This window comes from Trichosurus vulpecula, chromosome 7 (genome assembly GCF_011100635.1).
Source record: "Trichosurus vulpecula isolate mTriVul1 chromosome 7, mTriVul1.pri, whole genome shotgun sequence".
Classification (NCBI taxonomy): domain Eukaryota; kingdom Metazoa; phylum Chordata; class Mammalia; order Diprotodontia; family Phalangeridae; genus Trichosurus; species Trichosurus vulpecula.
The window spans coordinates 42,730,078-42,801,230 of NC_050579.1; the positions used below are offsets into that span (position 1 = coordinate 42,730,078).

Here is a 71,153-nt window from a genome sequence, read left to right on the forward strand (position 1 = left end):
TGCTCAAGATTACATAATTAGGATGCAGAAGGTCCAAGATTTAAACCTAGATCCTCTGACTCTAAGATTACTGATCCATCTCTGGCTATTATCAAAGGAGGCATAAAAATGGGGAGATGTATACTCATTAAATATTTATACCACCATCCTACCAGATGTCAATCAAAGTGGGATTCCCTATAGAAGGTGAGGTCCCTTTGATGCTCCTGTTGTGGTTGACATTGTGCTAGTCAAACTTGAAGAACTGCAGAACCTCCTACATGAGATCCATAATCATTCAAAATATTTCAGCCTCAACATCTACACAGGAAAAACAAAATGAATTGTGGATGCTTATTGTTCAGATTATGCTATGCAATTGGATGGATAATGGTGGAACTGGTCTCTCAGTACATGTTACTGGGAATGGTTGATGAGCTGGGCCCAGAATTAAATAAGAGGAAGAGAGTAGGTCGGATTGCTTTTGGAAAGTTGTACAGTGCTTTTAATGACTCCTTTCTGAAAAAAGTTCATCTTTTTATTTAAATAAACAACAATAATCATTTGGCTATTATGGCTATTAGTTATGGAATATCACAGTAAATGAAGAATAAAATTGAGGGTCTTGTGTGGTGGGCATCCGTGTTACTAATAAAGTATTGAAAGTAAAGAACAGTTTCATGATATGTGACCAGAAAAGAAGGTGGGGTTGTCATGAAGTGAAATTGAAAGGAAGATGGGATGGACTATCCATTGCTTTCCATTAAGCATCAAGAGGTCTAGGGGCAGTACCCAGCTTGTTGGGTGGAAGACTAACAGGATAACATGTGCAATAATTTTACGTGATAAGAAGGCATGGATTGGTTTTGAGCTGCACCATTGGAAGGGGTGCCTATACTGATGAGACCACAGGTCTTTTGTCATGTTAAAGTCAGACCACCACTTCTGGATTCTGGCACCCATGAAAGACAGCATCCATAAACTACTGCAACATGGTGAGGGCTATCACGCAGACCAAAGGGCATCGTGATATGTCCATATTGTCCATACTAGATCTGAAATGCAGTCCTCCATTTGCCTCCCTCCCAGATCTGAACCATATTGTAAGCATCGTTCAGGTCCAGTTTTGTAGCCTGATGCAACTGGTCCAGCAAGTTCAAAAGCTCTGGGAGTGAGAACTGGTCTTGGGCATCCACAGTATAGAACATTGTGTCATCGTGGCACAGGTGAAGCTTGCTGTTCTTTTTTCCGTTAACAGCACTGCAATCTAAATGGGGTGTGGGGGGCATAGACAGCTAGACTAATCCTTGAGGCAAAATGGTGTTGAGGAAATCCCAGAGGACAAAGTTTTCCCATTTCATCAGATAATACATATACCCACACTCAGGATCAAGGTCTCTAGAACTAGGTGAATTGTGCAGTTGGGCAGCTAATGGGATAAGGGAGAGCAGCCCAGCCCTCAGCCTTTGTGGCACTGAATATATTCCCCAAATTCTCATAATTGCCTTCCCTACTCAGGATGCAACCCCCACCTCCTCCCTACCAGGGGTACCTAGACTCTAAGAGCTGGGCTTTTATCTTATTTTGCCAGGGTCTGGTCTTCCATATCATTTCTTGCTCCTTCCACTTCACGCTGCCATGTATGTACTCTCTTCCTTACAGTTTCCCTTCACATGTTGTCTTCCCTCATTAGAATGGAAGCTTCTTGAGTTTAGGCCTTTCCTTGCGTTCTTGTATTTGTATCTACAATGTAGCACAGTATGAATATATTAGAATATATTGTCTGGAATATAGTAAACAATTGCTAACTGCTTGATCGAACGTTATACCTATCATCTGTCTATCTTGTATACGTGCGTATTTGTCTATCATTACTGGGGAGTCCAAGACTTTCCTTGGTCAGGGAGTGGTAGCTGGATGCAAAATGGGCTAGGGCAATGCTAGGTATAACAAAAGGATCAGAAGTCAACCTAGGGCTCTCTGTATGATTTCAGGGTTGTGGAAGGCCAACTAGCATATCCCTAAGAATATAAAGAATGAGGGGGACTGAGTCACATCCAATGTGAGCAGTTCTTGACCGGGCACTCTAAGGGTTATGTTTTTTACATTCCTGAATAATGCGGAGGCAACCACCAAGACTTTTCCCTGAAACTTGCAGTGAGATTAAGGACTTCAAGGTCCATGGGCCAAATGGATGCTCTGTTGCCTACATGTTGAAGGATGGGTACTAGGAGGTGGGTGGTATTGCTGATGGTCCTCCTGTTATAGAACCTGGCCATTCCTATGCTTCTGATCCCTCCTTCTTTCTTTCCATGTCTTTTAGATGAGTCCTTGGCCAGTCAGCTAGAAGGTAGACATACTCGCTTCTGTGTCTGCTTTGCTGGGCTCAGCTAGGGTCAGGCCCCTATATAGATCTCCTTGAGTAATGTAGTCAGGTCCAAGGAGAGGCAGGAAGGTGGGGGCAGTGATGGATATAGTTCTGACCATGGGTGGAGGAGGAACCATCAATTCAGAGCCTGGATAACCTGAAAGGATAGCTCCAGGCCTCTCCATGAAACAATTACTTATGGCTGGCTTGTTCTCCCTCAGGTCATGCTCAATTGCTGGGATGGAGCTGATATGGTCTAGTATTGAACCTTGTCCCTTTTTCTGCTGTCTGATTTTCTAGCTGGCAGCTTCTTTTCCAAGGGGGGTGCTGTTGAAGGCTTATCAGAATGCCTTTGAAAATTAAGAAGTTCCCAGTAGGGGCTGCAATCTATATGGAGTGGTCTGATGAAGCTCCAGTGTAGAAGGCAATCTACCTTTTACTTAGTTAAGAATTCCTGGGGGTTGTAGATTCATGGATAGCCAGATTTAGAGAAAGGAGGCCCGGGGGTGGGCAGAGAGAGTATTTCTGCTCACCTGACAAACTTGTCTGATAACTGATGAAGGATCAGCAGCCCTCTATACTTATGGAGAGGTTGATCCCCATTAGTTAAAATAGCCATTGAAGCCAGGGGACAGGTAGCATTTTCCTTGGTCACTTGCCTTGTAGAGTTGTCTTCTCTAGTTGCAGGGCCTCATTGATAGGATGGTGTGTGTGTATGTCTTACTATGCCCTTGCATATTGTTGGATGCCTTTGGCCACTGGGTAGGAGTAGGATGTGGCTTGCCCCTGTTCTGTGGTGGTTGTTAGGTGATTCAAGAACAAGGAAGGAATTCTGGAAGCCAAGGACTAGCCAATGCTATGAAGAATCCAGGGTTGCCATGGAGAAAAATTGAGATGGCAGATTACTATGGCAGGACACCATGAGCTGAAAGGGCTTCAGAAGGAACTGGAGGGTGGGGCCAGCTACTCTAGGACCCCAGCACACAGAATTTTAGTTGGAGGGACCTTGATGGCCATCTGGACTAACCCATGCCTGATCAAGAACTCCATCTCTAACAATCACCGACAATTGGTCATCCACCCTTTGCATGGAGACCTCCATTGTGGGGAAAGCCACTACCTTCTGATAGTTATTTAGGGATATTTAACTTCATACTGTTTGATTCTGTTGAGATCTTTTTGGACACTGACTCTGCCATCCAACATGTTAACTCCCCCTTCCAGCTGGATGCCACCTGTAAACTCATTAAAAATGTAATCTATACCTTTATCTAAGTCATTGACAACAATATGAAAAAGTGCAGGGCCAAAGACAGATCCCTGAGGCACTCCCCGAGACCTTCTTCCAAGGTGACTTTGAGGTGTTCATGGCGGTGTTTTGGATCCAGTTAGTCGTTTGTTAGTCAGATTGTGCTGTCATCTAGACTAAGGATTCTTTTTTTTTTTTGGAAGGAGGAAGGCAAGGCAATTGGGGTTAAGAGACTTGCCCAAGGTTGTACAGCTGGTAAGTGTCAAGTGTCTGAGGCCAGATTTGAACTCAGATCCTCCTGACTCCAGGACCAGTGCTCTGTTCACCACACCACCTAGCTGCCCCTAGACTAAGGATTCTTAACTTGGGGTGCGTGAACCTGATTTTAAAAAGTATTTTCAGTGAATAGCACACTGGCTCTGAAGTCAGGAGTACTTGAGTTCAAATCCAACTTCAGATACTTACTATCTGTGTGACCCTGGGCAATTCACTTAGTCCTAATTGTTTATCCCACTTCAAAAAATTCAAAAAATATTTTGATAACTGTATTTCAATATAATCGTTTCCTTTGTAATCCTATATGCCTTATTGTATGCCTTTAAAAACATGATTCTGAGAAAGGATCTATAGACTTCACTAGACTATTGCTAAAGAGATCCAATGTGCAAAAGAGATCGACCTATCTTGTCTGCAAAAAAGGCATGAAGAATTTTCTTATTTCTGGGCTTGAATCTCCTGGATCATGTCATCTGGTAAAGGCTGACAGCTCTCTCTACAGTGGTAAGACCTGGGAGAGGTGTTACGTCCATATGGGGAACCCCTTGGGGACCTATGGGCTAGGGGTCTGCCTGATTTCTGAATTTGGCCAGCCCTTATGGTCTTCTTCTCCCACCGCAAAGAAAATTGCCATTTTACATGAAGAAAAATGTAAATATTCAGCTTTCAGGAAAAAACCCCACCACCAACCAGGTTTCAGTCTTAGACTGTTAGAACAGATTTGAGCAGGCTTTGCCAAACTCTAGCTCTGTGGGATGTTCCTCTGCAATACTTGAGGGAATAAGCATTTATATTATGCCTACTATATATTAGACACTGGTATATTATATATATATATATATATATATATATATATATATATATATATATATATATATATATATACAATACACAATACAATATTATCTCGCTTGATCCTTACAACAATCCTATGAAATATCTCATTTCACAACTCAGGAAACTGAGGCAAACAGGGTTAAGTGACTTGCCCAGGTCACACAGATAGTAAGCGTTTGAGGCTGACTCCAGGCCCAGTGCTCTTACCTACTGAGCCACCAGCTGACTCTAAATGAATCTACAAGTCCCTATCTCAGCTCATAGTTGGATGCATTCAGTATTTTTAAACCTTTTCTCGAGATTTTTTTTTTTTAAAGAGAACTCAGTGCATGCTGTGGTTTCTTCATCTAGAACCAAAGGGCAGCATGAGATAGTAGAGAAAATTCAGGCCTTGGAGTCAGAGCCTTTGAACTCCCACCTCGGACATTTACTGTCCCTTCGAGGACATGAATACCTGAAATTCCTCATTCCTCCCTTCATTTGCTCCACTCACTCCTCATTCCAGTCACAGAGCAGGAATGTGCTTTGAGAGCTGTGGATTAGTAATTTATTGTTTACTTAATTTGATGTCAGTGGAATTTCAGTATTGAAAAATGGCTCCCTCCTAGTTGAAAGAAAATATGGGTTGGCCAGGTACTGACTCACTGGGTCCTGTCACCACCTCCTTTTGGGCCCCTCTGCCCCCTCCAGGGCGCTGCAGTCAAATGAAGAATGTCTATTATTTCTGTTGGGTTATCTGGGGGAGTGTGCACCCACATTTGTACATGTGAAGGGTGTGTGCGTGTGCGTGTGTGTGTGCGTGTATGAGAATTGTCCCTATGGTACCTGCCCACCTGCAGTGAGTGCCTAAGTCAAGGTTATGACTATCCTGATAGGCCTATGAAGAAGGTGGGAATTTAGCCAATGGGTTTGGGTCAGCTGTGGCCAAGGTTGGGGGATGTTGGTTGGGTGCTATTAAGTGAGGAGGGTTGATAGGGTGTATTTGAGACACTCCCTGAGACTGGCTATCATGATGAGGCTAGAATATGACCTGTATGATCAGTTTTATTTCTCTGTGGATTGTCTCACAAACCAACTTTGGATACCATTGCCTTCTGAGGCAGCTGGGCCTTGGAATCAGGAAGATCTGAGTTCAAATTCTGCTTCAGACACCAGCTGTGAACCTTGAGCAAGTCACTAAGCCTCAGTTTGTTCATCTGCCCTATGCAGATGAAAGGAAAAATACCTGCAGCGCCTACCTCCCTGGAATGCTGTGCTGAAAGGGCTTTGGAAAATGTTAAGGACTTTAGAAGGTCCCTTCTATCAATAAATCCAGGCTCCTAGATTAGTGTGGACAAGTTTATCCAACCAACTGTTCCTTAGCCTCTTTCTATGCATTCTCTCCTGTTGCCCACACTTGGGTGTAAGTGAGATGGCTCTAAAGGGGGCTGAGGTCACATCCATGATTTGATGTGGATGCTCCAGCCTCCACCTGTTTGTGAAGTTGGCCCCAGTGAATGGACCCTTTGGTCGTGACCTTTGCCCTTCCTCCACTTCCTGAGCATCCCCAAATCCCAGAATGGGGAGGAAACTGTATGGTGGTAAGATTCCACAGAAGAATGTAAAAACAGCAAAAGAAGCTTCAACTACCCCATGGAAAAATTTGCCTGTGACTCTGAGCCATCCCCAGAATGGCCTTCTTTGCTCTGTTTCTATGTAATACCTGACCTGGCCTGATGATGGTGTGGGGATACAATACACCATTTGTCCTCATGCTGCCAGGTACTGGGTCTTGTGAGTAAACTCCCCCAAACGACCCAATTAACCAAATCCTAATAAAGCTATACATATTTACTACCAGCTGTCCTGGGCCCCTCTTTCTCCAATATCTCAGTATTCTCTTGGAGAGTTTGCGTCCCTCCAATTGGCATATCGGAGCAGAACATATCAGCCCCCTTATATCTGGCAGGGTAGTCTGCCCTCCTCCAAATCTTGTGCCCTACAATTGGCCTCACAAACAGGATGCCAAAGAAACTAGCTTCAGGAGTGAGACCTCGGGGGAGACGGGAAACTCGGGGCTTGTCACCCACATCTCTAGAGGGAGGAGGGGCTTTCATGCTAGATGACTGCCCAAGGCCCAGGAAACAGGCTTCCACAGGGGGGCCACCTATGTGTGAAGGGGTGGACAGTCAGCCAGAGGAATTCTGGGTGGGGTGTGTCTGGACAAACCCTGATGGTCTTGTGCCTCTTGATGGAAGAATTGAGAGAGCCTCACTTTGCTGGGAAGGATAAGCAGAGGGCTGCCGTTGTAGGTTGGCGGTGGCTGTGGTCTGTGCATAGGGCTACTGAAGCCTGGTTAGAAGCTGAGGCAGTTGGGGGAGAAACTCCAATGTGAGAGAAGTTAGAAAGCCCTGTCTATTGTTTTGCTCACCTGAGAGGGAGCAAAGGGATCATAAACAGCTAGCAATGGTACGCAAAGGCAGGGGACCCCTGCTAAGACAGCCAGACAGGGGAAGATTCGGAGTGTACAGGAAAGGAAAATAGGGAGAGTCTCTTCCTCCCCCTCACCCCTTCCTCCCTGACGGCAGTGGCATCAGAGAGCAGGACAGAGGAGAGAAAGTAACGAGATACTCAGTGAAGTGAAGATTACTTAGGACAGGGCTGTCCAAAATGTGGCCCACAGTGCAGTTTATGAGGCCTATCTACAAGCATACAAATTTACATAAACGCTTTGGTAAACGAAGTCAGAGCTCTCATTAAATGGCAAATCAAAATATGTTGTCTATTGTTTCAATAAAAACCTAAGGTTGGACAGCCCTGACTTAGGATATAATTAATGAAAGGAAGTAGAAGAAAGTAAGAGGAGTATTGGATCCGAACATGAAAGAAATGAGACAGAGTTTTAAAGAGTCCCCTGGAGGAATATGCATGTAGAAGGAAAAGTGAGAAAGTGTGAACAGGTAGAAATGAGGGGAGCAAGGGCCAAAGAAAGCCGAGATCTGTTTGCACTGAGGGTGAGGAGTTGAGAAACTTGGAAACTTTGGAAACCACTCCCCCCTTTTAAAATAATATTCTATTTCCCCCCAATTACATGTAAAAAACCAATTTGAACATTTTTTAAAAAAAGTTTTGAGTTCCAAATTCTATCCCTCCCCCTCCTCCTTCTCCCCTCTTGTGATGGTAAGCATTCTGATATAGGTTACACATAAGCAACCATATAAAACATATTTCCATATTAGTCATTTTGTGGAAGAAAACTCAAACAAAAAAAGAAAGTGAAAAATAGTGTGCTTCGGTCTGTATTCAGACACCTTCAGTTCTTTCTTTGGAGACAGGCAGCATTTTTACCTCATGGGTTTTTTGGGATTGTCTTGGAAGACTTGAAACTTTGGAAACTTTTGAAAGAAAATCTTTACTGTCCCTTTAAAGCTCCGGCAGTAAATGGCCTGCATGTGAGGAATGAGCTTCCTTGGAGCTTCTGACGTTGGTGGGTGCTGGCTCAGAGGGGCTCCCTGTGAGTGCCTGCTGGGAGCCTTTCTTCTGCGCTGTCAGGTGCTCAGGGCCCACAGGGGGGCAGCATCTCAGCAGAGATCAGCATCCCTTAGGGAGAGTCAGGAAAATCAGGTCCTCAAGTCACAGCTCAAGTGACCCCTGCCTGGCAGGGGTTTTCTGTAGTCTGTGTCCAAATGAGCATCTTGTTTTGGTATTGCCTCGAATTTATTTTTATTTTTAAACATCCACTACTGGTACTCTTATAAAAGTCAGTGAGAAGCTTCAGTCACCCGGCTAGCTGGTGTCCAAGGAGCGATTCCATGCTGGGTCTGCCGAGCTCAAGCCTTTGTGCTCTCCTGTTCCACACTGCCTTATTTAGCTGGGCAGAGGGGCAGTGGAGGAGGCAGAGTAGCCATAACAGTGACTGTCACATCGGATTTAGAAGAGGTATTGGTCTGACAAGATGACTTGAGGCCTTATGCACAATCCTGGGGTCCCCTGAGGCCAGAGAGTTGGGGGCCTGACTGTGCAGGGAGGTCTCTTCCTGTGGCAGAGCTGTGCCCTATGGGGTTACCTCAGTTCAGGCAGGCCATAGGAGTGAGGTGCTAGAGCAAGCAGGGACTGCTAGTCTGGGACCCATCTGGTCAGTGCTCCCCACCATAGAAACAGTGAGGATCCTGTCCTTTTAATGCCCTGTAAGCTTGTCACAGAATAGATACCTTTAAGGAAATTGGGCCCCAACCCCTTTTCACATATGAATTTTCTTTACTGATAGGTTAGAATTATAGTCCATTATCTTTAGAAGAACATAAATCTGTAATGAAGAACTAATTTAAAGTTGGGAGATATAAGCTAGGTTAGCCCATGTGCCTTTTTTTTTTGTGGTAGAGAGAGAGTAAGATTCATTTCCCTTCACCTAACATGTATTGAGCTCCTACTGTGTGCAAAGCAATGTAAGTGTAAAGCAAAGTGGGTAGTGGACTGGCTTAGGGGTTGGGAAGATCTGAGTTTAAGTGCTGCCTTTAACATCTCTTGGCTGTGTGTCCTTGGAAAGTTTTCTTAACCTCTCAGTGCTTCAGGCACTTCCTTTAGAGTGTACATTCAGGAGGAGCTGCTATTCTGGATTGGTGAAGGGAGTCTCCCATACTGTGAATATCACTGCAGTGATAGGTCTGTACTGAAAAAAACTATATTCAAGGCCCTGTGCCTTGTTTTAATTCCACTACAGTTGGCATACTCACTTTCCTAGGAATCACAGTTTTCACAGGGTGCTAAGTGTTCTGTAGCATATCGCTAGCATATTATGATTTTCCTTCTGGCTGTTGTTTATCCAGGGTTTCCCCATCCCTTTAAAGCATTTGATCTCTTGCATGAAAAAAACATCTTACTCTTTTGAGGTGAACATTCCCAGGACTCCCTGGCTTTCTCCATAGTTTTTTTTTTTTTTTTGGAAGTTGTCCCATGAAGTCTGAGCCCTGTGTTTTGTCCCTCTCTGAGACCTGCCTTTGGAAGCCCATGTTTTCTTTTCCTGCCCCTCCGATTGTTAATGACTGAAAAGTTGCCTTCTCAAATGTCTCAATCTCTGTTGCCAGCACAAACTGAACATTCTCTGGCTCTGTCTGATGTTGCTAATGTTGGACTCAATGTTGCCACCCGCGACTGCTTCGGTGTTCTTTTCTGCTTGTATTAGCAGCTTCTTTGGATAGGAACCCATTTTATGCACAAGTAATGTTTTTCTTCTAGTCCTCGTCTCCTTCGTCCAACGTACTGAGGAGCAGGATAAGCTACGTGCATCCCCAAGGTCACCCACTGGATTGTGATGACTCTGGAGGAGAGAGTGAAGCTGATGACTTTGGCAACCCTGCTTCACTTAAATCTAATTCACGTCCGAGTGAAGACATCACCTACGGTGTTATTATTGGCCCTCTTTGGAACTGAAAAGAACAATGGCAAGAAGAGGCAGGTTTATGGATGGACTTGGTAAAGTTTCAAGGTGAAGAAAAAAAGGGAGATAGAACTGGCACCTAACATCTTCCTAACTCACAGAAAGAAACAGGTTTGTGTGGATATGAAACAACCAAAAAGTAATTGAATTTGATTGGAACTTTTAGTTATTAGATACTTAGGGAGTCTTACAAACTAAAGTTAGGTACTGATCAATTGAGAAATGACCTTTTAAGTTGGTGTCTATCTTGAAATTGGAAATTTTGCTGTAAATCATATGAGACTGTATGTATGATTTTGTTATCCTTTTTAGAGTTCAGTTTCTCAGGATTCATGGCCATGACAACGTCTAGTTTCCAGGGGTTAGATATTAACTCCCAGAATAGCCCCAAGGGTCCTAGATAGAAATTCCTAGAATCATAGTGATAGACAGTCCTATTGGTACTGTGACATGAGATATGGGGGTGACATAATTGATATTTACTACCCTTGCACAGAATGATGACATTGCTAAAGCTAACCTGTGAGCTTAATGTTGGCAAGATGCCTTCTTTGTCTGTTGCCCTATAAAGCAAGTGGGCACTGTTCAGTGAGGGGGGAAACCATGGGGAGCCAAGAGAGGAATCTATGTTGCCTTGACCGGCCCCCATGAAGGCTTGGGGGGAACCCATAGGGGAATATGACAGTGTAATGCTGTGTGTGCCTCGACTGGCCCCCATTGAGGCTTGGGAGGATTTAGGGGAGTGCACAAGCTGCGCCTGTTTCAATTGACCCCATAGAGATGTAGGGGTAGTTGCCGCCCCACCCCCCTTTTGCTGGTGAGAAGGGTGATTAGGGATTGCTATAGGAGTGGTGCTTCCATTATCAGCAACCCTTCTGAGAAGACTAGACTAGGATCAAGTAAGATTATTAACCCCTTTGAAGCTGTCTTCCTGTCTGACCAGATCAAGAGTGAACCTGTTAGAGGATGGAGTCCAAAAACCCCAGTGCCTCCTGTATGTTATCTGTGAAGCAGACTCCTACCCATTTTTGTAATGGATTATGTTCAATCTGAATTTTAAGAACTGTCTTGTTTCTCTCCTACGTAAGAGAAACTTATTTAAAGGAGCAGGAGGAGCATGGGATGAAAGTGCTTTGAAAACTGTAAAGTACTCTAAAAATGTGGGCTGATTATCACAACTCCAAATCTTGTGACCCTCAGTTTCTTCATCTGTGAAATGGACATATCCCTTGTGCAGGATCTTTGTGAAGGTCAAATGAGGCACAGGATGTAATGTCCCCATGGTTAACTATAAAAAACAAGACAAATGTGGGAAGCCACTATTGCTCCTCAGTCTCACCAGTACCCAGGCTAGCCAAAAGGGTGGGGAGCACCAAAAAGGGAGATCCAATGCAGTCAGTATTTCAATGGGGGTGGGGTCCAGCATTTTAATACAAAAGCTAGCCTCTCAAATATCCCAGTCACTTAGATCCCTCAGGATCAGACTTTGCACTGCCTGAGGTTGCTGCAAGCTGTTCTGTAGAAAGCACTTTGCAAACCGTGAAGCGTTACAGGAAAGTGAACATTCCCGATCAATGGGTCAAAGGGGAAGGGCATGGTCGCAAGGGTTTGGGCTGGGAGCCAATCTCTCCTCACCTGCGTCCTCCTATTTATTAGAGTCTGAAAAATACATTTTCAATATTTGGAATTTCCAGGCATCAGGTTATAGCCAACTATAGAATTTCTCTGCTTTGCCTAGATATGAAGTTCCAGGAGGTCACTAAATCAAAGAAAGGGTGGCCTTTTTAAGAAACTAAGTCTTGTTGGAACTCTCTCCCTTGTCTGACTTTAAATGGGACCCATTTTTCCATTGCCTTCTGGAAAAGTGCTTAGAGGTACAGGGGAGGGATGTGTGGGTATGTGTATGCATGTGCATGTATTTGCATGTGTCTATGTGTGCAAGTGCATGCATGGCATTTCTATGTATATGCATGTGTACATGTGTGCATGTGTGTGTATGTGTTGTGTATGCGTGTGAAGTGGGTGAGAGGTGAGATTAGAAGGAGAAAGGAACAATAGGAGTCTCTCCTCGATTAATTAGCCAACAAGTATTTATTAAGCATTTATTACAAAGCAGGTACTCTGCTAGGTACTGGGGATTCAAATACAAAAACAATGTCTGCCCATCAAGGAGTTTCCATAGGACCTGGGGGAGGGAGACCGTAGATTCTCAGTAAGTAAACACAAGACAAATACACCAAAAAGCACAAAGTGGTTTGGGAGGTGGCAGAAAGCACTAATGTGGGTGGGGAGGAATCACAGAAGGCTTCCTGGAGAAGGTGGCATTTGGGAGGAGCCTTGAAGGAAGGTCAGAATTCCAAGGACTGGGAGTGAGCGTGGAGAGCATTCCAGTAGCCTTGGACAACCTGGGAAAAAGTACAGGCCAGCATGGCTAGAGTACCTGAGAGGGAGTGAGATATGTAACTGTCCTGGAGAAATAGGCTGATGCCAGGTTGTGAAGGGCTTTAACTATCCCAAAGGAAGTTGTATTTTGATGCCAGGGGCAGTAGAGAGCCATCGAAGTTTTCTTTGAGCTGGGCTGTGACATAGTCAGGCTTGGGCTTTAGGACTATCAGCTTGGAAGCCATGTGTAGGATGCTTTGAGGAGTGGGGAAGCTGGATTTCCAGGCCAAAGGGACTCTCCTCTCTAGCTCATCTCCAAGGAGTTGATGTAACTGCGTACCCATTTCTTCTCAGGGTTGGCACAGAGCTGCCGGTTTTTCCGGGTGATGAAGCTGTGGGGAGTAAGAGGGAGAAAATGAAATTAGGGTGAGTGATTGCATGAACCCTGGCTGGAAAACCAGAGCCTTGCCTTCTCTGTCTTACTTCTCTCCATGTCTTCCCCCATTTTGGGAAGCTCTGTCTTGTCTGACTCTTTGAGACCCCATATTGGACTTTTCTTGGCAGAGATACTGGAATGGTTTGCCATTTCCTTCTCCAGCTCATTTTACATATGGGGAAACTGAGGCAAACCGGGTAAAGTGACTTGTCCAGAGTCACACAGCTAGTAAGTATCTGAGGCCAGATTTTAAGTTGGGAAGATGAGTTTTCCTGACTCCAGGCCCAGTGCCCTATTCACTGCACCACCTAGTTGCTACCCCCTTTTTTGGGGCTCACATTTATGCAAACAAAAGAGAGGTTTAGGATCCCTGGCCTGGGAGTCAGGGCTCTTGGGTTTTCTCCTCTATCCTATCACAAATTTATTTATTTATTTATTTATTTATTTTTATTTTCACATATATATTCTTTTTTTGTTAGTTAATTTTTAGTTTTCAACATTCACTTCCATAAATTTTAAATTTTCTCCCCCTCCCTCCTCTATCCCCAAGATGGCCTGCAATCTGACAAAGGCTCTACATATATATTCTTATTAAATATATTTCACATTAGTCATGTTGTATAGAAGAATTAACGAATGGGAAAAACCATGGGAAAGAAAAAAAACAAAACAAAAATTAAAAAAGAAAGAAAAGAGTCTGCTTTGCTCTGCATTCAGACTCCATATAGTTCTTTCTCTGGATGTGGATGGCATTTTCCATCATGAGTCCATTGGAATTATTTTAGATCCTTGCATTGCTGAGATGGGCTAAGTCTGTCAAAATCAGTATTCAAACACTGTGGCTGTTACTGTGTACAACGTTCTCCGAGTTCTGTTTACTTCACACAGCATCAGTTCATATAAGTCTTTCCAGGTTTTTCTGAAGTCTGCCTGTTCATCATTTCTTATAGCATTAATAGTATTCCGTTACATTCATATACCACAACTTGTTCAGCCGTTCCCCAGTTGATGGGCATCCCCTCAATTTCCAGTTCTTGGTCACCACAAAGGGAGCTGCTCTATGTATCACCACAAAGAGAGCTGCTATATGTGTGTGTGTGTGTGTGTGTGTACATATATATGTATATATATATATGATATGTATATTTTGCCCATGATGTCACAAATTTATTAAATGATTTCAGGAAAGCTACTTCTGCACTCCAGGCCTCATTAACTCCATTTAGAAATTGAGAATCTATTGACCTAATTGAGCTGGGTCTCAGTTTCTTCTTTTGTAAAAGGAGGGGGGTTGGTAAACTGTGCATACCCTTTGATTCATCCAAACCATTACTAGGCCCACAACCCAGAGGGATCAAAGAGGGAAGAAACGGACCCATATGTACAAAAATATCTACAACAGCTCATTTTGTAGTAGCCCCAAAGCTGGAAACTAAAGGCATGCCCACCAACTGGGGAATGGCTAACCAAACTGTGGATATGTGAATATCATGGAACATTATTGTGCCCGAAGTAATGACTAAATGGATGGTTTCAGAGAAACATGAGAAGACCTCTGAGAACTGATGCAGAGGGAAGTGAATAGAACTAAGGGAACAATTTATACAGTGGCAATGTCATAGAGAAAGACAACCTTGAAAGACTTTAGAACTCTCAATAATGCAATGAGAAATAAGTCCATGAAACATGTGACTCATCTCCTGCCAGAGAGGTGATAAACTTCAAATACAGAGAGAATCATACATTGTCAGGCATGACCAGTGTGGGAATTTGTTTTGTAAAATTATGTAAGCTTATGATGAAGGTTTAAAAAAATTTTTTTGTTGTTGCAGGGGCAGTGGGAGTAACACATTTTAAATACATGTAAAAAAAAGGCAGCTAGGTGGTACAATGGATAGGGGGTTGGGTTTGGAGTCAGGAAAACCTAAGTTCAAACTGGACCTCAGTGACCTTGGGTAAGTCACTTAACCTTGTTTACCTCAATTTCTGTCAAATGAACTAGAGAAGGAAATGACAGTATCTTTGCCAAGAAAACCCCAAATGGGGTCATGAAGAGTTGGACATTACTGAACAGCAACAACAGATTTCTTAAAAAATATGCTATGTAGGGTTGAACAAAAAGGATGGAGTTGGGTTAGCTGACCCCCAAGTCCCTTCCATGTTCAAAGCTATGGTCTATGACCTGAGTTCTAGTTCCAACTCAACCACTAGCTAGGTGACTTTGGGCAAATTGCTGCTCCTCTTTGGGGTTCAAGTTCCTTTCCTGTAGAATGATGGATTTAGACAAGCTGACTTTGAAATGTGCCATCAAGCTCAGGAATTCTATGCTTTTTATGTGAGAGAGCAGTTATCATCTGACTGAGGATTATGGGCCTGGGGAATTGAATGACTGAACTCCTTAGAGGTAGAATGTGGTTTCTGGAGAAGTGGGCTTAAGAGGTAAAATTCCTTCCACTTCTCTCCCCTTCCCCAACCCAACATCATAGAGGGCCCAAGACTTACACCACACCCTGGTTGCCACATCTGCTGCTGGTATAGAAATATTCTTTGACATGGGTCAGGGGAAGTGGTAGAGAGGTGAAGGAGAAGCAGCAAGGCGTGGTGTCTGAGGCATCTGGAGGAATGGAGAAGGGGCCTGGTGAGAGGACCTGGAAAGGAATCTCCCTCCCTCCCTTCTTCCCCTCCCAAAACCAAACCAAACCCAAATAAAACCAACAGACATTTAGTTTCCCCTCACCCCTGACTCAGTTGTGGGAAAGACCTTCCTGTTTATAGTTAGAAGGAAACTTAGAGATTGTCTATGAGGGATCCTTGGCAATCTGATCAAGGCTGTGGATGCCTTCTCAGAATAATGAATGTAAGTGCATAAAATAAAATATGTAGGATTACAAAGGAAACCAGTGCTAGGGAAATGCAATCGTCAAAATATTTGAAAACAAACCAACCAACCAAATTGACAGACCTCAGTTTAAGAACCCGCAGTGACTTTTATAAGATCACTGGGTCATGAATTCAGAATTAGAAGGGACCTCAGAGGCCATCTAGTCCAACCACATCTTCTTACAGATGAAGAAACTGAGGTCCAAGGAAGTTAAATTACTTGCCAATGTCATATAGTTAATAAGTGAAAGAGGTAGGATTTGAACAGTCTTCTGACTTTCAGACATTTAATCACCCTGGGCCTCAATTTACTCATCTGTAAAATGAAGGATGTTGGACCAAATGAACCCTGAGGTCTCTCCAAACTTTAGATCCTGTGTTCCTATAAGTGCTTCTGGAGTGGGTAGAATGGATCAGCATCCCCTTACTCTTGCCCTTGACTCAGGTCATGAATCCTCTAATAACGGTTTTGAGGATTTCTGGGACTCAATATAGTCATCTTTCTAGCTGAACCATTTTGTATTTGTCTTTTTACTGGCCTCAAGGACAGGAAGAGCTGAATTCAAGCCCTATCTCTGACACATACTGGCTGTGTGACCCTAAGTAAGTTACTAAGCCTCTCAGTGTCCCAGACAGCTCCCAGACTGTTTCAGAGAAGGTGATGAGTTGGAAGAATTGGAGATTGTGGAACAAATCTACTGACTCAAAGAAACATGTTACATTTACCACTGGACTCAAGAAAAGACCCCAGCCTCCTCCCTTTCAATCTGCACCCTGCTTTTTTTTTAATTTTAAAAATCAGACTTGCAATTTCTTCCTCGTAAGAAGCTCCTTGGTGATGAACTCCCGTTATTTCATCTTCTCTGTCTGGAACACTGAGAGGTTAAGACTCATTGAATCAGAGAATCAGAGGGTTTAGGGTGGAAGGGATCTAAGAATTTAATCCCTCACTTTCCAGATGAGGAAACCAAGCATCCCACAGGGGCTAAGGAGCAAAGTAGGATTTGAAATAGAGGCATCTGACTCTAAATTCAGGGGCTTTCCATAACTAAGTTGTCAAAAACCAAATTTTGATTAGACCCCTACAAGGTACATGCGCTAGGTACTGGAGATACAGAGACAAAACCAAAATGTCAGGGAGAGCAGAGAGGATGAAAACTTACATGGGGAGGAGCATACTGGAGAGTAGAGCATGGCAGTGACAAGAAGGATGGTGAGGAGGCCTGCAAAGACTTTCATGATGAAAGATTCTCACGTCCCTGCAGGAGAAAATATCAAGCTGAAGGACCTTCTGCCTTGTTGTTTTCTGGGGCATAGCCCCTCATTTATAAGGTTTTATTGGGGCGGGGCAGGAAACAGTAAAGGTCCCAAAGGAGGAGTTTCCAAGGCCTTCAGGGACTGGTTAAAGTAATGAAGTAACCAACAAAAAACAAACAGAAAAAGAAAACCTAAATAGCCACAAGAAATGTAGCCGAAGAAATAGCTGTAGCTTATAGCTTCCTTTTGGCTCTTCCAGTGTGAATGAGTCATCACTGAACATCATTTCCAAACTAAAGAGAAAAAGAAAACTGAATTAGTATAAGAAACTAGAGTGGGGTCAGAGAGAACAAAAAGTTTTGCTATTATTTGGCTCTGGTTATTTGTTCATTGTGAATTCCCATGTTTGCTGACAGATTTTTAGCATCCTTTATCTGGAAAGACTGACATAAATATGTTTGAAAACTCATTGACCCAGCAATACCACTTCTAGGGTTGTATCCCAAAGAGATCACGCAAGTGGGAAAAGGACCCATGTGTTCAAAAATATTTATAGCAGCTCTTTTTGTAGTAGCAAAAATTGGAAATCAAGGGGATGCCCATCAACTGGGGAATGGCTGAACAACCAACCAAATTGACAGACCTCAGTTTAAGAACCCGCAGTGACTTTTATAAGATCACTGGGTCGTGAATTCAGAACTAGAAGGGTATATGAAGGTAATGGAAAACTATTGTGCTATAAGAAATGGGGAAGATATGGACTTCATAACAACCTGGAAAAACCTACATGATATAATGCTGAGTGAGTGGAGCAGAACCAGGAGAACGTTATACACAACCACCGATATATGGATTCTGTGATGACTAACCTTGATAGACTTCGCTCTTCTCAGCAATACAAGGTGTAAAGTCAACTCCAAAGGACTCGTGAGGGAGAGAGCTATCTACATCCAGAGAAAGAACCATGGAGTCTGAATGCAGATTGAAGCACACTGTCTCCTGTCCTATTTTTTCCCTTTTGTTTTTTTTCTCTTTCGTTTTATTTTTTGCTTTTGTTTCTTCTTTCTCGTGATTCATTCCGTTGGTCATAATTCTTCTTTACAACTTGACTGTTGTGTAAATAAGTTCAATGAGAAGTTATATGTAGAAAATATATTGGATTCCATGCCATCTTGGGGAGGAAGGCGGGGAGGGGGGGAAGAAGTCTGGAACTTAAAATCATGCGGAACTGAGTGTTGTAAACTAAAAATAAAAAATCTTAATTTTTAAAAAAAGAAATATAAATGATGATAATGGTTTCCTGTGGAGTTGGCATCTGTGAAAGGCAGAGTCCTAAAACCTTACTAGCCCTGCTAACAGTTTAAAGTAATGCCGGGTGCTGGCCTTTTGTGGAAGATTGACTATTGAGCGAGGTGTCAATATCTTAAGACCTCAAGATCTAGCCCCATGCTCAGGTTAAAGTACAGTGATTTGATTTTAGTTGAGAACTAGAAATTACAAAAGGAAAAGATTCAGTCCCTCCCTATTGTACCACACTGTCTTAAGAATTTCTGTAGCTTGGACTTCTTGGTCTGCTCCAGGTAAGGTTAGTTAAGTCTCTATCAAGTGTGCCCACCCACTTGTCAGGATGGTTTGTAGGAAGCTCTTATTCATAGAGTACTTAGTCTTGGGCCTTGCCATCTTATATATCTAACACTATAAAAATATCCGTTGTTGTGATCTGACACTATTATGTAGGACCTTAAACGTTTCCTTGCATACTTCAAATGGAGAATTATTTAATTAACTCCTGTGAAAACTCTCAAAGGGTTCTGTCTGGGGAAAATGAACCACACCCTGCCAGTATCAGCTCAAACTCCCAGAAGGCTTTCTTGCCAGGGCCAAAAAACCATTCCTCCACCTAGAATCTTAGAGGGAGAAATGCCAACAGTGGCATAATAAGCATAATTTAAGTTACAAAATAATAAAAAGTATGAATTCAAACTGGCAAAGCTATTTATGTGTTTCCTAGTATTGTTAATATAAAATTAAATACATGTGAGACTTGGTAACACCAATGTAGTTAGAAAAATAAATTCTCTTGTAATTTAGATGCTGTTAGGTTGTAAATATTCAATTGTTACAGTTATCTAAAGGCTACTAACTATCTTTGTTGGATCAGTTTCTCTTTTGGGAATTAAGTTTCCACTTCCATTGGTTCAGAATGATTTTTTGTGTAATTTCTTTCTTTATTTTTATTTAGTATTTTATTTTCCCCCACTTACAGTAAAGTCATTTAGAGATGCTTTTGACCGAGTTGAGGTCACTTGACTAAAATTGGGTTTTGTTTTATGTTTCAAATCCATAACATCGTTTATGATATTGTATATTTATGCTGTTAGAAATGCAGTTTCTCTTCCAATCTGGAAGTTGCTAGATTATGAGACGAACTACTGAAGGAAAAGAAAGTGTTTGAAAACTCAATATTCTGAAGTGCTTGCCTACAGTAAAGAGGAAGTATCATTTTAAAAGTATTTGGCTATCACTTATAAAATTTAAGATTATTGGTTATTAGGGGTTATTATGATAAGATTAAAACCTATGAAACATTTAACTAGGTATATTTTTAAAAGAGAAGACTAATACTTGCTTATTTGATGGACTCGAGAGGGAGAAAAAGACCTAGTATAAATGCCCTTATTTGTAAACCTGCCAGGTCTCTTGAAACAATCTGCCTGAGCAGGATTGGCTCTGTGAAATAATCTGGGCATTACTTCACTTAGAAAACTGAATCTCCTCCCCCATTACAAAGACTTTTTGAGGAGAGGAGGGGTAGTAATTAGGAATTTGTTTATAGTATAAGACTGTTCAATATGAATTATGAAGTTATATTTGGAGGGGCTATACCAAGTTACATTTTAACCAACTTAGTCTTAACAAACTCCAGTCTTAAAGATTTATTTTTTTCTTTAAAGATTGAATAAGAGATAGATATCTGTCAGCCTGAAGGTTTACAGCTATCGTATATTATTTCATTAGATTCTTGTGACTGCCTTTTTATATCAGGATGTTTCTGAGAAAGAGAAATACTAGGAGAAATGAATGTTAAGTAAAAATCTTTTGTGTGATTTTTTTAAGAAGTCCTGATATTTTTATTTGCTAGTTAATTTATTTCAACTACTTGAGAGTACTGACAACAATTGTGTCCAGCTCTGCTGTGATTTGTGAGACTTTGCTGTTTGAAGAGAAACCTTTTGGGACCCTTAATATTCCTTTTGAGCTTTCTTTTAGGCTTGTTATGTCACTTGGCAAATATTTCATTGCTTCAGGAAAAAAGCCAGCAGCTCAATGAGAGTGATTTCTGAGATCTACAGGCCACTGGATATCTGTCCCTGGAAATAAGGTTGGGAGGGTGACCTCAAGGTTGGACTCTCTTAATTCACTTCCTCAAACAAAAAATCTCCCCATCTGGTTAACTCTGAGTCTGGCCGTTGTATTCTGCCATTTACTTCGACATATGTTGAGTCGTTCTGAGCCTTGGGCTTAGTCCTGGAGGACAAGTATTAATACCATTATATTCATTTTCCTGCTTCTTTCTCTCATGGAAAATCTCTTTAGCCAGGGCAAGATAAGTTGTGATTTTTTTAAATGATGAATCTCTTACTGTTTTCCATTTGAGACCGTAGTTAACATTTGTTTTCAATAATATGTGATCCTTAATAACTGAATCCACCCAAAACAATTATTATTGGAAATTGCTGTTTAAGGTTAGACCTTATGGGACTGCAATTGGTGTTATTCTGAGTCTGATTCCTATGCTCATCTAGGAACGCTATTGAGCCAATGATCCATGATGCCAGTAACCCAACGGGGTTGATATCTATGAACTATGAACTCGACTTTTGGCATGGACTGAGATAGGATTCTCCTGACTTGATTTCCTCAATATGACATTTCTTTTGAGTGGAAAATTTCCTACCTGGCTCACTCTAAGCCTGACGATGACATTTTCTCAATACAAATGGCTAACTATATGACTCTTGTCTGGAATTAACATGAAGTTAGGGAAGCATTTTCCCCTCCCTATAGTCATGTCCCTATTTTCCTTTTGTGGCAAATTTCTATAATCATTGCAGGTGATCGCTATGAATACAGTATTAGATTTTTTATCTAATAAGTGAATATTAGAGTACATCTGAGCTACTATAAGATGTAGTTGTAAATTTGAGCTATTTAGCTCAGAATTTTAGTAAAAGAGTATTTGGCCTTGTCACCTGCCTCTTAGGTTTTATATATATATATATATAATATATGTATATATATTTCATATATATATAAAATAAGGTCCTTAAATATTTCAGATAATATAAGAAGAATTGGGTATTGACACAACAGTTTATAGGAGCAAGCTGTTATTCTATTAATTATTAAGACTAAATCAGAAACATCTTCAGTTTTGTTTTGAAGAAAGGAATTTTAGTGTAATCAATTTCCTTAGAGGAGAATAATTTATGGAAAATGTTGCCTTATGTTGCCTTCATGAAAAAGTAAATTTTATCTGGGTTTATTGTTTGATTTGGAATCATCACCTGAGAGTTGAGCGAGCCTTGATATGCAATCATGTTTTATAATTGTCGCCCTGAAACCAACTCAGCCTGTCTTCTTGAGTTGTCAAAATTTCCAGATACATTAGACCTGGAGTATGCAGGAGGCCCTGAACATGTCAAAGACAAAACTCTTACTGGGCTGACATAATTTGTTGTTTGCTCCCCTTGCTGGACTCCCTGTGTGTTCTTGGGAACCAAACCAGCTACAAAGACAAGTATCAGTCAGTCTGCAGACTGAGAAACTGTTTGTGCAGCTGGTACCCTTGTCGATATATTGATAGTCTGATAGCATCATAGTCTAGCAGTTCCCAAGGTAGAAGAATGCTGCTTTTGTAGCCTACTTACTTATGTTCCTCCTTCCTTTTCTTTTGCTTTACTCTTCCCCTTGCAGGGGGAATTAATCCTTTCCCTACCCCCACTTCTCCCTTCCTTCTCCCATGCCACTCTCACTTGGGAGGGGATTGCTTTCACTCCTCCCCCTTGCTGCAACTCATGGGAAAATTTCTGTCTGAAATGTGAATTCCCTGCCCCTCCGTAAGAGTTTTATATGCATGTTCATTTTTCTCATAATAAATCCATTTGCAATGCATATCTTATAGACTTGTGATTTTTTTGGTTAACATTATAAACAGTTCATTTGATGGGCACTATTTGAAATTTATTACTCAGTGTATTTATACATTGCATCTCAGGACTTTCTGCTACGATTGAAATTAATTTGGCAACTTTTAGGCAAATTCACTTGGGTATTAGAGGTCATCTTATAAAAAAAAAAGTTCTGTTATTAGTTCCTTAGCAGAATCTCATCCTTCTGAGGGGGAATGAGCTGCTAAAAGTAAATAACCAGAGTAAATCAAATTTTATTTTTGGTGAAAATTTTGTTTAAAAATGATAATAACAAGATCAGATAATTATATATGTCAATTAAAAATAGGGTTTGGAATTTTCTGATTTTTCAGTTTGTATTTGAGTTTCTTAAGCATATCAACATGACAGTTTGCTAACTTATATCACAAAGCAATTACAAATAATAAACCAAGATTCTTTATCTTTCTGGAACTTGAATCTAAGGTGAAGAACGATATGAACACCAGAAGTTAACTGACGGTGTAGTTAATGCCAATTTGGAAGGCACTTTCTAGCCTTAGATTACGTAACTATGTTGGCAGATAACAGATTCATAACTAAAAGGGCTCATTCTACAAATCAGATCCTCATAGAATCTTTTAGATTCTCCCTTCAGCCTGTTGGTAGCAGTGTCCAAAAATGTGGTGTAGATAAGGATAGGAGCGGCAAGGAGTATGGGAAAATGTAAATTCTCTGCTCTAGAGGTTCCTAATTTGATGTTCTGATTAGACCTGTAAGATTTGAGCTAGCTGTCACTACATGACCTGGTTATTGGCAAAGCAAACTTGAACAGGTTCTAGGCAAATGAGATTTTCTTATCCTAATGCTCTTTAGAAACGGGTATGTTTTTTTTTTTACCCTTTTGCTGAACTGGATGACCCAGAAGGCTCCTTCCAGCTCTGACATTCTAAGGATTAGGTAATCTAAATCCAACCATTCCGTTCCAATGAGTCAATCCCACGTCTATGTCTTCCAATCTCTCTCTCAGACCGGCAATGGGGCGTAGAAATCTATCCTGCCCTACGAGAAAGTAAGGGGAAAGGGGATGGGGGGGTGGGGGGGACAGAAGGGAGGGCTGACCGGGGAACGGGGCAATCAGAATATATGCCATCTTGGAGTTGAGGGGGGAGGGTAGAAATGGGGAGAAAATTTGTAACTCAAAATCTTATGGAAATCGATGCTGAAAACTAAAAATATTAAATAATAAAATATAAAATTAAAAGCAAATCTCTCTCTCAGATGAATTCACTCCTTAGGAATTCCCTAAACCATGAATGAGCCTTTGCTTTCTAGGCATCTAGGAGAGCTTAGAAACTCCCTTTCGATAGGAAGGAACTTACAGTTATTCTTTTCAGTTTCCTTTTCCTTTCTCAGTTTCATTGTCCCCAGAGAAGAGGAAGGGAGTGCTGGGGATTCCTAATGTGTCTAAATCTGTAATGTATGTAATGCTATTCTGGACCATGCATGAATAACACGGGGCAGCAGGGTACTGTGGAAAGATTTCTGGGTTTAGGATCAGAGTGTCTGGGTTCAAATCCTGGGTCTAATACTTTGGATCTATGTGACCTTCAGGAAGTCAGTTTACATTTGTGGGCCTCAGTTTCATCTGGAAAAAGTTTCTCCTTTGTAAAATGAGGGAGTTGAACCAGATACCTCTAAGCTCTCTCTGACTCTAAATCTATAATCCCACAACTAATTCTTAACCCTTAGCTATAGATAGTAGGAGACAGAAGATCAGAGATGATGAGAGACCCAAGATCAACATATGGAATATTCCTTTTCTACTTTTCAAAAGTATGTGTAAAAGTAGGGATAGGAGTATCTGAGTATTGTGTATGTGTGAGCTTGAATTCGTGAGTGTAGGAAAATCTGTGTGAGAGGTAGAGGCAGCAAGATATAGGGAAACAACAATAAATTTGGAGGAAAAAGACTGAATTGGCCACCCTGAGCTGTGACTGTCCTTTCCCACCTCTGACTATCACTCTCTTACAGCCCATCTAAAGGAAGGAGAGAAAGGAAAGAACAGTGGGTAGGGAAAGGAGCAGAGGGGAAGGCTGGTGAAGGGGTATTCTGTTTTTTTTTTTTTGCAGGGGGGAAGGCAGGACAATTGGGGTTAAGTGACTTGCCCAAGGTCGCACAACTAGTAAGTGTGTCAAGGGTCTGAGGCTGGATTTGAACCCAGGTCCTCCTGACTCCAGGTCAGGTGTTCCACTCACTGTGCCACCTAGCTGCCCCATGAAGGGATATTCTGGCAGAGCTCAAACCTACTCAGCAGTGGAGAACAAAGTAATAGCCACCAAAAACATGGCAATTTTACTCACCAAAATATTCCTAAGAGGTAGCAAGGATGGAAATAGAGGACATGAAACCTAGGACTAGGCCAGAAAGAACTCTGTTGGTTGAGAAACCATGTTCTACACAATTTATATACCATGGGAGAATCTTTATTCCCAATTAAATAACCTGACAATTACTGGTATCTTTAAAGTGCTGAATGGAGGGCAGTGTTCTCTCTGAAGGGACATGCTCCATTTGTGGTGTCTGGTCCTTCAAGCTCCCCCAAACCCTCAAAACCCAGAGCGAGCTTTACTACTCCCCAGCTTCCTGCAGCTTCATGGTGTATGTATGTGTTTGTATGGTGATGGTGGGGGATGGGAGGTGGGTAAACAAAATTGCAGATCATGAGCTCTGGGAGTCTGAGTCCAAGTGTGTGGTGCCTCTCAAGGCTCCCTCTTATTTAACATGCTGTTAAGGACAGTAGAAGTCAGAAGAAATCACCATCCCACCAGACCTTATCTCCTCCATTTTTAGGTCATGAGATCCCATCTCTTCCAATCCATGTCCTCTTCAATCCCTCTCTCACCAGCCCCTGTCTCCTACAACTCTCATCTCAGCAGTTCTCATCTCATCTCCTCCGATTGCTATCTCCTCTAGTCCCCATCATCAGTCCCTATTCCTCAGCCCCATTTCCACTCCCATTTCATTAATCACCATTTTAACAGCTCCCACCTCAGCAACCCCTTTCTCGCTCATCCCACTTCTTGTTCAGCTCTGCTGCTATGTCCATCCCCTCACCATACAATCTCTTTTCTCAAACCAGGAGACAACTAGGGTGATGTTATGAAATCAAACTCACATCCAGAGAAAGTGAAACTAAATTCTATCCAGTCTCCTAGATTGGGATCAGAGGAGGGATTTCCCCAATAATCATGTATTTTGGAAGTGTCTCTTGGAAAGTCCCCTAGGGTCTAATACCTGTGATTCCCATTTATCCAAAGGGATACTCCTTTCTAGTACCCCTGACTTGTATTTCCTTTAGCTAATACCCACTATTTCTCAAATACTCAAAGCAGAGAAAGTTTCCCCACTCTCTCCCTGCAAGCAAACCTGGGTCTGTCCTCAGTTTCTGACCCCACACTAGATTCCCTAAAAGATATCAGACAAAGCTGTTTCTCTTCATCTGTTCTTAGTCTCCCAATCCGTGAAATGGGAAAGTGCTTCTTGGCTTCTCATCCACTCCATAGTTTTTTACATATTGGGGGGCTGTGAAGGTAGTAACAGTTGTTCAGTTGTGTCCCACTCTTCCTGACCCCATGGACCACTGTCCATAGGGTTTTCTTGGCAAAGATATTGGAGTGATTTGCCATTTCCTTCTCCAGTGTGTTAAGGCAAACAAGGTTAAGTGACTTGCCCAGGGTCACAGAGGTCACAAGTGTCTGAGGCTGGGTTTGAACTCAGGTCTTCCTGACTCCAGGCCCAGTGCTCTAACCACTGTAACACCCAGCTGCTGTGAAGGTAGAGTGTATCATAATTAAACTCTTCCTCTCCCTGCCATTTCTCTCTATTTCTCATCATCAGCATCACCACCATAGGGAATATGGCTTAAGAGACCTGTCACACAGCTGGTTAGGTGGCAGGTCTCCTGGTGGTTTTTGTCCAGGGTATCACGCTTCTGCCTTTTTCTATCCTGCTGCGTTTTAATCTGAAACATTCATGTGCATTTCTCTGTTGTTAATTTTGGTGGTAATGATAATTTGTTCCACCCTACATCTGAGTAGGAAGGGGGCCAAGCACCTGCTTCTCCTCTCCCTCTCTCTGGCTTCTCGCCTTTACCACATGACGTAGATATTTGCTATCAGCAGCCAGAGAGACCATCAGTTGCATGTTTGACCAGATATGTTTGTGCAACTCACCCTAAGTTCCTGACACAGTCCACCACAAGGGGCCTGAGAGGGGCGGGGGAGTGGGGAGGGAGGAGAGTGTGGGATGATGCATCGTATGATCCCAGATGGTTTGGTTTCAGACTCCTTATAGAAAACTTGATTTTTCTGCTTCAGGTTGTTTCCAAGTATAGCCTAGTTACAGAGGCAGGGAACCTGCAGCCTGAAGGCCACATGTGGCCCTGTAGGATTCATTCAAAGGGCCCCACTTGAGGACCTAGAGGGCCGCATGTGGCCTTGAGGCTGCAGGTTCCCCGTCCCTGCAAATTTTGAAGTTTGATTTTGGCACCTTCTCACCTTCCTTTCTGTATCCCCTTTCAACCTTCTGATGTTTCTGCACCCTACCCCACATCAGAAAGATTCTAGTATTATCTAACTGTCCTTATAATGCCTTCTAGCTTTCTAAGCCACCATATTAGAGTTCCCTCTTCCTCTCTCCCATCAGGTCTATCTTTTCCCTTAAGTGTCCCTGCCTCCAAAATAATCTCTTCATTTTATACCCTGTGTCTGTCCCATGGCCTCTTTTGAATTTGTATTTACCTCTGGGCCTGGGGTGATAATGATTCAAGGTGAAACCCAGTTTTGGAACTTGGAAGTATGTCCCCTTACTGGCACATTCAGAGAGTACCCAGTTGGCAAGAAGCATCATGGGACATGGCAATGAGATGACATCTAGATGTATCCAGAATGGCTTGTCTCTGTTTCCTTCCAACGCCCCAGAGAGTTGAACTGGTAGCTATTTCATACAGGTGCTATTGAGATCAGACTTACTTTGGGATTGAGACTGTGAAGCTGAGGTACACCCGTGAGTATGGGAGGAAGCTTTGGGAGATGCTTGGAGGTAGAAGCTGGTTCCATGTAGAAGCACTTACCTTTTTTATCCCTTTCATTTTCTATATGTTCAATAAACAATATGTGAGCACACTAAATTGATAGACCTGTGTCCTGTGAATGTCCCAGAGTTTAGCATGGTGCCTGGGACATAGTAGGTACTTAATAAGTGCTAGCTGACTAATTTAGGAGGATCTTCCTGAGAGAGGAGACATCAGATGTGGGAAGGGCCTCTAGAATGATAGATTTTATTATTTTGCTGTTTTTAAAAATTAGTGTTGCAGATCATCCCTATAGCTAAATTCCAAACTTGGACAACGTGGGTTTTAAGCTGCTTATCATTTACTAATGATCATTGGTTAATTATTAGAGTGACATATGGCTTTTCTGTAGACTTAAGGGAGGCGTGCAGGAATTGATTGGGATCCCTCATACCTCAGTGTCTTGCGATACACAAAATATCCCACTCATTTCATATGACTCTTCACTATCCATTCTATGTTCCAGTCAAACTAGCCTACAGGCTGTTCTTACACATGGTATTCTGTCCCCTACCTCCATGCCTTTGCTCAGGCTGTTCCCCCAGGCCTAGAATGCTCTTCCTCCTCACCTTTGCCTTTTAGAATGCCTAACTTCCTTGAAAGAATAGCTTGGGTGCCATCTCATTCCCCAGGCCTCTCCTAATCCCTCTCTTTCCCAGTGGTCAGCACTCTCGACCCTTTGAATTGCTTTGTATAACATTGTTTGTATTTGTATTTATTAGTCTGTGCACTCCTCATATCCCTATCTTAAGCTCCTTAAGGGTGAGAACAATTTCATTTTTGTCTTTGTATCTATAGTGCTGGACGCACAGTCAGTGTTTAATGAATGTTTGTGGAATTGAATTTCTCTATTCCCTTTCCATCAAAAGCCCCATTCTATCAGTAGAACCAATCTCACTGATGTAGTAGGAACAAAAAATATGGTTTTAAAAGCTGTTCACATTTGTTAGAAACATACTTACATTGTCTAGGAATAAACAATACTCATTCTAATTATATTTGACATTTATTTAGTCTGAATAAATGGGTACATCCCCTGAACAGAGCACAAGAGAGTACAAGGATTCAGATGGACTCCAGTCCTTTTATTGACCCCCACTTCAAATCTCCTGCCAGGTTCTTCATTGGCCAGATGCAACCCCCTGACTGCCTACATCATGCCCTCCTCAAATGGCTCGTTTAAGCATGTGTACAAGTCTCTAACCTTGCACGGGACCAGAGGCCTGGTCTCTGCTAGATCAGAGCTCTGATTAGAACTAGTTCTAATCAGTCACCTGACTTACATTCTGCTAAAGCTGGGGGGTGGGGAGGGGGAGAGGGAGAGGGATACTTTGAACACTGTGGAAACAAAACTGCTCCCCCCACTTCTTACACATTTATATAGTACTTAGAGAATAATCACTTGCATGTTAAGAGGCAAGATGGTGTGTTGGACAGAGCCAGCTCACTTCTGGCTACTGTTTTTACTCTACCATCTTAGTAGCTCCTTTTGCTAAAGACTGATTGTGTCTACTGCATTGGTAATGGGAAATTTACCAATGGGAGATTGATGAGCCACAATTTTAAGAGTATCCACTCACAGCTTACCCTAGAACCTGAGATAGCATCTGCCCTTTGGGGACCCAACCTTCAAGTTCAGGCATAAATTAGGGGGAGTAACCCAGAGGGGTCACTGCTACATACGTAGTTTGAAACCTTGGCCAAGTCATTTCAACTCTCTGAGCCTCAGTTTCCTCATCAATAATATAGGAACAATAATATGTTCACTAGCTATCTCACAGGGATATTTACAGAAAGTACCTGAAAAACCTGATAAATATAATTGTGCTTTGAGTATACCAGCTAAGTGTTCTCTCTCTCTCTCCCCTTCCCTCCCTCCCTCTCCCTCCCTCCCTCTTTCTCTCCCTCTCTCCCTCTTTCCCTCCCTCTCTCCCTCTCCCTCCCTCCCTCTCTCTCTCCCTCCCTCTCTCTCTCTCTCCCTCCCTCTTTCCCTCTCTCTCTCTCTCTCTGTGCCTCTCCCTCCCTCCCTCTCTCTCTCTCCCTCTCCCTCCCTCTCTCTCTCTCTCTCTCTCTCTCTCTCTCTCCCTCCTTCTGCCCCTCTCTCACTCTCTCTCTCTCTCTCTCTCTCTCTCTCTCTCTCTCTCTCTCTCTCTCTCCCTCTCTCTCCCTCCTCATTTCTCCTGCCCCCCCTTTCTTTTTCTTTCTCCCTCCTATCCACCCTGCCCCTCTCTTTCTCCTTTCTCTCTTTCCCTCTCTCTAGTTCTCCCTCTTTCGCTTTCTTTCTCTCTCCCTCCCTCTCTTTCCTCTTTTTCTCTCCCACTCTTCTTTCTCCTTCTCTCTGTCTCTGTCTGTCTCTGTCTCTCTCTGTTTTTCTTTCCATTCCCCTTTCCTTTACAAGTGCAAGGTCTGGTTGCTGTTATTTCCTATAGATGGCAGAAGTTGGTCATGCCTGTGGCTACTTCAGATGAGTTATATCTAGATTTACAGAATTCTTAAAGAGTCTTTCATCTGTTTTTGTTGTGGGCGTAATGACAAATACCCAATGTGGTCACTGTCACACTTAGCAGAGGTGGAGAGAAGAAGGTCACAGGTAGCCAGCCTGTGATGGGGTAATGAAATGACTGTACAGGGTGGAGGGAGACTTGAGGAAAGTGGGAGGATTCCCTCAGATGTCTTCTTTTTAGCTAAGAGCAGAAAGGAACTCAATTTCCCTCAGCAAGTATTGACTCCACAGGGCAGAAGCCCAAGTCCAGATATAAAAACAAGCGTGGTTCGTTTTCAAGGTCCCAAACCTTTGGGTCCCCTCTCTCCTTCTGTAGTACCTTCTCATACTGGCTCCCTCTCCACTGAGTGTCCTATGACTCTGTCCTATCTTTTGTTATGGATATCCTGTACTGACCATCTTCCTACTTTTCCCTGCAACCCTCTGCTGTGGATTCCTGTTCTTTCCCTCCCCACAAGCCCATGGGAATTATTCTGACTGGAATCTCCTCCCCTGCCTGGTTCTTTCTACTTTCTCACAAGTCAACTCACAGGTCTGGTACATCGATTTCTCATGCTTGTACAAAGGGGAACAAGGGGCTCTCTCCCCAACCCAGTAGCATGGGATCTAGAGTTTAGAATGGGGAAAGCTTGGATTGTTTATTCAAAAATGAACTGGGTGCTTTAGAGGGAACTGCAAGCTTGACATGAGTTAAGACAAAGTATGTGTGATCTTGGGCAAGTCACTTAACCCCAATTGCCCTGCCTACCCGCCTCCAAAAAACCAAACCAAAACAAAAAAGACAAAGGAGGTAGAATAACTAAAGCCATCTTTGGCTACTTTAAGAGAGACAATGTCCAGGATTCGTGTCTTCCTATGTACTTTGCTTTACTCAGACAGTATCTAGGATACTGTATTATTTCTAGACATCATATTTTAGTTTAGGGAGGGTATCGATAAACTAGACGGTGTCCAGAGTAGGGCAGATTTCTCAGAGGACTGGGGATTTCCATGTAGGAATCAGCTGAAAAAAAAATTAGGGCTATATTTTGGAAAAGAGAGAACTTAGGATATGGTAGCTGTATTCATATATTAGAAAGACTACTTTGGAAGTAAAATTAAATTTTTTCTGATTAGCTCTAGAGGGTAGAGCCAAGTCAACAAGCATTGATGAAACAGGCACTATGCTAAATGCTGGGTGAAAAAGAACCAGATTTAGGCTCAAATAAGGAAAATTTCTCATGTATTTATAGGGGCCCTGGTGTCTATGAATCTGGAAATCATCTGGTTGATTTATTTCCAAAATCTTGAAAAGAAATATTATGGGTTTAAAATCCTACTAAAAATAACTGGAATGGAAAGTAACTGGAAAATATTTGGGAATCTACCTACAAAAATATCTATGGGAATTATGTGAATATAAGTACAAAACACTCATTACAGAAATAAAGACATCTGAATAATTGGAGAGACATTAACTGCTAATTGTTGGGCTATGTTGGTAATGATAATGACAATGCTACCTAAATTAATTTACATATTTAGTAATATACCAAGCAAATTACCAAAGAGCTGCTTTATAGATATAACAAATGATAACATTTACCTAGAGGAACAAAAAAGCAAGAATCTCAAAAGAAAAAAAGAAGTGAGAAGAAGAGGCCGTAGCCATACCAGATCTCACATTGTATTTCAAAGCAGTAATCAGAAAAAACTATTTGGTATTGGTTAGAAAACATGCGAAAGTTGATCAGTAGGACAGATCGGGAACATGAGATCCTGAAGCAAATGAACATAGTGGCACAATATTTGCTTAACCTAAATAGCCAACCCTGAGTTAAATCTCAAGTCCTGAGATAAGGACTGACTACTGCTGGGATTCTCAAAAGAAGAGATGCAAGCCGTCAATGGTTAGTGGGGGAATTTGTTTTGTTGGACTATGTATATTTGTTATGAGGGTTTTCCTTTTGTTAATGATTTAATGGGGTGGGGGAGAAATGATTAATGCTAATGAGCAAACATAAAAACAAACGAGCAAACATAACACCCAACGCTTCCCCCCAGCCATGTAAAAATGTTCCAAATCACCAATAATCGTAGAAATGCAAACTCGGACAGCTTTGGAGTTCTCCCTAATAAGTATCAGATTTTCAAAGATGACCAAAAATGTAAATGATAATGATTGTAAAAAGGTGAGCATGATTGATGGAGCTCTGAAATGTGGCCCATTTCAGAGCAGCACCAAGGAGAATGAGCATGTGGGTCCTGGAGAATTTCTGCTCTAAAGTCACAGGCTGTTCTCCAGCTCAGCCAACCATGGAAGGAAAGCAAGTCCTGGCTGGGGAGTCTGTGGAAGAAGTATGACCTACTCAGGATAAAACTGGAAGGCAGGTGGAGGCTAGATGCGGATTTGGTTTGCTTGACTCTACTTATTTCTACAGGGAAGGACTTTGTGTGTACATGTTGAGACTTAAATGACAATGATACTAGAAAAAAAAAGGAAAAAAAGCATGGCAATGAATCATCTAAAAATACAAGAAAAGAGCAAAAGAAAGGCCATGAGAGTGCAAGGACAGCAAAGGCAGGATTGGAACTATCATGTAAAATTTGAAATTTATCAAAATAGCAACATGCTAAACATAGAAAAGATTTTAGGTTTCAGATGGAATCCTCTGTCTGTCTCTGTGTCTCTGTCTCTGTCTCTCATTCTCTGTGTCTCTGTATCTGTCTCTGTCTCTGCCTCTCTGTTTCTATATCTGTCTGTCTCTGTCTCTCTTTCTCTGTGTCTCTGTATCTGTCTCTGTCTCCCTTTCTCTGTATCTGTCTGTCTGTCTCTGTCTCTCTTTCTGTGTCTCTATGTCTGTCTCTGTCTTTGTTTTCTCTGTATTTGTCTCTTGTAGTTAGTTAAAAAGCACTTTCTCTGTACCTAGAATTGTGAGAAGGACTGGAAATAACAAAGAAAGGTCAAAACAGTGCCTGCCCTTACATTCTCTCTCTATGAAAATAAGGAGGTACATACAAGGTATAGACAGAGTAAGTGGAGGTACTAACTAGAATTGGTTCTTTGTTCAGGGAAGCGTTCATGCTGCTTAAGTTCACAATAATGAAAAGGAAAGTTAAAAAATGAAAATAAAGTTAGTGGGTTAGATTAGCTGTTCTGTGAGGTCCTGTTCAGCTCTGTCAGCTAATCTGCCCACTTAATGGCCATTTCTAGTGGTTTTATCCTGAGTAGGTCATACTTCTTCCACAGACTCCCCAGCCAGGACTTGCTTTCCTTCCATGGTTGGCTGAGCTGGAGAACAGCCTGTGATTTTAGAACAGGAATTCTCCAGGACCCACACACTCATTCTCCTTTTTAGCAGGGGAGGAGAGGGAATCTGCCAACAAGCTAATCAAATGTCCTGATCTTGCCCTGGGCATCTGGTGGCTTCCCAAGTTGGGCAGAGTTCTTGGTGTGGGGGGTGGGACATCTAGAAATCTGGGAGTTATAAGATTTGTAGAACTGGGAGGGACGTCGGCAATCACATACACTCTGGAGCCTTCAACATTCACCTCACTTGGCTTTTTTGGAAAGAGTGCCAGCTTCCAAGTGTTTCTCAATCAAAGTCTGGTCAGTGGTCCCAACCCTCTCTGTAAATAAAAGGTGGAGGTTTGGGGACTTTGGGTTGTGGGCAAAGGGCTATCATTGTATTTGCTTTAGAAAATGCTGGCTTTCTCTATCTGGAGAGATTTCAGGGAGAAGTAGGAGGGTAAGGGTAGGAGAATGACATGGGGCTTTGGGAAGAAAGGGGAACTTTGAAGGGAAGAGAAGGATAGAGAGTGTGGTATAGTGGAAGAAGGATGAAGTTTGTAGTTGGAGGAGCTGGCATCTGAATATGAGATGTTTGGCATTCTAACACATAACCTGTTTTTTCTCTGAATTTATGCTTTGATTTTTGACAGAGTACTTAAGTTATTTTAGTATGTAAAAGGGGGAATGTTGACAGAGCAGTCCCCAGTCAAGCATGAGAACTTGCAAGGTCTTTGTGTGGTATTTCTTTGTGAAACATGTGGGCATGCCCACTGGTACTCATGGAACTCCTGCTTGGTTCCCAATGACTGGGGCTATGTCCAAGATGATTGGTTGAATGAGACTTAGAAGGGTGGATTTTGTCTTCAGGAGCTGCGCCTCTCTCTCTTTTCTGTAAAATTGATCTGACAGATCAGCAGTCTCTTTTTTGGACTTCCTTTTTGTCTTTTCCAGTCCAAAAAAATTACTGCATACCATAGAGTGAGCCTGATCCTAGGGAGAGATGTCTGTGCCTTTTCCTCCTCCAGGACCTAGACATGGGGGCTTTGGGGCAGATGTACATGGGAGTTGACCATGTACTTGTTGGTGGCTTGAGAAGAGAGATCCTGAGAGTGAACTTTCTAGCTGCCAAGAGATCGACGGCAACTGTATGATTTCCTACAGAAGCACATGGCTGAGGCCACATATGTGCAGTTAGTTCATGTTGGTGGACTCCAAACTCTTGTGTGGAGGAGGGGAGATTTTGAACTCCTTAGGCAATGTGGCACTAGAATCTCATCTTTTAACCAGAAAAGACATTTCCCAGGTGGTGCCAATCTAGGCTGTCTCATGCTCAAATTGGAGAGTTCCTGTGTTTGAAGTTTGGGAGTTATACTTCTAGAGGGCAAAGGAGTCTTCCTGATGTAGTGATGTTCTTGGAGAAAGAAGAAAATTAACCAATCCTCAATATAGGTCCTGACCAGTACCTTACTTGGAGAATGAAGCCACCTTATTGGGGGTTGGGGGGAGGTAAGAAATCTGAAGCTTGCCACCAAACAATCCTCCCACATTATTACAGGGAGTTATTCAGCAGCCCTAAAGTGTGTGTGTGTGTGTGTGTGTGTGTGTGTGTGTGCATGCATGTATGGGAATCCAAATCACAGAGTGGCACTAAGAGTCTGGGAGGGACAATATCCATTTCTGTGGAAGACTACAGAGCTACCAAAATGCCAAAGGGGAATTGATAGACTAGTTGACTACTCCCTCTGCTTCTGCAAGTCTTTTGAGTGCCTTTTGCATTTCTCTACCTGTTCATGGATTTCTGCAAGTCCTTTGCAACCTTTGCATTTTTTTTCTGTGTTGAAATAACCTCTTTCTAACACCCAATATCCATATCCTAGCTTTGAGTGGTCACGTAGGGAAACAGTTTTTCATCAACCAAAATACAGGACTAAGCCATCGCCTTTTGCTGCTAATAGAAATACCTGATAAAGAAAAATGGAGGATATTCTGGCACAGAATAGCTGCCTTTCCTCCTTAGCTTATCATTTGTCCTGGATCAAATTCATTTGCATGTTAAGCCAGAGATGATTTTGGGAGTATTGAACCCTAAGTTAGACGATTATGTCAAATATAACTGAGGGCTTTGATTTCTACTCGGGCAGGAGTCAAAAAAGATTTAATCTTATCCTGGGGGCACTCTGCAAGGTTTTTGTTAGCTGAGTGTGTTCCTAAGGAGCTATCAGTCTGCCCTTTTCCAGAAAACATCCTGGCAAACTGAAGCAGAAATGGCATGAGGGCCTCTGAAGAAGTAATTCCAATGAATAGTAGCAGAGAGCAATGCCCTGAAGAGATGACATGTTCAGAAGCTGCCAAAACACATAACACCTCATGAAGAACAGCAGGGACCAGCAAAGTAATGTGCCTAATGGAGATACCAAGAGACCAGAAGAGAAACACACCAGTGGACACCATGTACCAGTCATCACTAAATATCAATGGGGACCAGCAGAACCTGCTGGACCGCTGTGGGGAGATAGGCCCAGCAGAAGCACTACACCGAATGGGGAGCAAGTCTAGTGGAAGTAACTTGATGAGATCTCCAGAAGACACTATCGGTTATACAGAGCAGGAGGTATAAGTTGCCTCTCCACAAGAGGCCAGCCACATGTGTTTTCCACATGTGTGTGCCCCTTATACAGGATCACTATTCACACTTGCTCTCTTTACTGATGGCATGTGGATTTACGGGAGAGTGTACACTGAGCTTATGGAAGGAATGTTCTATTAGAAAGTTCTTGCTGTCTCATTTTATTAAGTAGCTTTTCTTTGAACTGATGAACTCTCTGGCTGATGAAAAAAAAGTAAATGCATTGCTGGGAAATCATAAGCTGTGGTTTTGAGTAGATGCAGCTCCACAGAAAACCTTAAACCTGAGACAGGAGTACTCAGGGTATTACACTTGCATAAGAGGTGGGGACCTCTTTTACTCACTTTTGGGGAAAGTTATATTCAAAATATCTTGGGAAATTTTCCTGGAGTATATTCAGGTCAGAGCAATGAGTCAAAGATAAAGAAAAACATCCTTTTTTTTCTTTTTGGCAGGGGGGTAGAATTAGAAGAAGTTTGTACAAGTCCACAAGGCTTTGAGGGGACCCTGGGCCTGGTGTTTCAATACATATATTAACATCTTTCATTTTTTTTATTTGCATTGACACTTTCTTTTTACAGCATCTTCATTTATGAATAAACCTATTCTTTCATCTGTTCTGGACTGTGGAAGATCTGTGTTCAAATCCAGACTCAGACACTTATTAGTTGTGTGACTTGGGGAAAGTCACTTAACCTCTGTCTGCCCAAATTTCCTCAGCTGTAAAATGGGGATAATAATAATAGCACCTACCTTTCACGAGGTTGTTATGTGGATCAAATTAGATAATATTTGCAAAGCGCTTGGTACACATTAGGTGTTTAATAAATGTTTGTTCCCCTTTCTTTCCGCCACGCCCATATGAATTTCACTATTATTTTTTCTAGCTCTGAAAAACAGAACAATCCTTTGGTAGTTTGATTGGAATAGCACTGATTAAATGAATTAATAGAGATATTATTGGCTTTTTAATATTATATTATATATTATTATATTGGCTTGATCTACCCATGAACAATTAATGTTTCTCTAATAATTTAGATCTGTTTTAATTTCTTCAAAGACTATTTTATTTTTTAATTCATATAATTCATGTATATATCTTGGTAGATACATTCTTCAGTAGTTTATACTTTCTGTAGTTATTTTGAATGGAATTGCTACCTCTTTCTGCTTGGTTTTGTTGGTAATATAAAGAAATACTGATGATTTATGTGGATTAATTTTATATCCTGAAATTTGATGAATTTGTTAATTATTTTAGTTAATTTTTGGTTGACTCTTACGAGTTTTCTAAATAAATCATTATATCATCTGCAAAAAGCAATAATTTTCTTTTTTCATTTTTCTTTATTGTCTTAATGCTGTAGCTAGCATTTCTAGGACTATATTAGATAGTGGCGGTGATATTGGGCATGTTTACTTTATCCCTCATCTTACCGGAAAGACTTCTAGCTTTTCTCCATTAGATATAATGTTTCTCCTTGGTTTTAGAAAGATATAGCTTACTTTATTAAGGAAGGATCTATTTATTCTTATTCTTTCTAGTATTTTTTTTAAAGAGAGAAACAGGTATTAGATTTCATCGAATTCTTTTCAGCACCCATTGATATCATGTGGTTTTTAAGATTGATATTAGTAACATGATTGATTATATTTATAGTTTTCTTTATATTGACCTAACTTTACATTCCCAACATAAATCCAACTTGGTCATAGGGGATAATCTTTCTAACATGCTGTTGTAGCCTATTTGTGATATTTTTTGAATTTCTTGAATATTCATTAGGGATATTGATCTATAATCTTCTTTCTCTGTCTTGTCCCTCTCTTGTTTGGGTATTGAGACTGTATTTGTATCATGGAAGGAGATTGTAAAGGGGCCTTCTTTTAATATATTGCATGGAATATGTGAAATGTTTGAATTAATTGTTCTTTGAAAGTTTGGTAGAATTCATTTGTGAATTCATCTGGGTTCTGGAATTTTTCTTTGGGAATTTATGGCTTGTTCAATTTCTTTTTTTCTGATATAGGACTATTTAATCTATTACTTCTTTTGTTAAGCTGGCCATTTTATATTTTTGTAGGTGTAATGTGGGTCTAGCACATGTGCATCTTGCTAAGATGTTATCTCTAAATGGAGAATACTGTGTGGACATTCTGTAATTGGTTCTGGATGGTCTATCACATAGTCGAGAGGAGTTTTTTTTCTTTCCAATGACTGTGTAGCCAATAATTGTCAGCATCTATGAAAGGGACTAATTGACTCAACTCCTCTATCTTTGGCTCTGTTGCTATATTTGTGAAGAAGTGAGATAATTCCTTCACTCATAGGATCTTCACTTACAATGAGAACTTGTAGTGAGAAAAAAGACCTTGAGGTCTCCTCTCCTCTTTGAGGTCCTGTGGCCCCAAGAAATGGGCCCGGACCCTTTGCCTTTTTGTTTGTTCTTTTCACATCTAAGTATAGGGAATGGAGTCTCCAGACTTAAGAGTGACAAAAGCTGAGAGTGCAAGCCATAGGAATCTGGGAATCTAGGAATCTTTGTCAGATATTGTAGCCAGCCCAGCACAAAATACACAGAATGATCATCTGGAACAATCTTTATTACTCCATCCTAGCAAAACCCAGCATGAATGCCACAAATGGATATAATCTTGATGGGAATAATACTGAAATGTTAGAGGAAAGATTTGTAGTTTATTCTGTCTATATCTTTGAAGTAAATATTCCTTTGGAAAATGTATCTCATATTAAATGATTTTTTTTTCATATTTACAATAAAACTTTTATTTAAAAACAGAACCACTCCTCTACTTCTCTTACTTGCTTTTCCAAATCCTTTTTGAGCTCTTCTGTGGCCTGAGACCAATTTAAATTTTTCTTGGAGGCTTTTAATGTAGGCTCTTTGACTTTGTTGGCTTCTTCTGGCTGTATGTTTTGATCTTCTTTGTCATCAAAAAAAGATTCTATAGTCTGAGTCCATTTTCACTGCCTGTTCATGTTCCCAGCCAACTACTTGACCCTTGAGCTTTTTGTCAGGGTATGACTACTTTTAGAGTAGAGAGTACTTTGTCCCAAGTTTTAGGGGCCAAGCACTGCTGTTTTCAGAGCTACTTCTACTCCACCATCACTGCAAGCTCTGCCACAGCAGCATTCCTCCTCCCCCAAGAACCGCCAACCAGGACTACTATCCAGATCCAAGCAGGGCAAAGCAAGAGAATCTGTCTCCGCACCAGCAAAGTGCTCCTTGCACTTCTGCTCTGATCCTCCTCTTGATTCCTTCCACCGTGTGACCCAGAGACTTGGGAAGCAGCTGATGCTGGAGCTCTGGAAGCAGCCATAGGAGCTTCCTGGTGCTGCAGCCACCACCACCACCATGCCACCTCCGCCAGCCCCAGGCCTAGGGCCAGACCGCCTTCACCCCCTTACAGCAGTTTTCCCACTAACCTGCTCCATGGTCTTTGGCGTTTGTGCGTTGAGAAGTCTGGTAAATGCCACAGCTCAATGATTCATGGCCCTCAGGCCTGCTCTTCCCAACTCCCAGTCTGGTTGGTCCTGGTGAGGCTCACACTGGGTTGCCTTCCACTCCCAGCATGGTGCAATAGACCCTTCCCAGTGACCATCCAGGCAGTCCTGGGCTGGAGACCTGCTTTCCTCTGCTATTTTGTGGGTTCTGCAGCTCTAGAATTTGTTCAGAGCCATTTTTACAGGTGTTTGAAGGGATTTGGGGGAGAGCTTAAGCAAGTCCCTGCTTTCCAGCCACCATCTTGGCTCTGGCCCCTCATATTACATGATTAAATGGATATGGGTTACTTGTCACTGGCCTCCTAAAGTTAGTAGGAACACTAATGAGGTCTTGAGCCAATGGCAGAGAAAAGAAATGCCCACAACCCCACTCAAGGTACATTAGTACCCTAAGAGGGAGATGTAACAGGTGTGCCCCTGAGAGAGAACCGAGTCATGTAAATATTTATACACTTCCTTTAAACAATCAGATTTATTAGCGTATATTTGGGTGAAATGTTTCTGATAACTTCCTTTATTTCCTCTTGAATTGTTGTGAACTCTTGTTTTTAAAATTTTTACGTGAACAATTTGGTTTTCCTTTCTTTATAAAACAATCAGATTGGTTATTTGTTATCTGCTTTATTAGTGTTTTAAAAGCTCCTAGACTCAACAATTCCTTGTTTTTGACTTTCAATCTTATTAATCTCTTAATTTTTAGAATTTCTGCTTGGTTGTTTAGTTGGGATCTTGAAATTTGTTGTTGCTCAAAAATTTTTTTAAAGTTGTGTTCTTAATTCATTGATCTTTTCTTCTTCTCTTTACTGATAAGAAAACATTTAGAGACAACAATTTGCCCCTAGTAACTGCTTTAGCTTCATCTCATAAGTTTTAGTGTATTGTCTCATTATTTCTTTTATGACTTTTTCTGATTTGTCTTTTGATCTCTCAGTTCTTTTGGATTATATTACTTAGTTTCTTAATTATATTAAATCTTAATTAAAACTATTTTAAAGTTCTTTCCTCAAGAGCCCTGTATTAGATATAATTCAGATCCTGTATCCACTGTGCTACCAAGCTATCTCCTATGGATCCCATATGTATTTGACTCTATCAGGAATATTCTCTACATATGTTCCATCTGTCCACTGATTTTATATATACTCGTGGGAAAGTGTATTCCAGGTTTATAGGGGGGAAGTGTTTTATTGATGACTGAAAAACAAACAAAACAAAAAACCAATGTCATTTCATCAATTGCCTTTGCTTTGAGCTAATTTTTGCAATTCCCCCCTTTCCTTCAAAACTCAGCATATTACCTCACACATGAGGTCTTTGCTGATGCCTCTGGCTGCTGGTGCCTTCACCCTGGAAATCACTTGAGTTTCTTTTAAATATAACTCTTTATGTGCATGTTCTCTCCCCTGCTAGAACACAAACTCCTTGAGGTCAGGACCTGTTTCGCTTTTGTCTTTGTGTTCTCCACATTTAGTCCAGTGCCTATGTAGAATCTGTTCTTAATAAATGCCTATTGTTTGATCAAACCCAATGGAATGAACCTCTAAGGGTGAAATTTCAGATACCATGACATTCTGCAGGGGTCTGGGAAAGAGACTTTTGGATAGGGAGGGACTTGCTACTCTTCAAATCATGTAACTGAAACCATCTCTCCACTCCACCTATCTATTAGGTTGGCCCTCATACTGGAATTGGACCCACTGGGTTTCTAAGGAGGGTGGATTTTACATATGTTTAATGAAATGTTGCTCAGATGGGACCTTCATAGAAACCATGGGCCAACTGGTTTTTTTCATTGATTAGCTCTATAAGAAAAAAAGGAACTTATTCAATTTAGGGACATTTCTTAAGCACCTACCTAGTGCCAGGTGTTGGGGGGAAGGGAAGGAATGGTGGGATAGAAATAAAGTTTTATTCCCACAGAGCATAGAGGATCCAGATTAGAAATTGATTGAATCCCTCAATGATTGGAATCCAGGTTGAAAAGGAAACACATCTCCTTTCCTTGCTCAGTCTTTTGCTTCATGCCGAGACACAACTGGAATGAATTTCTACAGATCTTGATGGCTGACCTTACTAGGTATTATAATTTTCTCATTTATTAGGAAATGGATTTAATGACAGAACAGTAAAAGAGGAAATGGTCTGTCTGAGAGGCAGCCTGGCATGGTAGATAGATAGTTTGTGTGAAGGCCCCTGGAGACTTACCTCTGACCTATCCTGGCTGTGTGACCCAGGCAAGCCCTTTAATTTCTCAAAGCCCTTGGGCAATTTTCTAGGACCACAAGTTAGAGAGAAGCTACCGATCTCCTTTGGAAGAGGGATCAGCTGGTGGGGAACAGGGTTTGTTCATGAGCAGCTGGGGGTTCAGTATCCCTAGGATGGGTGGAGTTTAAGGTGATAGGAGCATGCCAACTCTCCAGAAATAGCTCAGGCAGAGTAACAATGAGAGGTCTATTGAGGGAACTGGGTGAGTTCCAAGTCATTCTTCAACGTCCAACTTCATAGCAAGTGGTCATGTAGCATCATGTGAGTGGTCATGTAGCATCATGTGAGTGGTCATGTAGCATCATGTGAGTGGTCATGTAGCATCATGTGAGGCCCCAGGTGGGTGGCCTTGTTCTGCCCCAGGGAATCTGGGACCTGGTTTAGGAGATAAGAGGTGGTGTTGGTGCCAGGAGGGCCTATCCCTTGTGTGGAATCTAGGGAGGTGGGGTAGTGACCTAGGCACCTCATGGCAAGCTCAGGAAGGGCCTGGGGTTATCTGAGTGAGGTCTGGTCCTCACTCTTTTCTGCATCTGCTGCTCTGCCTGGTTTCAGCTTCACAGAACAAGATGGTCATTCCAGGACAAGCTCATCACTTCTAAACGCTTCACCAGGCTGCTAACCCAAGCCTTGATTAACATCACCTTTCTCAGCCTTCTCTCCCCTCTGATTGGAAGGTTGGAGGGAGGGCATATCAAACTTCTGCTAAGGCCTTCCTTTAGAGAGGACAGACATTGGACTATAAGATCCTCACTTACCTTTGCATCTGCTGTCCTGCTTGGTTTCAAATCCGTGAAATAATTTCTCCTCTGGTGTTTCACCTCTCTCCTCACCCCATCCCATGTTCCCCACCTTTTCTGCCTCATTTTGTGTGTTGTCCTCCTCCCCCCTTTAGATTGTAAGCTCCTTGAGATCAGGGACTGTCATAGTAGGTGCTTAATAAATGTTTATTGGATTGGATTGTTGCAGTGGCCTGGGGGGCTCTGTTTCCCAAAGCCCCGCTTCCTCTCTAACCCAGGCCTGTTATCTTATTTTTAAAGCGACCTGCTCAAATAAAGAATCCAATTACTACAAATATTGATTTCTCTTCCTTTCTCTTGCCATCCCCACAGAGCTCACCCAGAGCAGGGTCCTGGTCACTAAAGAATCAAGGGCAAGGGCAAACCGAACACTCCTCCACTTTGGCTTGGCTCCAAGCTTCTCCTCGTCATGACCATGAGGGTTTTGGTGGCTGCCTTCTCCTTCCTCCTCTTTCTCTCTGGCTTCTGCTTGGTGATGTCAGTTGAGCAAGGTAAGTTCACTTTCTTTTTCTAGTTGCTTTGAGGCCCCTCTCATGGGTCCTCATTCAGTTCATTCCTTCACAGCCGACTCAATTGACTTCACCTTCTGCTGCAGCAACTTCATCAACCATCGGATCCCACAATCTCTCATCATCGGTTTTGTTAGGACTAGCTCCCAGTGCCCCAAGCCTGGAGTTTTGTGAGTACTTCATGTGCTGACTTTCTCTGAAAAGACGAGAGGAGATGGGGTGATGTGCAAGAGAGGGGAGAGCAGCCCCTGGAAAAGGCTGAGAATCTCCAAGGAATCCAAGGGGGGAGAAGATTTAGACTTGTATTTCATGATCCTGTCCCATAGGACTAGGAGCAATGGGTAAAAATTTCAGAGAGGCAGATTTAGGATCAATGTTAGGGGGAAGAACCCCACAATTCCCTTAGGATCATGGCTCTAGAGCTGGGAGGGACCTTAGAGACCATGAAGTCCAACACCCTGATTTTACAAATAAGGCAATGGAGACCCAGAGAATTAAAGATCTTGTCAGTGTCACACAGGTGGTAAACATTAAAGCTGGGAGGTGAGCCCTGTCTCTCTGACTCCTGTCCCACTCATTGCTTTGGCCTCTGTACCACAGCATCTCCTAAATTTGGAATGGTCGTGGGTTCTCCTATACCAGACATTGTCAGCCAGAGGCTGTCTAACCATTTGTGCTGGGATGCTGTGGATGGGAATCTGGTTTCTATACAGGCTAGACTAGATGGCTTCTGAGATTCCTTTCCCTTCTGATATTCTGGAACTCAGGAAGTTTCTGGCCTCCTTACCCTACTGAAAAAGATTTGACCCTAGGGAGGCAATGTGGAAGACTGGAAACAGTACTGAATTCGGAGTCAAAAGTTGTTTAGTCATTTTCCATTTTGTTCAACTCTTTGTGACCCTATTTGGGGTTTTCTTGGCAGAGATACTGGAATGGCTCACCATTTCCGTCTCCAACTTATTTGACAGATGAGGAAACTGAGGCAAACAGGGTTAAGTGACTCGCCTAGTGTCACACAACTAATAAGTGTCTGAGGCTGGATTTGAACTCAAGTCTTTGGAACTCCAGACCTGGCACTCTATCCAAAGTGCCACCTAATTGCCTGGGAGTGGGTTCAAATCCCAGTTCTGCCATTTATTACCTTTATGACCTCCTTGGACATCTCCTTTTACTTTCTTTGGACCTTTTAGACTTTATGGCCTTCTATGGTCCCTTCTATACATCTATAATTATTGGACAGGATGGCTCTGACCTCTCTTCCAGTTCTAAATTGATAATTCTATGATCATAAATTATACTTACGTATAGTGTTATAATTATAAATATTTTAAATATTTATTTTAATATTTATTGCTATAATGCAATATAATGCAATAGTATAATAACATATACAATATATAATATACATAATATATATAATATAATGAAAAATACACACCAATTATTCACATTACAGGTCACAGGTCAACTAACTTTTAGGGAAGAGCCATCTCTCATTTCTCAGAAGCCTTGAGATTATTCGGGGTGGGGTGTAGCAGCGGCACCTGGAATGGGAGAAAAATGGGGCTCCCTTGAAAGTCCTTGCCCTGATAGGGAAACCAGGCACATTTCCCAAGCATTGGGGAATCCTCCAAAACCTCAGAGTGTGGATACATGGGAGGGATGGGGGATAGGACTGAGAGACAGAGGGGACTCTGGAGATCATCCAGGCCAATCCCTTCACTTAATTGAGAAAGAAACTGAGGGCCCAAGAGCTGATGGAGGCTTTCTACAATCCCACAAGGATAGTCTTTTGGTTCTAGAGGTAGGGCTCTTTGCAGGACACCACAATGCTCCTGCGGGTAGTTATAGTAGGGAAGATTGTGTGGTGGCAGAAGATGGTTTGGAGATGTTGGCTCTGCTCTGAGACCTCCCAGCAGATTGGGATGAGCTAGCTGGGAATCTCCTTCCTGTACTGGACCTGTTGGATTCTGGTAGGAGCTGTTCCCATTGAAGGTTGAGAGAAACACCCCAGGGAGAATACCCAGGAGATGCTACAGAGGGAGGGGCTCACAGCCCTGGGGAGATGAGGGCAAGGTCAGGGTGCAGAGAGGGAGAAATAAAAAAAGAAGGGCATTTCATTTCAGCAGCTTCTCTGAATAGACTCCATCTGCTTTTCAATCCTTAGGTTTGAAACCAAACAAGGAGTGAAAATCTGTGCCAATCCAGCTGTCCACTGGGTCCAGAGGTATATGAAAAGCCTGGGGGTACAGGGTGGCAGGTGACAGAGGACAAGGAAAGTCAGCTGGAGCCCTCCTGTGTCCTTTGGCTAGTGCTGACTTGGTCCTGGCCCCCAGGGCTGTAGGCAGCCTCAAACCTGTTATTTCCACCCCAGAGGGATGGATGGAAATGGGTCAAGCTGCTGCCACAATTAGGGGGAGAATAAAAGCCTTTGAAAGCAAAACTCTCCATTGGTTTTCCTGGGGATGTGGAATGAATGGATTTTACTTCTCTTTCCTACTTTCCTGGACCAATCCATATCAGAGACGCCTCGCCAATCACGCGGGGGACAGGGAGACTGGGACAGGCAGAAGGCTCAGGTTTATGATGAGAAGCTGGCATCTTCCCACTTTCTGTTCTTCTCCAGATCTGTCTTTGTCTTTCAATGACTGGTTCTCCCCACTCTGCTACCCCTCCCCACTTCTCTTACCAGTCACCCAGGCTCAAAACCTCAGTTTCATATTCTATTCCTCATTAGAATCTGTTTTTAAGTATCTTTTCTACCTTCAAAATATCTCTCCTTTAGATCCCCTTTTCTCTCCTGACATGGCTATGTCACTGGTGCGGGCCCTTATCCATCAGCTCTTACATGGACTATGGACTTGGGTCTCCTTTAGGAAGCTGCTGATTTTTTTTCATGATTTTCTTGCATCACTCTCAATTCTCCTCCCAATTTTACCTCTACCTCTGTTACTTGATTTTAAAAATCCTTTTTGAGCTCTTCTATGGCCTGAGATCAATTCTTATTTTTCTTTGAGACTTTGGATGTAGCAGTTTTGACTTTATTGTCTTCTTCTGAGTTTATTTTGATCTTCCCTGTTACCATAGTAACTGTGTATAGTCAGGATCTTTTTCTGCTATTTGCTCATTTTTCTAGCCTATTTCTTGATTTTTAATTCTATGCTAAAGTGAGCCTCTGCTTCCAGACTCTAGGGGGTACTGCCCCAAGCTTCAGGTTTCAATTATTTTCAGAAAAAATTCTGGGGATTTATAAGTTTTTGGTTCTTCCAAGGTGGCATGATCCAAGGAGAGGTGTGTCTACTACCCTCCCGGCCTGTGCTCTGCTCTGTGAGTGACCACAAGCAAACTTTTCCACCCTGAAACTGTGACCAGGGTCCGAGCTGACTTAGGGCCACAAGCTCTGGTGAGCTAGTGCTCCTCCTCACCCCAGAACTGAGACTCAGAACTGCGACCTAGATCCAGGTATGGGCAATTCAACATAGTCCTATCCCCTGTACTAGCACATAGGGACCCCAGTAATCTCCTTCTGACCAGTTGTCTGACGCCGTTGCCATGTGTGGGCCAAGAGGTCTGGAAAGCATCGCTGCCACCACTGATTCAGTCACCCCCAAGGCCTGCTTCTGGTTTGCTGGGGCACAGCCTTCACTGGACTGCACTCCAGTCTCACCCTAGAGCAAGAGACCTTTCCTGCTGACCCAAGTTGTCTTGGGCTGGAAAATTGTTTCACCCCAATCCCTCTGAAGGTTCTGCCATCCCAGAATTTGTTTTAAGGCATTGTTTTTTGGAAGGGTTTTGTGGAGAACTAAGGGTTGCCCCTGCCTTTTCTCTACCATCTTGGCTCCATCCTAAGTAAGTGCTTTTTGATGTATTATTTGTATCCCCAGTGCTTAGCACAGTGCCTGTCCCATATTGGTCCTTAATTAATGTTTATAAACTTATTAATTCCTCTTCTACCTGTATTGCCAAATGACTTTTTCCTGCTTCTTTTGCTAGCTTACCCCATTTCTCTTGCTCATCTCTTTGCTTTTTCCTTTCCCATCTGAGTCTCATATGTTTGTCTGTGTAAATGTGAGAAGGAGAGACAATGTGGCTTCTTTATAGCCTAGTGTATTAGGAAGGCAGAGTTTATAATCTCAAAGAGGATCATAAACATGTCTGAAACGTTCGGAACCGCCGGATATAAGAAACTCTCAAAGTAGAAGGCAGAAGAATCAAAACATTTATTTAGGCTCCACAGTAACCAACCCATGAACCAGCAACCCCATTTTGATATATTGATCAAAAGCTTCCAGGCCCAATAAGTACGTCTTGAAAGAGTAACCAGGAGGCTACAGAGAAGCATGATTGCGTAAAGCAAAATCATGTTTCCCCCTCTATGGTAATAAGATTACCCACTGGACTGAAGTCTTTGTTCAGCTTCCTCCCGTAGGTCAGCTCTGCTACTGGCAGCTCCTGCTTCAGCTGTGGCTGTGGCTGTAACTGTGACTGCAACTGTAACTGTTGCTGTAACTGTCGCTGTAACTGTCGCTGTAACTGTCTCTGGCTCCAACCGGAAAAGGAAAAGAAGATCTTCCAGCTGTCCTCTCCCCTCTTATAGAGTTTTTGACATCATCAAGCACCGCCTGAACGACCAGGGCCGATTGGTTCTTGACTTGGCCCCTCCCCCTAGCATAGCCGTTAACACCTCCCCTCAGCCAGCCCCATGACTCATCACACAGGAAGTTGTCTGCTTCCTGGAATGCTCTTTGGGCTTCCTGCCCCGGAAGAGCAAGCCACAGTGTCCAGAGGCTCAATGAGGTAAGCTGAGTCATTCAAAGAAAACAAAGGCCATTCTGGCTACACTCCACCCCTTGTTATAGGATACATAATCTAATCAGCCATGTATCCTAGAACATACATTGTGATCCAATTACAAAGGAAACTAAAACATATCATTCATTATAAAGCAAAACATATCATTTGGTGACATTCCTAAATATTGGTTTACGATTCAAATGTGATCCACCCCTAGGTCCCAGCAAGATAATCTCTTCAATCAATCATCCCCAAAATAATTATTAATAATTCAAATGTCCACCCCTAAATCCTTGTATCCATTACATAGGATCAATAATATCATAACAATAAAACAACACAGCAAGGATAACACAAAATAAGTAAACAGAACACTATCATCATTTCCACCCCCCTTGAACGATTGGGGCTCCAAATCTTGGGGTGAGGGGTGAAGGTCTCATTTTCCATAGCTTCTTCATGCTGAAATTGGATGTAGAGATGGCCCTGCCCCCAAAAAGTCCCATTCCAGAGGTCAGTTCTTTAACAAGCTGGCAGGAATTCCAAGAATGCTACATGCTTAGGCAGTCACCGGAAAGTGCAGGGTGCTTAAGCCTGAAGGAAACAAAACTAGCAACAAGGTTAGCCAAAACAAAGGACAAAAAGAATAGACAAGTATGGACTATAATTCTTCAAATAAAATCATCTCAAGTTTGGTTGAGATTTCAGTTATGCAAAGATCCAACATCAGAGCCAAACTCAGGTGGGAAATGTTTCTTTTCAAAAGGAACATAATGAGGAAGCCAAGAGGATCCCACCCTAGATAGAGACTAAGATTGTCCCCTCAGCCTTTCCCCAGATGTACAAGTTTTCATCCGTTAATCACACAAGGTCACCTTCACTCTGAGTGGCTTGTGGGCTTGCAGGAGCAGTTCTTATTTCCCTATCTCTCCTGTTATCAAGGCCTTTATCTCTGTACATTCTATATAATTCATTGGTTGGAATTCCATCTATCATTTCAAAACCTACCCCTGCTCTCAATAAAGCAGTAAACATTTCTTTCCTTGTTACTCTCCTTTGGCGCCAAGTTTGCTGGTTATTCACCCTTCTCTCTCGAGGAGATCTATCCCTTCCCCAGTCACCTAAGTCATGTAACTGTAAAATCTTATTATCACTGTTGTAAGACGGCTCCCTACTTCTCCAAGTAATAAATTCAAAATTAGTTGTTTATAAGCAGGGGGAGCTGTCCTAATTATTAAGTTCCTATGAGGCAGTCCCATTGGATCATTGTAATATTTGTCTGCAGTTCCTATCATAATGGCAGTCTTCATTACCTCCTCCTTTAGTCTCATGATACAATCTCTAAGTGAATACCAGGGTCTGTGCTCAGTGGGCCACATAGAATCAGTAGCATATCTCTTATTGCATCCCACAGCGGCTAATGCCAACAGAGTAGTCTTGCTATCACCATCTCCTTGCTGATGATGTTCCCTAAAAGCTTGTTGAACTAGAGGATCATCTACTCAAAATATCTGTGACCTCTTGCGGTGAGAAATCTTCCTGAATTTCCCTTGTAACTGAATCTTCACCTCGGGTTTCTGTCTTCCTCCTTTGTATGGGTCGAGCCCTTGTCTGATCATTTAACCATCTCCTATTCTCTGTGTGAGGCACATCCTGAACCCCAGTAGTGTTTTGTGCCTCAGCCCCTAACATTGTCTCATTCTCTCCCCACTCACTTCCTCTGCCACCATGGCTAGGACGAAGCAGGCAGTCAGGCTCTTTCTGGGCTGGGTTGAAATGCACTCTGGGCTTTTTTGGTCTCCTGTTGCTCTTAGCCACATTAATAGAAAAGTTCTCATTTGAGTCAGTTTGGTCTCCTGCTATCTGAGATTCCCCTTCTTCCTGTGGGGTAGGAGTGCCCCCATATCTTTCACTTAATCTCAATCTTTCGTATACTAGCCGGTAGGCTGATAACACTATCCAGCTTTGCCTAGATAGTGATGCCCCTGACTGAATCCCAACTTCTCGTAAACACTTTTCCAAATCCCTAGGATCTCCTCTCCGTAGCCTTGGTTCCCAGTTTTCACAGGGTCCAGCTTTTTTAGCCAATTCTTTTGCTAGGGAGGAATAAAATGGATCCTCCCATCCTGGGATATTCATCTCTTCCTCTGGAATTGTTCTGCTTCTAAATAGAGATCTTATACCTAGCGATCCCATCCTCGTCGCCAAATGTATTAGGAAGGCAGAGTTTATAATCTCAAAGAGGATCATAAACATGTCTGAAACGTTCGGAACCGCCGGATATAAGAAACTCTCAAAGTAGAAGGCAGAAGAATCAAAACATTTATTTAGGCTCCACAGTAACCAACCCATGAACCAGCAACCCCATTTTGATATATTGATCAAAAGCTTCCAGGCCCAATAAGTACGTCTTGAAAGAGTAACCAGGAGGCTACAGAGAAGCATGATTGCGTAAAGCAAAATCATGTTTCCCCCTCTATGGTAATAAGATTACCCACTGGACTGAAGTCTTTGTTCAGCTTCCTCCCGTAGGTCAGCTCTGCTACTGGCAGCTCCTGCTTCAGCTGTGGCTGTGGCTGTAACTGTGACTGCAACTGTAACTGTCGCTGTAACTGTCGCTGTAACTGTCTCTGGCTCCAACCGGAAAAGGAAAAGAAGATCTTCCAGCTGTCCTCTCCCCTCTTATAGAGTTTTTGACATCATCAAGCACCGCCTGAACGACCAGGGCCGATTGGTTCTTGACTTGGCCCCTCCCCCTAGCATAGCCGTTAACACCTCCCCTCAGCCAGCCCCATGACTCATCACACAGGAAGTTGTCTGCTTCCTGGAATGCTCTTTGGGCTTCCTGCCCCGGAAGAGCAAGCCACAGTGTCCAGAGGCTCAATGAGGTAAGCTGAGTCATTCAAAGAAAACAAAGGCCATTCTGGCTACACCTAGGCTTAGTGTTTTGGCAATGTGGTATAACGGGAGGCCTGTTGGCTTCGGATCCCACTTCTGACACTATTTGTGAGACGTTGGGCAACTCTCATTATCAACCTGGGGCTTCTCTTCCTCTATATGTTATAAAAGGGTTGGACTACATAACTACTTTAAAGGTTTTTTTTATTGACATCAGTAACAACAATATTGCTATCAGCTGCTACGGAGGCGAAAGACCAACAGCAAGGCCACACAGCAGGGCTGCTAGCACAGGTCCTTTGATCTGCTTTTCTAAGGAAAGCAACTTTAAGGGGTTAACAATCTTACTTTAATTAAACATACATATACCATTCACTTAGTTCAGGGGGAAAAGCCAACACCCTGAACTTCAGAGAGAATACAAACAGAAATTACAAGCAGAAATTATATAAACAGAGCAAATAACACACAGAGATCAACAAATAGGCCTCTATCTGTCTGACCAAATCACAACACAGAGAGAGGCGCACCAACATCTGGGTTTTCACAGCCGGGGGGCTCTGGCGGCTACCCAGAGTCTAGTCTGGTCAAATCACATGACACTCTTCCAGTGAGTGAGAGCCCCCAAACAAACACCAACCTCAGATCTTATATACCCTTCTCAGGATCAGAGGGCATCACAACCATGCCACTCAAACCCATGTGAACTAGGCTTTCTTGTTTCTTAAGCAGGTCATCAAAGACTTTTGATTCAATCAAAGAAACAAAAGACAACAAAAAGTCCACTTTGCTTGCCATTACATTTGAAAGGCAAGACTAAACAAAAGTATTTAATTACCTTAGTATTACAAAAGAGAAGAACAGCAAAAAAAAAAAAAAAAAGTCCCACCCGTTTTGGCAATGTGGCTTTGGATCCCACTTCTGACACTATTTATAAGATCATGGGCAACTCTCATTATCTCCCTGGGTTTCTCTTCCTCTATTCATTATGAGAGGGTTGGACTGTATAACTACTTCAAAGATTTTTTTATTACATCTTATGTTTTTGTACTACATTCATATCTCAGTTGAAGAATCACAGAGAAGGTGCCAACCTGCCTTGGCAGAGGGAGTTTTCTTAGGTAGGAGATCTACTATCATTGAAATCTCAGCTCCAGTCTCTAACCTTGTTGCTCTCCTATCTCAATATAGCACTCTCTTTCTCATCCAGAGTCTGTCCTGAGCCAAAGAATTAAAAAAGAAAGAATGATTAAGTATTTATGAATCCCTCACTATGTGCCAGGAATTGTGCTAAGCACTGGGGAGGTAAATGAAGGGAAGCAATAGCCCCTGCCCTCAGAAAAGGTACATTTGAATGTATTTCAGAGAAGAGGATGAGCCTTGGCCAAAATGGTGAAGCAGATGAAGCTTGGTCAGTGACCATGCTTCCTTTTTTCAGTGAGCTGCTCCTTTCGAGAAAGAGCCCAGAACTCCCCAGGCTTCTGAATTATACTTCCTTTCCAAACCCTAGTCTTTCAGTGAGCTGTTCCCAGGTCCTTATCCCAGGAAAGAGAGCTGATAGACTAATTCCTACTCAAGTGTGAATAGATGATTAAAAACAGCTAAACATTTAGCTGGCTAGGGTGTTTAGATTTTCAAAAGAGAATGCCTGTAAATGTGTCTGTTTGACATTTGAAGCCCTTTACAACCAACAGCTGCCTTCCCTTTCCAGCATTATACATTCCTCTCTTTCAGGCACTTTATGGTGCAGTTGAATTGGCTTTCTTGCTCTTCCCAGCACACAGCCCTTGTATCTTTGCACTTTCCCATGCCAAGAAGGCATTCAGTCCTCAATTCTGCCTTGTAGAATTCCTCTTTTCCTTTGAAACTCAGCATGTTACCTCCCACATAATATTTGCTGATGCCTCTAACTGCTGTTTGTTTCTGATACAACTATTTATACACATATTTTCTCCCCTGTTGGAACACACACTCCTTGAGGTCAGGACCTGTCTCACTTTTGTCTTTGTATTCTCCACACTTAGCCCAGTACCTGTGTAGAGCCTGCGCTTAATAAAAGCCTATTGATTGATTGATCAAACTCAAGAGAATGAATCTCTAAGGGTGACATCTTAGGTACCATGACATTCTGCAGGGGTCTAGGAAAGAGACTTTTGGACAGGGAGGGACTTTCTGCTACTCCTCAGATCACATAATTGAAATTACCTTTCTACTCCTCTTGTCTATTATGTTGACCCTGGTACTAGAATTGGACCCACTGGGTTTCTAAGGAGGGTGGGTTTTACATGTGCTTAATGAAATGTTGCTCAAATGGGACTTCCATAGAAACCATGGGCTGGAATTCAGGGGTGGAGAACCTGTGGCCTTGAGGCCACATGTGGCCTTCTAGGTCTTTGGGTGTGGCCTTTTCACTGAGTCCAAGTTTTACAGAACAAATCCTTTTATTAAGGGGATTTGTTCTGTGAAATTTGGATTCAGTGAAAGGGCTGTACTTGAGGACCTAGAGGGCCACATGTGGCCTTGAGGCCATAGGTTCCCCACCCAGATGATTTTTCATTGATTGATTCTGTAAAGAAAAAAGGAACTAATTCAATTTAGAGACATTTCTTAAGCACCTACCTAGTGCCAGGTGTTGGGGGGAAGGGAAGGAATGGTGAGATACAAATAAAGTTTTGTTCCCACTGAGCATAGAGGGTCCAGATGAGAAACTGACTGAATCTCCCAATGATTGGCATCTAGGTTGAAAAGGAAACACATCTCCTTTCCTTGCTCAATCTTTTGCTTCATGCCAAGACACAACTGGAATGAATTTCTACAAATCTTGATGGCTGACCTTACTAGTTATCATAACTTTCTTATTTATCAGGAAATGGATTTAAGGACAGAACAGTAAAAGAGGAAACAGTCTGCTTGAGAGGCAGCCTGGCAGGGTGGATAGTTAGTTTGTGTGAAGGCCCCTGGAGACTTACCTCTGACCCATCCTGGCTGTGTGACCCAGGCAAGCCCTTGGGCAATTTTCTAGGACCACAAGTTAGAGAGAAGCTACTGATCTCCATTGGAAGAGGGATCAACTGGTGGGGAACAGGGTTTGTTCATGAGCAGCTGGGGGTTCTGCAACCCCAGGATGGGTAGAGTTTAAGGTGATAGGAGCATGCCAACTCTCCAGAAATAGCTCAGGCAGAGTAACAATGAGAGGTCTATTGAGGAAACTGGGCGAGTCCAAAGTTATTCTTCAAGGTCCAGCTTCATGGCAAGTGGTCATGTTGCATCATGTGAGTGGTCATGTAGCATCATGTGAGTGGTCATGTAGCATCATGTGAGTGGTCATGTAGCATCATGTGAGTGGTCATGTAGCATCATGTGAGGCGCCAGGTGGGTGGCTTTGTAGCAAGCAGGAGCAGAGGTTCTGCCCCAGGGAATCTGGGACCTGGTTTAGGAGAGAAGAGGTGGTGTTGGTGCCAGGAGGGCCTATCCCTTGTGTGAAATCGAGAGGGGAGGGGATGATGACTTAGGCACCTCATGGCAAGCTCAGGAAGGGCATAATTGTTCAGTAGTTTCAGTCCCCAGTGCTTAATATAGTGCCTTACACATAGTTCTTAATTAATGAATGAGTCTGATACCTTTGCACAACTCTGCCTCAGTTAAATTCAACTTACAAGTCAAGACATCACCCTCCTGACGTCATTGATCCTCTTTGGGAACAAAGGACAAAACCCGGTAATAATGCTTATTAACTGTTTTTCCCTTCCCCTACCTGTATTGCCAAAAAACATTTTCTTGCTCCTTTCCTAGTTTATCCCATTTCTCTTGCCCATCTCTTTGCTTTCTCCTTTCCCTTCCCAGTCCCATATGTTTGTCTTTCTAAATGTTAGAAGGAGGATAGTGTGGGTTCTTTCTAGCCCAGGCTTAGGGTTTTGGCAATGTGGTGTAATGGAAGGCCTGCTGACTTTGGAATCCCACTTCTGACCCTGTTTATGAGACTTTGGGCAACTCTCATTATCTCCCTGGGCTTCTCTTCCTTTCTATATTATGAGAGGGTTGGACTACATAACTACTTTAAAGATTTTTTTATTGATATCTTATGTTTCATACCACCTTCATATCTCAGTTGAGGAATTGCAGAGAAGGTGCCAACCTGCCTTGGTAGAGGGACTTTTATTACATAGGAGATCTACTTCTGTCATTAAATTTCAGCTCCAGTCTCTATCTTTGTTGCACTTCTATCTCAATATAGCATTTGGTTCCTCATCCAGAGAATCTGTCCTGATCCAAAGGATGAAAAAGAAACAATGAATATTTAACCCCTTGATTATGGATTAAAGAATGAAAATTAATCCCCTACTATGCGCCAGGCATTGTGCTAAGCACTGAGGATGTAAACAAAAGGAAGTGGTAGTTAAAAAAAATACATTCACTTATTTATTGTTAACGTTCTTTTAAGATTTTGAGCTCCAAATTCTCCCCTTCCCTCCAGTCCCTTCCCTGTCCATTGAGAAGGTAAGCCATATGATACCCATTATACATGTGAAGTATGCAAAATGTTTTTCCATAGTAGCTGGGTTGAAAAAAAACCAATAAAAATAAAGTTAAAAATATTCTTCAGTCTGTACTTGGAGACCATCAGTTCCAGATGGGAGATAACATTTTTCACCATGAGTCCTTTGGAATGGTAGTGGGTCATGATGTTCACCAGGGAAGCTATTCTTTCATATTGTTGGCCATATTTGCAATATTGCTGTTCCTGACTCCAGGTTCCATACTCTAGCCACTGAACCATCTTACCTTATGTAGGGGAGAGTGTGCGCCACATTCTTATAGGTGGGAATGTGTTGTACCAATGTTCTTACTATGTATTTTTGGTAAACGTCTTTGCTAACAGCTAATTAAATTTATTGTCTAATTATTACTGAGGAAAAAAAGAGTGATGGGGGCTTGTGAGCTATATAGTGTCGGGAGTGACCACCATCAGTCTTGTTTCTAGAACTCAAGGTTGCAGCCATCCTCTGAGGATACCTGTTCCCAGAGTGAGTGTGAGTTGAGTCATATAGCCCAGTGTGCATGTCAGGGGGAGGGTACTATATTAACTCCCCCCGCCCTGCACTATTTATTTATTTATATATTTAATTGATTTATTTTCAGTTTTCAACATTCACTTCCATAAGTTTTTGAATTTTCTCCCCCTCTCTCCCCGCTCCCTCCCCAAGACAGCATGCAATCTGATATGGGCTCTACACACACATTCCTATTGAACACATTTTCACATTAGTCATGTTGCATAGAAGAACTATAACAAATGGGAGAAGCCGTAAGAAAGAAAAGGAAAGAAAACAAAACAAAAAGGGAAAGAATCTGCTTCGCTCTGCATTCCGACTCCATAGTTCTTTCTCTGGATATGGATTGCATTTTCCATCATGAGTCCTTTGGAACAGTTTTAGGTCCTTGCATTGCTGAGAAGGGCCAAGTCTTACCAAAATCAGTCCTTGAGCACTATGGCTGTTACTGTGTACAATGTTCTCCTGGTTCTGCTCACTTCACTCAGCATCAGTTCATGTAAGTCTTTCTAGATTTTTCTGAAGTCTGCCTGCTCATCATTGCTTATGGCATGATAGTATTCCATTACATTCATATACTACAACTTGTTCAGTCATTCCCCAATTGAGGGGCATCCCCTCAATTTCCAGTTCTTGGCCATGACAAAAAGAGCTGATATAAATATTTTTGTACATGTGGGTCCTTTTCCCATTTTTATGGTCTCTTTGGGATACAGCCCTAGGACCGATATTGTTGGATCGAAGGGTATGCACATTTTTATAGCCCTTTGGGCATAGTTCCAAATTGCTCTCCAGAATGGTTGGATCATCTCACAGCTCCACCAGCAATGAATTAGTGTTCCAACTTTCCCATATCTTCTCCAACATTTATCATTTTCCTGTTTTGTCATGTTAGCCAATCTGATAGGTGCAATGTGGTCTATATTAACTTTTTTTTTCTTTTTTTTTGGAGGGGGGAAGGCAGGGCAATTGGGGTTAAGTGACTTGCCCAAGGTCACACAGCTAGTAAGTGTGTCAAGTGTCTGAGGCTGGATTTGAACTCAGGTCCTCCTGACACAAGGGCTGGTGCTCTACTCACTGTGCCACCTAGCTGCCCTCTTCCTGTAGATATTAGTAGTAAAAATCTCATTACATTAACTTTTAAAGGGATTTTTACTACTAGTATCTACAGGAAGAGGGCAGCTAGATGGCACAGTGGATAGATCACTGAGCTGGGAATCAGGTCTTCCTGAGTTCAAATCCAGCCTCAGATACTGACTATCTGTGTGACTCTGGACAAGTCTTTTAACCCTGTTTGCCTCAGTTTCCTCAGCTGTCAAATGAGCTGGAGAAAGAAATAGTAAACCACTCCAGTATCTTTGCCAAGAAAACCTCAAATGAGGTCATGAAGAGTTAGACCCAACTGAAATGAATGAAAAACAACAAATGTGTCATCAGTGATGACTGTTACAGCTCCCACGTCCAGGATTAGCCCCTGATGTTCCTGACTTTTCCTCACTAAGACATGGTCAAAAATAAAGAAAGCAATAGGACTCACCCATTGGATATCCAAAGCAGAGGGCAGGTACTGAGATGATAAGCATGGAGAGGATAGCCAAGGAGACCATGGTCCTTGGAAGTGGGGGAAACAACTTTCGGGGGCAGAAGCGGTGCTCTCAGGATGCCTCTTCTGCCTGCCCTGGAGCCTGGGCTTGGGCCAGCCCTCTCTTTACAGGCAGTAGATGGCTGAGAAGGAATGACAATATGGAAACACTCTCAACCTGGAGAGGAACATGATTCTCTAAAAGTAGTGACAGGTGGCGCCATCTTTCGGAATTAAAGGAACTGAAATCGCAATGAATAGTGAAGAATTGAGTAATAACTCTGGATTCTGAGAAGTAGATAGTATCTGAGTATCTGGACTAGGTCATGACGGGAGGGAGGGAGGGAGGGAGAGAGAAAGAGAGAGAGCACGAGAGAGAGAATATACCTCTCTGACATCATTCGTAATGAAGACTGATTTAGCCCCTTAAATATGAGACCTTCCTTAGGGAGGATTAAAGGTGAATCTCAGCTCCAGGAACACAAAGTTTGAGATCTGGGCTGTGCGTTGGGTCCATTCCAGGATGGGGTGGTGGTTAGAGTGCTGGACTGACAGTCATGGGTTAAAACTCCATCTCAGATACATAATGGCTGTGCTAGTCTCAATCATTTAACTTGTCTGAGCCTCACTTTCCTTATCTGAAAAAATGGGAATAATAATGCTTATGCTATCTACCTACAGGGTTTTTGTGTGGATACAATTGGAAAAGCAAAGTGCTTTACAAGCCTTGAAATACTACATTAAAGTCAATATATTGGTGGCGGTGGTGGCAAAGGTATTTAGAAGTGGTCATTGTTGGGGTTAGAACCAATAATTACTGGCATAACTCAGTTACTCCCTACCACAGAGTCCTAGGAAACCCTCAGCTCAGATGCTGCATCCTGATGGGCTCCTTTAAGAAGCAAGTGGCCTCATGTGCCAGGCCTGCAATGAAAAAAATGCTGAGCCATTGGGCTTGCTACATCTGGCAAATTCCTGATGACATGAATCATCTCACAGTCTACAGTGACCTGCATCTGAACTCTTTGGATGTTTACAGCTTGGCTCACCCTGGATTCTTCACCTTCTCTTGGCCTGGCTCTTCACAGGCTACTCCAACACTCCAACTTCTGTGGGGGGCATTTTCTGATCTCTGTTCCAGTTGATCCTTTCTCAAACTTGGCATGTCCAAAGTAGAACTCATTTTCTTTCCTTGCAAGCATGTCCCCTCTTCTAAATATTTCTATTTTCCTCAAAAACACTACTATCCTTCCAATCATCCAGGTTCCCAATCTCAAATTGTTCCAGACTCTTCCCTCTCTGACCCCACATATCCAATCAGTTGCCAAGTCTTGTCAATTCGGTCCCCATAACATCTCTCCTGCCCATCTCTTTCTTTTCCCTCACAAGACTACCACCCAAGTTCAGACCCTTATCATCTTTTACCAGAACTATTGCCATGGCCAGATGAATGGCCTCTCCACCACAAGTCTCTCTCTTCTCCAATTCATCTTGTCAAAGCACTTTTCCTAAGGACATTCCTGAAGACCATGTCACTCCTGCTCAATAAACTCCAATGACTCCCTGTTACCTCTAGGATCATATGCAACCTCTTCTGCTTGGTGTTTAAAACCCTTCACAATCTGCCTCTAACCTGATACTCAAGCCTTATTATTAATCCTCTTCATATACCTTACAGGCTAGCCAAGCTGGCCTTCTTAGTTTTCTTCATGCACAACATCTCTCATCTCCATGACTTTTCACTTGCTGTACCTCTCTCCTGCAATGTACTCCATTCTCGCCTCCAACTCTTAGAAGACCTAGTTTCCTTCAGATTACATCTCAAAGGCTACCTTTAATGTGGGACATTTCCTGAGCCCCCAGCTCCTAGTGCCACTCCTCAGACATTATCTTAGATGACATATATGTATATATACATACATGAACATACATGTATACTTATACATTTCACTCTCTTTTTCTGTCTCTTTTTCTCTCTCTGTTTCCTTATCTCTCTCTGTCTCTCTCTCTCTCTCAAAAGCCCTGTTCCAAGTCTATTGGTATAGGACTCTCTTTATTGGTGGAGATGCAGGCCATGCCCTGTGTGAAGGGTGGGGAGGAGTTGGTGAATAGTGAGAGAGCTCCAGCCTTCACCATTTCCTCGGGAGACTCTTCAGGGTGAGTCTTTTTTGGGGGACTCATCAAACTTCAAATCTTCTTTGAGTGTCAAGTTGCTCTGAGCCCTTCTGACTTTCAGCTTGAGAGGGAAGATGGAAGAGATCCCCCTCACTTCACATTGCTGAAGGAAAAGACTCTGGGAAGCTAGCAGTCTTCATCATATTCCTCTTCCTAGCTTTCTACTGTAGAAGCTTTGGGGTGTTTCCCTGTTGGGGGAATATCTAGGACACTCTCTTGGTTCAACTGAGTTATTTCACTCCCAATGGGAGAGTTTCTTCACTCTGTATTGTCTGGTCCACATTCTCCTATGTAGACCTTCTCTGATTTCTATTTTGTTATGATTTGGATGAATGGGCTTTCTTTGCTATTCTCTCTGTGTGTCCATTGGGGAACTGGTCTTTGGTGGGAAGGTGGATGAGCCTTGGATATAGAGCTTGGGGTTCCCCTGCCCTTCAAAATTGACAAAGCTATCAGAAGTTAGATGGAACCTGATTGTATCTCCTAGATAAACAATAGTTAAGGGAGAAGATAGATATACTTCAAGCCTTGTACCCCCTTTCTCTGAGGAGAGCAGAAGGTCCTCTGGAGCCAAACCCCTGCTTCCACTTCTGGCAGGAATGAAAGTCTCTCTTGGAGAAGGGTGTGGGAAAAAGAGGCTAGAGATGTCTATTCTGCCTCCTTTAGAGTTTAGTTTGGATTTTTGTTTCTAGACCCTCGTATATCACCTGATACATACATCCTTGTAGAGTGTTTTGTCCACTCCTATCCTCTTGTTCACTAACTCCCCTTTATTTTTTTGCTTCTAGCACTAACATTCTAGCTCCTTTGCCCACTGGAAGAAGAGTTTGTCACTAACTGTCCTCTCTCCTCTCATATGCTAGGCCATACTGCTGCCTGACCCCAGGAAAGTCACTTCTCAAAGCCTCAATTTTCTTATCTGTAAAATGGGGGTATGATATTGTCTCCACCGTTTACCTTGTAAGTTTGTGAAGAAAGGGCAAATAGATATGGCCCCCTTTCCCAGAGGACACATAGAATACCAGCTCAGAGGGTAGGGATTGTTCTGTTTTTGTCTCTGTATTCCAAGACCCTAGCAGAGTGTTTGTCACAGGGTAGTCACTTGTTGATTTATATTGTTGTACCAGAAGCAAGCGAGACACACCACAGAGTATAAGTTTTAAGTGGAGAATTTATTAGCCGGCGGCCATCGGGGTACGGCACCACAAATCAATGGCAAATGTGTTGGGGTGATGGCTTGGCTTATATAGGATATGGGGGTACAGAGTGGGGGGGGAAACAGGAACAAAGGTCCTGGCTGATCAAAAGATTCAGTCAGGTTATTGTACTAGTGGGATAATCTCATTTACATTCCTTGGTGGAGTCACGGAGCCCCAGGGATATCTGCTAGACAGGGTCTGCCAGGTTATCCTTCAGTGGGATGGTCCTATCTACTGACATTCCTTGGTGGAGTCATGGAGTCCCAGGGGTTTTGCTAAATGCCAAAGATATCTGAGTCCATTCTTTCTGGGGGTGCTTGTCAGTAGCTAGGGGTTTCTCAGGGGTTCCTAATTTTCCTTGTATTACATTATAGGGTTTTGTTTTTCTTGCTTTCTTGTTGAGTTGTGGAGAAAGGGTGGAGAAAGAGAATTTGCAACAATAAATTGAATTCAAATGAATAAATAGATGTTTGTTGAGTGAAGGAATGAGGGGATGGATGGATGGATGGATGGATGGATGAATGAAGTTGGCCTTATGATTATTATGAGCATGACCAGACCTTCAGGGTTCAATGAAAAAAAAAATCAGGGGATTCTAGCTGAAAGAATTCCTTGGAAAAGACAACCTCAGTTTCCTTTCGTTCCCCCTTACCTTCCCAGAGTTTTATGAGCACAGGGAGTAAGCAGAAGAGTCTTGGTCAATGTGAATCCCTGTGGAATAGTCTCTTTTTTTCTTTCTTCTCACTCCTTTTTCTATTTTATCTTGTTCATTGTCTGGGATTCTCTCTTCTCATAAAACCATAGAATGTTTGAGTTGGACCTCAACATCAGTCCCCCAACTAGTCTTTTCTAGAAGACTAAACTCCTAGATCAGCTGTGATTGGCCCAAAGTCAACCAGGATAGAGCTAGGCCTGAAATCCAGACCTCCTGAGGGCTACAAGCCCTTTTAAAGAGTAGAATTGGAAGCAATGAATGAAAGTTGAAAGAGGCAACTTTAATAAAGGGACAGGCTTAAGATTTGGAAGGATCCAGAAGAGGAGTGGGCTGCCTCAGAAAGAAGTGAGTTCTTCCTTATTGGAGGTCTTTAATCCATGGCTGGAGGACTACTTGTTGGAAGTGTTGGGGAGGAAGGAAGGAAGGAAGGGAGAAAGAGAAGGGAGGGAGAGAGGGAAGGAGGAAAGAAAGAAGAAAGGGAAAGGAAGAAATGAAGGAAGGAAGGGAGAGAGAGAGGAAAGAAACAAGTATTTATTAAGCACCTACTATATTCCAGGCACTGTGCTAGGTAGGTACTTTACAAATATCTTATTTGAGCCTCACAACAACTCTGGGAGCTAGGTCCCATTATTATCCCCATTTTATAGTTGAGGAAACAGAAGCAGAGTTGTAAAGTGACTTACTCAGGGTCCCACAGCCAGTAAGTGTTTGCAGTAGAATTTTTAAACTTAGGTCCCCTTGAGTCCAGACCCAGTACTTTAACAACTGGGTGGTGAAGCTATGCAGTGACAGGCAGGCCGTTTTATGGCCTGGAACTTGGTAGCTCTTGGCTCATATTCTGTCAAAGAAGAAAGGGTGTTAGATAGGAAGTCAGAGGACCTAGGTTCATATCCCAGTTCTCCACTTATTGCCTGGGTGACTTCGAAAAAAATCACTTTATACTTCCCTGAGCCTCAGTGTCCTCTGTAAAATCTGAGGCTGGGGATTTGTATAAAATCAGGGCTCCTTAACCGCTTTTGTGTCATGGATCCCTTTGGCCCAAGAGTGTATTGGAGCTCACTCAAGAGAGCTGATTGTAGTGTGAGCATTTATACTTGAGAAACTGGCAAATGCTACAAACCAGGGCTTGATTTATTATTTTGTTGATTGTCTAGATTTAAGAAAGCGATGGAAAAAATGTTAAAAATGCTGATTAAACTTAAAAATGTGCTATACATTTTGGAGAGCCGATTGTTAAACATTAATCAACATACCGCTGCTGTGGTAAATTTGGTGAAGCCTATGCACTCCTTAGAATAATGTTTTTAAATGCATAAAATAAAATACGGTGGATTACAAAGGAAACTAATTCTATTAAAAGTAGTTATGAAGATAGTTAAAAAAATAAGTTCCTAGATACCAGGTTAAGAATCTCTGGGCCAGATGATCTAAAAGATCTCTCCCAATCCTAATTGCTAAGATCCTATTCATACTCCCCTGGTCCAACTCAAGAATTCCTTCCCTACCCCTACCTTGTGAAATTGTACCCATGATATTCAGAGGCCCCTTAGTTGTCTGTGCTCCTCCTACAAATTGCGTTCATATTTTGTATATCTCTAGGATTTACTAACCCGATTATACATTGTAAGTACTACGTAGGCTCCTTGAGGGTAGGAACCATTTTGTTTCTGACTTTGCATCCTCCTCATTTAGCACAATGCCTAGCACAGTCAGTGCTTAATAAATGTTGACTGACTCATTGGTTACCAGTTTGTAACTATATACAAAAAGTCACTCAACTATATACAAAAACTCATATTGTGCTAACTGTCCCTTTGACCCAGTGATATCCCACTATTAGCAACATATCACAAAGAGATCAGAGACTGAGGGAAGGGATTTATATGTAAAAAATATTTTATAGTGGAACTTTTTTTTGTTATAGTAAAGAACTGAAAAAAAGTAGGCACCTATCACTTTCAGAATGATTTAACAAAGTATGGAATATGAGTATGAGGGAATATATCATGGTACCGTAAGACATGATGAAAGAGATGATTTAGAGAACTATAGAAAGAATTGTATCAAATCATTCAGAATGAGTGAACAGAACCAGGAAAATAATTTATGTAATGTAAAAGAAAACAACTTTGAAATACTTAAGAGCTTTGATTAATTAGATGATCGATCAATACTCCTGAAGACTGGGGATGAATCGTGCTTTCCAAACCTCGGCATAGTGGTGACAGACTGGAAGTCCACTAGAAGTGGAACATAGTAGGTGCTTAATAAATGCTTGTTTCTTTCCTCCCACTCTCCCTTCCTTTCTTCCTTTCCCTTTCTTCTTTCTTTCCTCCTTCCCTCTCTCCCTCCCTTCTCTTTCTTTCTCCCTTCCTTCCTTCCTTCTTTCTTCTGCAACACCTCCAACAAGTAGTCCTCCAGCCATTGCTTAAAGACCTCCAACAAGGAAGAATAAAAATATACATTTTGATTCTCTCTCTCTCTCACTCACACACACACACACACACACACACACACACACACACACACAAATGGACCTAGCCAATATAAACACAGTACCTTTAGTTAAGGGCCATTGGTTACAGCTTGAAATAGTGGAAGATGGGGGGGGGGTGGAGCCAAGATGGCGGCTGGTAAGCAGGAACTAGTGTGAGCTCCCTAACGAGTCCCTCCAAAAACCTATAAAAAATGGCTCTGAACCAATTCTAGAACGGCAGAACCCACAAAACAGCAGAGGGAAGCAAGGCTCCAGCCCAGGACAGCCTGGATGGTCTCTGGGTGAGGTCTATCCCACACGGAGTTGGGAGCTGGGAGCTGGGAACGGAGTGGAGCAGAACACAGCCTGAACGGCGTGGACCATCCAGACCAGAAGCCGGGCGGAGGGGGCCCTAGCGCCCTGAATCAGTGAGCTGCGGCAGCTACCAGACTCCTTAACCCACAAACACCAAAGACTGCGGAGAAGGTTAGTGGGAAAAGCTGCAGGAATAGAAAGAGTTCGAGGTTCGGCTTCCAGCCCCAGGGGCAGCGGAGGTGGGGCAGCTACAGCTGTTGTTACTTCCGGCTCCAGGCCCACCTGGTGGGAGGAATTAAGTGGTGGATCAGAGCAGGAGTGCACGGCCTGCTGAAGATCTAAGCCCAGTTCGGGTTGGGGGTTGGGTAAGGAGCAGTGCTGGTGTGGCAGAGCTGGCACCTCCCCCCCAAACGTGGAACATAGAACTCTCTAGTCTACAAGCAGTCATACCCCACTGAAAAACTCAAAGGTCAAGTTAGTTGGCTGGGAATATGGCCAGGCAGCGAAAACGCACCGAGATTCAGTCTCAGACTTTGGATTCTTTCTTTGCTGACAAAGAAGACCAAAACATACAGCCTAAAGAAATCAATAAAGTGCAAGAGCCTACACCAAAAGCCTCCAAGAAAAACATGAACTGGTCCCAGGTCATGGAAGAGCTCAAAAAGGATTTGGAAAAGCAAGTTAGAGAAGTAGAGGAAAAATTGGGAAGAGAAATGAGAAGGATGCGAGAAAACCATGAAAAACAAGTCAATGACTTGCTAAAGGAGACCCAAAAAAATACCGAAAAATACACTGAAGAAAACAACACCTTAAAAAACAGACTAACTCAAATGGCAAAAGAGCTCCAAAAAGCCAATGAGGAGAAGAATGCCTTGAAAGGCAGAATTAGACAAATGGAAAAGGAGGTCCAAAAGACCACTGAAGAAAATACTAATTTAAAAATTAGATTGGAGCAAGTGGAAGCTAGCGATTTTATGAGAAATCAAGATATTATAAAACAGAACCAAAGGAATGAAAAAGTGGAAGATAATGTGAAATATCTCCTTGGAAAAACCACTGACCTGGAAAATAGATCCAGGAGAGATAATTTAAAAATTATTGGACTACCTGAAAGCCATGATCAAAAAAAGAGCCTAGATACCATCTTTCAAGAAATTATCAAGGAGAACTGTCCTGATATTCTAGAGCCACAGGGCAAAATAGAAATTGAAAGAATCCATCGATCGCCTCCTCAAATAGTTCCCAAAAAGAAATCTCCCAGGAATATTGTCGCCAAATTCCAGAGCTCCCAGATCAAGGAGAAAATACTGCAAGCAGCCAGAAAGAAACAATTTGAGTATTGTGGAAACCCAATCAGAATAACCCAAGATCTGGCAGCCTCTACATTAAGAGATCAAAGGGCTTGGAATACAATATTCCGGAGGTCAATGGAGCTAGGATTAAAACCTAGAATCACCTACCCAGCAAAACTGAGTATCATGCTCCAAGGCAAAATATGGATTTTCAATAAAATAGAGAACTTTCAAGCTTTCTCAGTGAAAAGACCAGAACTGAATAGAAAATTTGACTTTCAAACACAAGAATCAAGAGAAGCATGAAAAGGCAATCAAGAAAAAGAAATTGCAAGGGACTTACTAAAGGTGAACTGTTTTGTTGACATTCCTACATGGAAAGATGATGTGTATGATTCATGAGACCTCAGTATTAGGGTAGCTGAAGGGAATATGTATATATATATGTTTATGTATATATATGGATGAATGTGTATGTATGTATATATCTATGTGTGTATGTATGTGTATATATATATATATTATATATATATATATATATATATATATATAAAGAGAGAGAGAGAGAGAGAGAGAGGGAGAGAGTGGACACAGGGTGAGTTGAAGATGAAGGGAAGATATCTAAAAGAAATAAAATCAAATTAAGGGATGAGAGAGGAACATACTGAGAGAGGGAGATAAGGAGAGATAGAATGGGATGGATTATCTCCCATAAAGGTGGCAAGTGGAAGAAGTTCTGTGGGAGAAGGGGAGAGGGCGGATGAGGGGGGAATGAGTGATCATTGCTCTCATCAGATTTGGCCTAAGGAGGGAATACCATATATACCCAATTGGGAATCTTACCCCACAGGAAAGAAGAGGGAAGAAGATAAAAAAAAATGGGGGGGGATGATGGAGGGGAGGGCAGATGGGGGTAGAGGTAGTCAAAAACAAACACTTTCGAAAGGGGACAGGGTCAAGGGAGAAAATTCAATAAAGGGGGATGGGTTGGGAAGGAGCAAAATATAGTTAGTCTTTCACAACATGAGTATTGTGGAAGGGTTATACATAATGATACACAAGTGGCCTATGTTGAATTGCTTGACTTCTTAGGGAGGGTGGGTGGGAAGGGAAGAGGGGAGAGAATTTGGAACTCAAAGTTTTAAAAACAGATGTTCAAAAACAAACAAAAATGTTTTTGCATGCAACAAGAAAATAAGATACACAGGCAATGGGGCATAAACATTTATCTTGCCCTACAAGAAAGGAAGGGAAAAGGGGATGGGAGGGGAGTGGGGTGACAGAGGGGAGCGCTGACTGGGGAACAGGGCAACCAGAATATACGCCATCTTGGAGTCGGGGGGAGGGTAGAAATGGGGAGAAAATTTGTAATCCAAACTCTTGTGAAAATCAATGCTGAAAACTAAATATGTTAAATAAATTAAAAAAAAATTTAAAAAAAAAAAGAAAAAAGAAATAGTGGAAGATACTGGAGACAGGGAGACCAGTTGGGAGTTGCTATAATAATCCAGGAGAAAGGGAATAAGGGCCTAAGGTAGAGGAATGACAGTAAGAACAGAAATGAGAAAGCAACTGTGAGTGATGTTGAAGGGCTAGAATCATTAGAAATTTCCACTTGATTGGATGTGGGGAAGAGTTAGAAATAATACCAAAGTTTCAAAACTGAGTGTCTTGGAGAACTAAGTCATCAATAAAAGGAATGTTGAGGAGACAGACAGGTTGTTTTTGGAGAAGATAATCCATTGCTGGTAAAATGAGAGTCTTGAGTTAGCCTCTGAGTTTCCTCCAAAAAACCTGAGTCAACTTTTTTTCTCTAATATTTGTAGGTCTTAAGAAGGAAAGACCTTTGTCAGTATAAGAAATATTTTGTGGAGAAGTAAATGCCACAGATTGGCAGTTGGGCATTTGGGTCAATAAATGTTTAAGTACCTACTGGGTGTAAGTCACCTGGGATAAAGAAGCAAAAATAAAATAAAATAACAGCTTACATCCTACCAGGAACCTCTGGTACAAACCAGATTTTCTGAAATATCTAGTAATGAAAATAAAGAGAGGGACAAGATAATGATAGAGAGATTATGAGGGTAAAGAGAAGCTTTAAAAACATTTTAGACTGGCCTTATGTCTTTGCCTATTTTGTCTCCTGAAAAAAAGCCTTCCTAGGTAGAACCAGGCTTGCCAGTTTAGTGAGCGTTGCTAGGGAATGTGAGACATTGAAAGCAATCATGGCAGTCAAGTAGACTTTTACTCATTGGTAATGGGACCAGTGACATTTTGACATTGGCATTGGAAGAGAATCCTGGGATGAAGAGGGACTTGGAGCAGAAGCCACCTTGGTTGAACTGGATCCAAGCAGTAGGAAGGACATCGGGAGTTGGGGGGAGGAGGGTAGTCAAGAAGTCACAAGACAGCTTTATTTTAGAAACCATATTTATTCTTCAGGGGGAGAAAGTCCAATACTTTCGTAGAAATGATTTATCTGGGAGTGGTACTCTTCAGTCTTTTGCTTCTGTTTCAGCCTAAAGATGTACTCTTGTACCCACTTGCTTTTGGGGTCGGCACAGACCTCGTGACCTTTATGGGTGAGGAAGCTGGAGTGTGAGAAGCAGAAGAAAGAATAAAGAATTTAGTGCAGGATTTCCTTCCCCAAGACAGTTCACAGGCCTTTCTACTTCCTATGACCATTGTCTCTACACAGAGCTCTAAGACTGCTTCAATTCCCAGGTGGTACTCTGCATGAAGTGCTGGACCTGGGGTGAGGAAGAGCTATGTTCAAATCCTGCCTTTGATACTTACTACTTATGTGACCCTGGGGAAGTGATTTCAGCCTCAGTTTCTTCAACTGTAAGGTGGGGAGTACCTACTTCCTAGAGTGGAGATGATTAAATCAGAGGACATGTGTAAATCACTTTGTAAACCTTAGAGAGCTATAAAAATACTAGTTATCTTCCTCCTCCTCCTCCTCTTCCTCCTTCAGTGACTCCATGGGAATCCTCTCAGAAAACCCTCCTGGTCTTCCTCTGCTCTCTCCTCCTTCCCTTTCCAGTAGGAAAGCTTCTGCTCCTACTAGGATTTGAGAGGCAGCAGTGGGAGGAGAAAGAAGGTTCTATTTGGCCTTAAAACACCTTGTTTCATATCCATGTTCTGCTACCTACTCTCTGAGAGACCTTGGGTAAGTCACCCTCACTGCTTGGGGTTTAGTTTCTCCATATGTAAAATGAAGGGGTTGGACAACATGGTTTCTAACGTCCATTTCTATTCTAGATCAAGGATCTTGTCATCATGCCTGTGCCTCTGCAGAGCCCAGGTCAGAAACCATGGGAGATCCTTCTATAGCTCTTTCCCTCTCTCTGATATGCAGCATTATCACCAGCTCCAAGACCACTGGGCACAACAAATGGAGATTATTTTGTCCTAGACTCCTGGCACACATTTCTCCTACATCACTCCTCCAATCCTTTTTACTTCTAGTGCCTTCCCTCTGTTGATAATTTTCTATTTATCCTGATAATTGCTACTTTATTCATATTTGTTTGCATGAGTGTTAAAATCACATGTTGTTCTGGTCTCCCTGTTTGCCCTACCCCCAACCCAACCCTGTCAGTACAGTAAATTTTATAGGGAGTCAGTATAAAGGGGTAATACCAGGAAATCAGTTGGCAAAAGGGAAATCTGGAACTCACATACAATTTGTCCCAAAGATCAAAGAGCATAAATTACAAATTGTATCAAATATTAACTAAAATTCATATCCTGGTACTATATCCTCAATCGGGGAAACCAGCTAGGATCTCTGTTAAGGTTCTGGTCCTCTGATATGTAAATTCCAGGTGAAATTCAGATCTTCATGGCTCCAGACCAGCAAAACATCAGAAAGGTGTTGATAACTCTGAGATATGACGTTGAAGTTTTACCTATGACTTTGAGATGAATTGGGTATCTTAATGAACCAACCCCAAGCTGGCACAGAAAGCAGTTGGTCTGTTTCCCTAAAAACCTTATAAAATGAGACCTCAAATCCCTGCCCCCTCCTCCCAAGCCATCTTTCCTCTCCATTGGATCCATGCTACCTGGTGATCCCAACTCTAATCCAATGTTATGTGGGTGGTTCTCTCTGCCTCTCCCCCTTCTCATGCCATTCCCCACACTCTCTGCCTTACTTCACCATCCCATCTATTCCTACACTGTCTACTTCTGTACCTCTCACTTGTCTCTGCCTTTCTGTGCTTTGCTTTTTTCTCCCTCTGTTTAAATAAAATGTGATTGCCACTCTGTTTCTTCCCTCCAATCATGCTCTTTCCTGGCAAGTATTCAAAGAACCAGGTGTGCCTGACCCTGTTTCATACTTTCCTAAATTAATGATCAATTCAGTATGTTTGTCTCCCTCATTGACTGTGAGTTTCCGGAGGGCAGGGACTATATTTTGACTTTCTTTGTATTGCCGGCACTTAGCACAGTGCCTGGCACGTAGTAGGTGCTCAATAAATGCTTATTGACTGAATGAATTAATAGTGGCACAAAGTTCAGCTTCAGTCAACCCTCCCCCCAGGGACTGCTTCTCCTTCTGAATCTTTCCCTATTCCTCCCTGCACACTCCTCATTTCCTTTTCTCCAGATAGAAGTTGTGGAAGTGCCACTCACATGATGCCTGGCTTGTGGCAAAGGCTGCTGGTCTCATAGAAGTCTACCACGAGGCTATATGGGATCCGGCGGTGGGCATAAAAGTGGCAGCAGGCATTTGGAATGTCATATCTAGCTGTAAGGAAAGAGATGATATGAGGATGCAACTCTCTGAATCCAGGCAAGCGCCACCTGATTCTTCTAGCTCCTGAGACAGTCAGTGAAGGAAGAGATGGTTCGGCATTTCTTGTAGGAAAGAATTGGGAAGACCAAGGCCTACATTTCTTCCTTCTCTTACTCTCTTCTTCCTCCACCTCCTTCATCTCCTCCTTTTGTTCCTAATTTTATTTCCATTTCTCTCTCCTCCTTTCCCAACAATTCCTTTTCTCTTTTTCCAGGAGACTGGACTATGATGCTGTAGTAAAGGGGAATAGAGGTTCAATGTGGGCCATACATAGGCCCACTATTAGAGGAGGGTCCATCACCCAGAAGAACCTTGAACATTCCCTGAGAGGACTTCACTGGGAGATAGGAAAACTAGTAGGACTTGATTGGGTTTCTTCTTATCTCTGCTCCTTGAGAGTTATGTCATCTTGGGCAAATTATTTATGTTCCAATCTGTAAAATGGGGCTACAATCCATGGTATAGTTGAAAGATTACTAGATTCAAAGTTGGAAAACCTGGTTGAAAAACCCCACTTTGTCACTTACTATCTTTGTGATTTTGGACAGGTCACAATCTTTCTGGGCCTGTGAAAGGTTAAATGACTTGCCCAAAGTGTGTGTCAGCTTGAACACAGGTTTTCCAAAGGAATATTGTTACATAAAAGATGGACCCTTGTTTCATGGAGAACTTTGGAGTTCAGATCTGGTCTTAGACACTTACTGGCTATGTGACCCTGGGCAAGTCACTTAATTTCTGTCTGCCTCAGTTACCTCATCTGTAAAATGAGGCTAACAATAGCACCTGTCTTCTATTGGGTTATTGTGAAGATCAAATGAGATAGTCTACAAAAATCTTTGCAAACCATAAGTCCTATGTAAGTGGTAGCTGTTTTTAAAACGTGCTGTGTTCCCTAGGCGATATATAGGCTCCTAGTACTTTGTGTATACTCCTCTAGGGCAGATCTATGGGAAGACATGGACAAGAG

The 71,153-nt window shown here is 42.3% G+C and overlaps 3 protein-coding genes across 5 annotated transcripts in view; 1 reads left to right on the forward strand and 2 right to left on the reverse strand.

The window, feature by feature from the left end:
* Positions 1–12,221: 12,221 nt before the first annotated feature.
* On the reverse strand, positions 12,222–17,131 carry CCL5 (C-C motif chemokine ligand 5). Its single transcript, XM_036768033.1, has 3 exons — positions 16,987–17,131; positions 15,446–15,557; positions 12,222–12,899 (listed from the first exon to the last, which is right to left on the reverse strand). Exons 1-3 carry the CDS (start codon positions 17,060–17,062, stop codon positions 12,812–12,814), a joined length of 276 nt encoding a protein of 91 aa, XP_036623928.1. The 5' UTR covers positions 17,063–17,131; the 3' UTR covers positions 12,222–12,811.
* A 14,556-nt stretch (positions 17,132–31,687) lies between these two features.
* LOC118858353 (C-C motif chemokine 3-like) lies at positions 31,688–45,328 on the forward strand. 3 transcript variants are annotated; one of them, XM_036768850.1, is made up of 4 exons: positions 31,688–31,777; positions 42,689–42,867; positions 42,941–43,055; positions 45,053–45,328. In XM_036768850.1, the coding sequence occupies exons 2-4, from the start codon at positions 42,786–42,788 to the stop codon at positions 45,147–45,149; spliced, it is 294 nt and encodes a 97-aa protein (XP_036624745.1). In that variant the 5' UTR covers positions 31,688–31,777; positions 42,689–42,785; the 3' UTR covers positions 45,150–45,328. The 3 variants fall into 3 exon arrangements, with proteins under 3 accessions (XP_036624745.1, XP_036624746.1, XP_036624747.1); XM_036768851.1 differs by lacking the exon at positions 31,688–31,777 and adding an exon at positions 33,390–33,477; XM_036768852.1 differs by lacking the exon at positions 31,688–31,777 and adding an exon at positions 33,597–33,616.
* Positions 45,329–67,794: 22,466 nt separating this feature from the next.
* The window catches only part of LOC118857252 (C-C motif chemokine 3-like), a 4,685-nt gene continuing 1,326 nt past the window's right edge, over positions 67,795–71,153 (reverse strand). The window contains exons 2-3 of the mRNA XM_036767921.1: positions 70,024–70,138; positions 67,795–67,973 (exon numbers count right to left, since the gene is read on the reverse strand). Of these exons, the coding sequence (XP_036623816.1) occupies positions 67,814–67,973; positions 70,024–70,138 (275 nt within the window). The 3' untranslated portion in view covers positions 67,795–67,813. The remainder of the gene's footprint in view (positions 67,974–70,023; positions 70,139–71,153) is intronic.

Excerpts from the sequence above, each read along its gene's own strand:
- CCL5 (XM_036768033.1), bottom strand. The coding sequence starts at position 17,062 with ATGAAAGTCTTTGCAGGCCTCCTCACCATCCTTCTTGTCACTGCCATG. Across the intron at positions 15,558-16,986 it reads TCCAGTATGCTCCTCCCCAT|ATGCCTCAGACACCACGCCT; the intron begins GTAAGTTTTCAT and ends CCATTCCTCCAG. Across the intron at positions 12,900-15,445 it reads TGTGGCAACCAGGGTGTGGT|CTTCATCACCCGGAAAAACC; the intron begins GTAAGTCTTGGG and ends TACTCCCCACAG.
- LOC118858353 (XM_036768850.1), top strand. The coding sequence starts at position 42,786 with ATGACCATGAGGGTTTTGGTGGCTGCCTTCTCCTTCCTCCTCTTTCTC. Across the intron at positions 42,868-42,940 it reads GGTGATGTCAGTTGAGCAAG|CCGACTCAATTGACTTCACC; the intron begins GTAAGTTCACTT and ends ATTCCTTCACAG. Across the intron at positions 43,056-45,052 it reads TGCCCCAAGCCTGGAGTTTT|GTTTGAAACCAAACAAGGAG; the intron begins GTGAGTACTTCA and ends TTCAATCCTTAG.